At 41.6% G+C, this 72089-nt stretch overlaps 1 protein-coding gene and 2 long non-coding RNA genes across 5 annotated transcripts; all 3 read left to right on the forward strand.

The window, feature by feature from the left end:
- Positions 1-2499: 2499 nt before the first annotated feature.
- On the forward strand, positions 2500-28311 carry znf318 (zinc finger protein 318). Of its 3 annotated transcripts, XM_084077066.1 has the most exons (19): positions 2500-3001; positions 4813-4928; positions 5781-6213; positions 7068-7295; positions 8870-9099; positions 10182-10416; positions 11252-11335; positions 12375-12526; positions 12985-13131; positions 13367-13809; positions 14721-14815; positions 15224-15323; positions 15836-15912; positions 16351-16608; positions 20917-21114; positions 21795-21891; positions 22389-22507; positions 24589-26793; positions 26866-28311. In XM_084077066.1, the coding sequence occupies exons 1-19, from the start codon at positions 2663-2665 to the stop codon at positions 27628-27630; spliced, it is 6321 nt and encodes a 2106-aa protein (XP_083933192.1). In that variant the 5' UTR covers positions 2500-2662; the 3' UTR covers positions 27631-28311. The 3 variants fall into 3 exon arrangements, with proteins under 3 accessions (XP_083933192.1, XP_083933190.1, XP_083933191.1); XM_084077064.1 differs by having other exon boundaries at positions 24589-28311; XM_084077065.1 differs by having other exon boundaries at positions 20920-21114; positions 24589-28311.
- On the forward strand, positions 16621-20889 carry LOC311059301. The gene is made up of 2 exons (XR_014602151.1): positions 16621-20794; positions 20844-20889. It is a non-coding gene; the product is annotated as an uncharacterized lncRNA (long non-coding RNA).
- A 25858-nt stretch (positions 28312-54169) lies between the features above and the next one.
- On the forward strand, positions 54170-54788 carry LOC311059302. Its single transcript, XR_014602152.1, has 3 exons — positions 54170-54252; positions 54336-54386; positions 54661-54788. It is a non-coding gene; the product is annotated as an uncharacterized lncRNA (long non-coding RNA).
- Positions 54789-72089: the final 17301 nt, after the last annotated feature.

Consider the following 72089-nt stretch of genomic DNA (forward strand, 5'->3'; position numbering starts at 1 on the left):
GAACATTGCACTAGAACCCCTTAGAGTGAGTTAACATTTGGGGCAAGAGGGTAAGCACCTTTTCTTTTGCATTTGTACATGTTTGGAGACCCTACGGGCTTAGGAGCTGGAAATCCAGTGGGAAATGGAGCGATGGTTGCTACGACTCTCGTAGATTGAAAATGTCAGAATCGATCAAATACATCTATGAGAGTCATAATCTACGGCTAGGCTTTGTGGCTACATCGGCAGAGTCAGGTTAAGTCAGTAGGCCTACTGCTGTGCAGGGCGGAGACATGGACCCTCACATTACAGCAGGTAAAGGCCCTGGGCATGGCCCTGGGTGCCGACTACACAAAAATTCTACGAATGGCACTAGGTGTCACGTGGACGGTCACGGACCACATCAGAAACGTCACGTGGACCTCTACGGGGGCCTCCCACAGGTCACAGACAAGGTCCGAGAGAGAAGAATGAGGCTGGCCGGGTACTGTCAGGCACCTGGAAGTGGTGGCGAGCAAACACTGTGGGAGTCAACCTATACCTCTATATAGGCATCGCAGTTGCGGCCACTTCCGGGTTCCACTGCAAAATACTCAATGCATTTTTCCCATTGACATTTCCAAAAATATTTATATCAATTCATTTAAGCCTAGAATCAAGCCATCCAGGGTCCTGGTGAATCATGACCATTAAACATTTTTTTCTGTGATTTATTTTATTTTATATTTAATTATATGATATACTATATTTAATAAATACCCTTTGTTTTGCCGTTTTCAAATTTTTTTTTTCACAGAATCAAACGTTTTATGGTCATGATTCACCAGGACCCTGGATAGCTTGATTCTAGGCTTAAATTAATTGATATAAATATTTTTGGAAATGTCAATGGGAAAAATGCATTGAGTATTTTGCAGTGGAACCAGGAAGTGGGCGGGAACTGCGATGCCTTATATGGAGCCAACCCAAGGATCAGCTAGGACGGGAAAGAGACACGCCAGCTACGTAGACACAGCGGGTTGTTTTCATGTTGATGTTGTGTACAATGTTGATTGCGAAAAAATTCCCTAAATAAAGATTCTATTTGATTAAACTAAACTGAGTCATAAAATAAAATGTACTATAAGCTAAGTTTACTAAAACGTTAAATTATTGTTCATTTGACAAAAAGATTCGTTGTAGTTTTTTCTTTCTTCTAAAGTAATGAGTAGTGATTGATTCCTTTCCTCCTCTTTGTGAAGAAATGCTGTCAATTCAATTCAAAGGCGCTTTATTGGCATGAGAGAACATACGTTTACATTGCCAAAGCAAACTGTCAAAATATAATAAAACACTACTCAAGGAAATGGGGAAAGTATATGTTGGAGCCTCCTACTGTATATAGCCTATATACACTACACGAGGGGCAATGTGTGACACGCTGTAGTGACTACAGCATTGTGTCACACATTGCATGCGTTGTAAGCATGTTATATGGGACTGTCACTAAGCTGTCATGTCTATGCTTTAACAGTGGAGGGCAGCAACATACCGGAAGCGCGTGTGCAGCCAAAACAGAAGATCACAACACACTAAAATCAGACCATGAATCAGACACAAACATCCCAAGTATTCCTTCAGTACAAGAGCCTAGTCGTGTCTCTCTCGCTCTCTTATATTATGTTATATTCAGTGGTGTAAAGTAACTAGTACTACCGCCCCCCCATTTCTTCTTCTTCTTCTCTTGTACATTTTTTTCACTCTTCATACCAGTAACCTGTAAGCTGATTGTATGCCATTCTGTATAGTAGTGTGTTAGTGTGTATATCTGTCTGTCTCTTATATGGCATCATGATTTGTGTGCATGGGGATCTCATCTTAAACAAGCTCAGTGCTTAATGAGTCTTCCAGTTCAGTAGACCTTGTATTGTGAATTTGTACTTCCATGTACTGATGTTCTCATGTCTTACTACATAAAGTACATCAATCAATCAATCAATCAATCAATCAATTTACTCGAGTACTCTATTTAAGTAAGCAATTTTGAGTTTTTTTTTTTTTACTTTACTTTGTACTTTTACTCCACTACAATTATTTGAAAACTTTTGTTATAGTTACTTTGTAGATTTTGATTTTATTATTACAAAACATACATAACCACTTCAGCCCTATATGCATTTCTGCCATTTGAAAATAGATTGGCTATTTTTCAAACGTTTTTTTTATACATTATTAACTTGTGAAATGGGACATTCTGCATAATGAGTACTTTCTACTTTTGGTACTTTAAGTACGTTTTGATACCAATACCTTTGTACTTTTACTCAAGTACAATTTTTGATTCCAGACTTTTACTTGTGACAGAGTATTTCTACATTGAAATATTGATACTTTTAAGTAAAACATACGAGTACTTTTCCCACCACTGGTCATATCAGCATTTTCATTACGTAACATGGTTGGGGTTTTATTTTGAAACACACTAGCGGAAGTGCCTATCATTATGACTCAGTAGTGTTGACTTAACGCTGAAGCGCTGAGCGCCGCCATGATGAAGAACCACAGCCAGGCTGCAGCTCTCATTTAGACGCTATTATTGTTTATTTCCACGCAGTTACGTTAACAAACAGACAGGCTGTGAACGACTTAAATAGACTTTTAACACGTTCAAACACAGGATTAAGGCTTTAGTGTTGGCGTGATGTACCGTGGAGGAGGACGGCCTCCGCCGAGAGGAGGCTATAATGCTGCTCCTCCGTACGAAGGAGGAGGAGGCCGCGGTCCTCCTCCCGGGCCCGGCGGCTACCCGCCTCCCTCCTACCGGGAGGAGCGCGGCCGCTCCCGGCCTCCTCCTCACTACCACCACCACGGAGACGGAGGAGGAGGAGGTGGTGGAGGAGGAGGTGGAGGGCCCCCCGAGCCCTACCGCCGCTCCCCTCCCCGGAGGAGGTATCCTTCCCCCGGGGCGGGAAGGGACCGTGGCCCGCCGGACCGCGGACCGCCGGACTACTGGCCTGGAGGAGGACCCAAAGTTAGAGAGGTAAACTACTGCTAATGTTAAGTTAGAGAGGTAAACTACTGCTAATGTTAAGTTAGAGAGGTAAACTACTGCTAATGTTAAGTTAGAGAGGTAAACTACTGCTAATGTTTAAGTTAGAGAGGTAAACTACTGCTAATGTTAAGTTAGAGAGGTAAACTACTGCTAATGTTTAAGTTAGAGAGGTAAACTACTGCTAATGTTTAAGTTAGAGAGGTAAACTATACTGCTAATGTTAAGTTGGAGAGGTAAACTACTACTAATGTTAAGTTATAGAGGTAAACTACTACTAATGTTAAGTTAGAGAGGTAAACTACCGCTAATGTTAAGTTAGAGAGGTAAACTACTACTAATATTAAGTTACAGAGGTAAACTACTACTAATGTTAAGTTATAGAGGTAAACTACTACTAATGTTAAGTTACAGAGGTAAACTACTACTAATGTTAAGTTAGAGAGATAAACTACTACTAATGTTGAGTTAAAGAGGTAAACTACTACTAATGTTGAGTTAGAGGTAGCTCTGATTCATAGCCTTGAATGAGTTCTCCTTAAAGGGCAAGACCACTTTGGTAGAGGTTTGGGTTGTGTATTTACCTTGCCATGATGTAACTCCAAAGGTGGACAAGAAATAAAAAATAATTGCTCCATTTTTTAGAAATTGATAATTCAAAATATGCTCCTCATTGACTTACATTGTACGGTAAAACAGCTCTCAAAGTCACTCTTTTAGCGCATAAACGAATGCAAACAAAGTTGATTCAGACAATATAGAACATCACCAAACCCAGTACTGTTTTTTTAAAATAAAAATGTTAACTTCCTGTTGATTTTGCCATTTTTAATAAGTAGAAAACCTGGAATGGATCCGCGGATCCGGATCCAGATCTTCAAATAGTAAAATCAACAGGAAGTTGACTTTTTATTTTAAAAAAAAAACAGTACTGGTACTACGGTTTAATGGAGTTGAAAGCCAACTCTACTAAGTGGGAACACTCTGAGCCCCCCACCTCACGTCTAAAATACCCTTTTTTGGACAAAATGTTAAATATTTCACCGGAAAGAAAACATTATTTAGTTACTCCGCTGCGCCCTCTACAGATCTGTTCAATGGATTTTTTCTATTGAACGGAGCTGTAGAGGGCGCAGGCGCAGCGGTGTAACTAAAAAAAATGTTCGGGGGAGGGAAGCCGGGCGGGGAGGAGAGTGATAATGGTCATTGCATGTATTCCTACGGGCTGGGGCGGCACCTGGGAGTGTTGGGCCGCAGGAGTAGGACGAAGGCTCTACGTCCTCCTGGTGGGGGCTCCTCACTGGCAGATGAGTCAGTAGGATATGACAGCAGTGACAACACAGAAATGTGTGGGAGGAATCAATTGGCATCGACTAAATTGGGGACCAATGGGCTCGACTCACAAGCTTGCGCACGAGCTTGCGCATGGGGCTGCGGACCGATGCAAAATGTGTCACAGAAGCCCCAAATAGGCCTCGCCCATCACATTTCCCAACCCGGAAGAAGGGGGGATTTCCATTTTAACTCTATGCAAACTGTTTTGCCAATAAAATATCAATTAATCAATCGGTTCTACCAACAGTGAACATGCGATGTTCTTCAGTGTAATGTAACGTTAACTAGGTAAAGTAACAAAGCTTTGTAACTAAGTTACCTACTGTAATTGACAACATGAAACCCTGAACTCGATAAATCAATAAACAACAATGTTGTGAGATTTTATTTTTCTTTAATCCGTGTGTGTGTGTGTGTGTGTGTGTGTGTGTGTGTGTGTGTGTGTGTGTGTGTTTGTTTGTTTTCAGAGATCTCCTTCTCCACGGGGAGGAGCGATGCCACTTGATCATAACCTTGTTATCACCGTTGGCAATGAGTTGACAGGGCCGCCTGGCTCTGCGCCCCCTCGGCACCTACAGAACAGGTAACTGTACGAGACAGAATTCACAGAGAGACATCAAAGTGGCTGCACGCACTTAATAGCTCAAGTGCCAAACTTTATGAAAACCTTCGGAACATATTTGTTCAATAGTATAGAGTTAGAGTTTCGCTTCACTGTGGAGAAAATATTACTCCAAAGGACACAAGGAAACATAACAGTCTCCAGTACAGTTCATATTAGCATTATAACAGTCTCCAGTACATATTCCAGTTCATATTAACAACACCAGCTTACTTAGACCGATTAAAAGTTGGCAACGCAACGACACAAGGTGGGAATGCATGCCATTATCTGGCTATGCAATACCTGTTGTACTTGTCAGATAACTTGTTGTACCTGTTGTTGATACCAATTAGTTTATGATGCCATCAAAGTGATATCCATATAGGTGTAAACAATCATATAACTACAGTTGGTACAGCGACAAATGTATTGCAAGGCTTGGCTGGTCCCCGAAGTCGATTGGTTGGGTTTGCCAATCAGGGCAGAAAGAGACAGACATGCAGTGATTTTTTTTTTGTTTCGGACAAACGCCGGTCCGACCGACTTCCCAATCAGCTCAACACATTCTCAGGTCATCGGCAACACGCACCAAGTTTGAAGTAGTTCGGTTGGACAGTGCATGAGTTATGCCCTGGATAGTTGCACACAAAGACAGACACAGATTTCAGAATTTCTGTCCAGTCTCCAGTACATATTCCAGTTCATATTTACATCATAGCATTCTCCAGTACATATTCCACTTCGTATTGGCATCATAAGTCTCGTCTACTTTGATATTTCAGGTCATATTAACAACATCATGTTCATATTTAAAATGTGTTTATTTTACAGAGATGCTCCACCAAGGTCCAGCCATGACCGTGGCACCAGGAGGCGGAGTCCGAGCAGGGACAGGGAAAGGGGGCGGAGCAGGGGAAGGAGTCGCAGCAAGGAGCGAAGCAGGGCCAAGAGCCGCGGCCGGAGCAAGAGCCGCCCCCGGAGCCGAACCCGCAGCCCCAGCCCCGACCGCGCCCGGGCTCGTAGCCGCGCTCGCAGCCGGGTTCGAACCCCCAGCCCGGACCGCACCAGAGCCAAGAGCCGGGGCCGGAGCAAGAGCCGGCCCCGGAGCAAGAGCCGGCCCCGGAGCAAGAGCCGGCCCCGGAGCAAGAGCCGGGGCCGGAGCAAGAGCCGGCCGCGCAGCAGATCCAGATCCAAGTCCAGATCCAGGTCCAGGTCTAGGAGTCGCAGCAGAGGCCGTAGCAGAGGCAGGAGCGTAGCACGCAAGGTACTTACTTTACTTACTGCTGTTGCTGTTCTTGATTCATCTATTAGGACCTGAGGCTGATTCTACAAATCCTTCTAAATCAGTAGATCTCAAACTTTTTTTGTGCCAAGGACCTGCAAATCTTTTTCACAATTTTTCTAAAATGTTCAAAAATAGCAGATGTACAAGCTCGCAGTGTGGCACAAAGTGACTCACTGTGAGCTTGTATATCTGCTATTTTTGAATAGCCAACGCTAAAATCTAAAATGACATGCTCTCCCGGTTTTATTGAGTTAATTATTTGTTATTGTTGTTATTGCTGCTACAATGTTGAGGACACAAATCCAAAGAATGTTGCTCGTATATCGTCGCTGTCGGTTGGAAGGAAACCTTATGTCCAAAACATAACTTTTCAGGAAATGGAAAAAATGTGTTCCAATGGATTTAATGTAGTTATTATTTAGTTGTTGAATGTTAATACACAGATCCTATTGTTACTTTCCTGGCCAACACTGATAGATTTTTTTTTATTGATTTTTTAATTTCCGACACTGTTAAAAGACGAAGAAACATAAAACAAACATAAGAAACGTAAAATAAGAAAATAAAACATATGACAAATACATTTAGTACTCTAGAGTGCTTGGAAAAGTGGAATAGGATGAAGTCTAAAACGTATCTAGTCCTACCCCTTATTGCTCATCGCTATTTTCTATCAAATAACATTTAGAAATACAATTTAAAGATTCAAAATCTATGTAAGAAAAATACTCTGGAGACAAGAACAAACAAACAACTTATTGTGTTCATCTTCAGAGCTTATTACAATACCCTTTCAACATTGGATGTAACGATGAAATTCTTTGATCTTTCAGCCTAGTCGTGAGCGCAGCCGCAGCCGTAGCGTGAGCACCAGCAGCACCAGCAGCAGTCAGAGCAGCGGGGAGGACGACCAGGGCAAGAAGAAGACGAAGAAGAAGAATAGAGAGTTCCAGGAGCTGGACATGGCCAGGAGGAGGAAGGCGTTGGAGGAGACCCTCGGCCAGCCCACCAAGTCCATCCTGAAGAAGAGACTGGACTCTGAAGACTCCACGCCTATCAGGGTACTTACTGGGAGAACTTGTTTTCACTTTATTTCTGTGGTGTGTTGTTAGTTAGTGGTCGATGGCTGAAAGAATCCCTCGAGATGTAAATTAACCACTTGAACCCCGGCATCCATATTCTGAAGGGAACATTCGCCAAAAATAGCCGATCTACAAGCTTGTGAGCTTGTACATTGGCTATTTTTGGAAAAATACTTTTGGTGTAGAGTAGATGGAATGAAAAGCGGTGAAAGTACAGTTGTACCACAACTCTGGTTCTCTTTAGACAAGAGGGTCTTGTGGTCAATTGAAATAATCGGTTGAATCGATTATACAAAAGAGAAAGGATTCTAATAAGGTGAGGGGTTTTAATGCTAAAGACTTTACTATAGTATTTGGTAGGTTATTTATGACCAGTGGTGGGCATCTGCATGGCGGATCCACATGGCGAAAAAGTCATCATGTTGGTTGGTTTATCAGTGGTTCTCAACCTGTGGGTTGGACTTTTGGGGTGTTCCCAGATGACAGTGAAGTGAAACTTTTAGGAGTTTAAGACCTTTTTAATACCTAAAAATCATCAAAAGTAATCGACAAACTACTAGACTATAAAAACTGGTGAAACATTGGCCAAATTGTCAAATAATATAAGAAAGATAAAGAAAGATAAAGAAAGGTAGACGATGAGATAAGTGGTGACTCATCTCTGTCTTGAGATCTGCTATTTTCACAATATTTACCTTTGGAACCGAGTCAAACCAAATGTAGTGCCTCAACTCCTACAATTCCAAGTGCTTGTCAGGGTGGGGGATCACCAGTTCAAATAATGATTATTATTTTGGGGGGGTCACGGATGAAAAGGTTGAGAACCACTGGCCTAGATGCCCGTCACTGATCATACTGTAGCCTACTAAATAATACAGTAAAGCCTCTATCGGAGAAACCACTGACTCTTCAGAGTCAGGGAAGCGTGGGACTTGTTCCTTTATAAATGCAACTTTTGTGGGACATAATGTGCTATAGTTTTCAATTGTTAACCATAATATGGGGGATTTCTTTTGCGTACCCCTGGCTATTAGTAATTATTTCTAGGCTTGAGTGCTTGTCATATCTACAGATAATGTTCAATTTAATGTATGTATACACTCAGTACAGAGAACATAAAATAATATGTTAAATGTCTTTAAATACAGTAGCATAAATGGACCTTTGAAGGCTGCAAATGGTAAGCCTTGATAATACTGTATATCGTCTGTCATGTGGAAATCTCATTATGTCCAATACTGTTGGTTGTCAGGATTCAAATAAAAACACAGCAAAAGTAGCAGATCTACAAGCTCAAAACCTGTCACTTACGAGCTTGCAGATCTACTGTTGATGCTTTTGTGTGACGCTGTAGTATGGTCAAGTAGGGCATTAATTTATGAAAAAACGCAAGAAGTTAGAATAATGAGATAAGAGGTTTCTGCCTGACGGCAACAATATAAAATATAGTGTGTAAAAGAAATGCTGTACAGGTCGGGGTCATGACCCTATGTTTGAGAAACGGCGCTCCAGAACATGTTCAACAACGTTCTCCTTCCTGTTCCCTGTCCCAGAGCGTGGACTCGCCCCGAGGACTAGACACGTCCAGCATGTCCCGCGTGGCGGAGCGCCTCCTGGGGGCCGTGAAGGGCATGGAGCCCGACTCCCTGGCCTCCATGCTGGCCCAGCTCAGAGAGCACCCCCACATGGCCCAGCGGGCCGGCCTGGACCAATCGGAGATGGCCGGCCTGCTGGAGCTGCTGGGGGGAGCAGGAGGAGGAGGAGGAGGCAAGCAGGACGACAGGTACGGAGGGAGGCGTGTCAAAACCAGCAGGACGTTTTAGTGCAGTGCTTCTCACATGTTCTAATTTCAAGAATGCCCAGTTTGATATGTATTAAGGCACGGACCCCTATAACTCTTGACAGTGTACAAATGTTAGCGTCCATTTGGTTCCATTTGTACACACAGCCATATTTTGCTTGTCTTAAAGGAGTAGTTCCCCCAAAAAATGACTTATTTTCTATCAATTACACACCCCATTAAGCCTTGAATTCAAGGAGATTTTTTGTTTGTCGCATTGCTGAGCCAATAATTTGATGACAAGCAAAGACTCAATTGAGTGTCCTACTTGACCAGCCACCCAGTCATCAAATTATTGGCTCAGGAATGCGACAAAAAAAAAAGGAACCCCACGAATCCAAGGCTTCGTGGGGTGTGTAATTGATAGAAAATAAGTCATTTTTGGGGTAAACTACTCCTTTAAGTACCAGGTGTTATGCCTTAACTTAACAACAGAGTTTTTCAGAACAGTCAGCGTTTTTGAGCATTTTTACTAACCTTTCAAGAGCCACAGAATATTTCGCTCCAGGACGATCGACACACCGAGTGTCGCAAAAGACGGAGGAGTGTCTCTGCTTCCATCCGGGGGTGGGGGGGGCAAAAACGTGTCACGCGACCCTCCGTTCTTTAGTTATTGGCTGTTGAATATAGCTTGTTCTCGCCAAAAACACGGAAAAAAACAAGAAAGCAGAGATTTTTTTTCTTCTAAATCCTTTAACTTTAAATCGGACGGGGCTGGGTTTGTTGTGATCACATTATTTCCGGGTCTACTCTTCTCCGGAAGTCATAGGATCACTCATAGGTTGGCGAAGAGCGCCATCTAGCATAAACACTGATAACACTGTTTTGACGTGTTACACATCATTGGCACTGTGGGCTTTTGAAAAAGAATGTTTACACTGAATGAGTTATATATTACAGACAGACCAAAAATATCACTTGCCCTACCTTTTAATATTATGCTTTATTATTATATTAGACATGATTCAAACGATTAATGCAACAAAAAAAAAACAATTGTGATTAACCCACATGATTGCGATCAGGCGATTCTATACTAACCGTGACAGGCCCAAAGACGACATCGACGATGAGGAGAAGTTCTTGTACGGAGACAGCAGCGAGGAGCCCAGACCTGCTGCTGGGACGACCTCCTCCTCCTCCCACCACCCTGGGTACTCTGACCTGTACGCTGACGTGACGGAGGACTCCCTGTACGGAGACTTGTACCCTCCACAACAACAACAACAACAACAACAACACACATACAACCTGACACAGGTTAGTCACCGCTCAATCTCGGAACCCGTTCGGTAAAAAGAAAAGGGGGCAAGAAAATGTCTTGTTTTTTCCTCTGGGGGCACCGCTTCCTTATTTGTGTAGAAACACAAACTCGTTTATCTCTCCTCCCCTTTCTTAGTCCACTTCCTCCCGGGTCCTTCTGTGTTTATTCCTACTAACAACAACACTACATGTTTAAGGCAGTGGTGCTGAGTCACCACTTAGTCTCGCGTAGCCAGACAACTATTCCATAATCTCCGAATGCTATATATAGCAGTGGTTCTCAAACTTTTTCATGTCAAGGACCCCCACTTCTGATATTTAATTTGCGGACCCTCATCTGAAAATGTGCTAGGGACCCCCAGTAGGGAAGATTTTGTTCAAAATCTTCCAAACATTTGAGATTTTTCAAAACATTGCAGATGTACAAGCTCTGAGCGCTGTGAGCTTGTAGATCTGCCATTTTTGAATAACCGTCATCTGTTCACTGCAGCGCAACGCATTGTGAGCTTGTAGACATGGATATTTTCGTTGTGCAACACCGCACTCAACTAAGTATAATAAAGCTTTTAATGGAGATGCGGTGTACGGCATAGATTTCTACACAGAGTGGGCAATTATTTCAAAATAAAATACTCCAGTCTCAAGTTCAGAAGAGTTTTGGTTCTCTTGAATGCTGCCTTCGAGAACGGCAGGGAAAGATAGACTTGCATTTCTTTCACCATAGAAAATGCTGAATTAATGGTCTGGAGAGGGCACTTTTTTACAGACGGGTAAAATGGCAGGGGCTCAAGCCCTGTTTTTCATGTCTATGTGTGCACGTGCCCGTCCTCAGGTGCAGTCCAGTGGGACAGAGGGACCGTACCAGACCAGCAGCAGACCCAGCCTGACTCCAGACGACCACAACATCACTGTTCAGGTACAATGTCCTTTTACTGCAGTCTTTCCCAGACAGTGGGCCGGTGTCCATTTTTGGACCAATTCTTTTGGGTCTTGATGAGTACATATCCCTTTTTCGTTATCTACGTTTTTATTATTATTATTTCAAAATATTAAAAAGCAAAAAAACGTCAAAGAAATGCCATACAATATTAAAAACTTAAAAAGTAGTGGAACTAGATTGCCTATGTCCAATAGTTTGGGTCACATCCGAATTTCTCTTTTGGGTCTTGAGCTAAAACCACTGCTTCACAGCTCCTGTACCACTCCCTTTTATCCTGTTAACCAATCAATAAACCTTATTTCACAAATAGCGAAAATAGCTGAAGCTGATATAAGCTCAAAATGTTTCAATGTGTTATGCGTTTTGAGCTTGTAGGTTGCTGTTTTTAGAAAATCTTTGAAAATATTGGACATGTCATCCTAATTCTCTCCAAGTTAAAAAGTAATTTCTAGACAGCATGTTATTTAGACAGATGCCAGGTTCTTTGTTTACCTGGTATACTAGTAGTTTCAATGTACAAATTACTATTTTGATTGAGTACATTGTTTATTTGACTGATGCTATGTTCTTGTTACCTGTGATTGTAGTTTACCGAGGCACTACACTGCTCTCTCTGCATTTGAAGTATTTGCTTATTGTAAGTCGCTCTGCATGAAGAGCGTCTGCTAAATGCCTGAATTGTAAATTGTAATGATTTTCCTTCAGCCCTGGTGTTAACGATGGTCTGTTTGTTAATGAGATGCGATGAGATAGACTGTATTAATCCCTGCAGGGAAGTGAAGGTGTGTTTTATTCTGTTGTTGTGGGTGTGGTTGTTAAGGTGTCCAACCCCTCCTCCTACCCTCACGGCACGAAGCCCCTGTTTACTAGCCTGGGTGCCAGCCTGCTTCGCTACGTTCGGCGGATTTTTTTTTCTCTCTGCGCTTAGAGAGAAAAAAAAATCCGCCGAACGTAGCGAAGCAGGCTGGCACCCAGGCTACCTGTTTACACTGTTGTTGTGCGTGTGGTTGTTAAGGTGTCCAACCCCCCCTCCTCCTACCCTCCCGGCACGGAGCCCCTGGAGGAGAGCGAGCGGCAGGCGGTGGAGGAGTACGAGAAGCTCCAGGACCTGCTGAAGACTATCGGCCTGGACCTGGGCGTGGCTGACATCAGCAAGATGGCCGCCAGGTAGGGGGACATTAGCAAGTAGTCTTGGAACAGTCCAAGGTCCTTCTGTTGAATCAGCGGGGGGGATTCTCTGAAACGTAATTATGATTTAATAATTGTTTTCCTACATACAGTATATTTATTTAATGTTCTATTCATCATACAAATATGCCATTGCCTGCATCCCGATTGGTACAACAGATGTTTGCATAAATGTTTTGTGTAAATGTTTATCGCTGTTGGGCAGAAACCTTGTATCTCCAAATTTCAACTTTCATCATTTAATGCCTTACTTTGTCAGGCAAGTGTCAAGCAAAAGTAGTGACAATAGCCGATCTACACGCTCAATTGTGAGCTTGCATGTTGTAGATGAGGGGAAAGTGGGATGTTCTCAGAAAGATCACAGCTTATGAAATAAACGATCAATCAATATAGTGAACTATGGATTTAATGTAAAATGTGTACCCCTACCTACCCAGGACCAAGGAGCGTCTCCAGGGTAGCAAGCCCCCGCCCAAGACCCCCACCCGCCGCCCCGACAGGAGGAGCGAGCGGCGGGATTCGTCAGGGAGGAGCTCTGAGGGGAGCGAGCGTGGAGGGAGGCACCGGAAGAGACGGAGGAGGAGGTTTGTTTTGTTGTATGGTACAGCAGTTAATCAAACTAATTGATTACATTTTATTATTTTTTTATTTTTAGGGATGCACCGACGTGACATTTCTGGCCCATAACCGATGTCAACGTTGTTGTTATGGTCGATAACTGATTTTATTTTCAGTCGTGACATTTCATTCTGCTTTAATCCATGTGTGATGTCTCTTCCTGTGTGACAGCCAGTGTTGTGTTGTTCCTGTGTTTTGCAGTGACAGTCGCAGTTCAGACAGCAGCAGGAGCAGCAGCAGAGGGAAGAGCTGGAGCAGCGACGACGATCGCAGTCGGACCCGCCACAACAGGTCTCCTCCCTCCTCCACCTCCTCGCTGCCCCGCAGCGTGAAGGAGGTGAAGACTGAGAAGCAGCAGCAGCAGCCTCCTCCTGCCGCCCCCGACCCCAGAGCCCAGCACCCCCAGGCCATCCCCCACCACCCTGCTGCGATGTCCCCTTACGGCCAGACCCCTCCCCCCGGCATGGTGCCTCCCAACTACCCCCCGCCGGGCTACTACATGCCCTACATGCCCCAGCAGTGGCCGCCCATGTACCCTCCCCCTGGCATGGTCCAGCCCCCCCAGCAGAGTCCCCACGACGACTACGGCAGCCCCCCGGACCCCTACAAGCAGCCCTACATGAAACCAGTCCAGGCTGACCCGGGTAAGACCAGTAAACCAGTCCAGAATGACCCGGGTAAGACCAGTTAACCAGTCCAGAATGACCCGGGTAAGACCAGGACTGCAGTAATAATGATTCATAAATCATCAATTACACCTATTTGATCCTGTGGGGGGGGGGGGGGGGGGTATTCCGTTTTCAGGGAGCGCTGGGAGGGAAGCAGATAGCAGGGTCCCCACGGTCATGAAATTCCTGGAAATATTTTGAAATTAAAAAAATAATAATCCAGTACTGGAAAAGGTTTGGAATTGATCAAACTTCATCAAAGGTCCTGGAATTTATCAAGGGTCCTGGAAAGATATTTGTCTATGCATTGTTTTTGGCTATTGATTTTTTTTAATACAAAACCTTTTCATAAACATGTATAACATTACACGAAATATGTAACATATGTAGTTTTTCGCCGAAAAGGCTGTGTAACACCCCATCCGCACTGCCAGCGATGCGACGTGACGCGACGTGATGCGACGCGAGCGGGCGATGAAATCTCATTAAAATACATGTTTTTGAATGAGACCGTCCTGACCTACCGCAAGCGACAACGAACCGTGCAACGGCGTCGTCCACCCCTCCTATTTTCGCTCGCAGGCTCTATTTTAGCGAGGTTTCGCGGCTGTGCCCCACCCCCAAACACTTTTTATTGTTTTTTATTTATTTATTTTGCTACACTGCTTATCTTTGGGCATTGTACATAGGAGTAAGAGACACATTATTGCGCTGAATGATTGTTATATAGGCCTGGAAATTGGGCTAAATATTCTGGAAAGGTTTTGGAAAAGGAAATTCATTGCTAAAAATGTGTGGGGACCCTGAGATAGGGGTGAAGTGTCTTGCTCTGAAATCGAACCTATTATCCTATCGGTATAAAACGTAAAGTCTAATGTTTCCATCAGGATTACAGAGTTCCGTTCAGGACAAGAGGGAGAGCAGAACGAGTCGAGATTCCAGCGTCTCTGAGGAGCAGAACAACCAGAGTCAAAAACAAAAGGTTTGGACAAAACCAAACTTACCATAATACCCAACAACACAATACGTCTCGTCATCTTTGCAAATGAATCCCCCACCAATTAACACATATTATTAGCATTATTGATTTGATATGCTATGAAATAATATCGTCTCTGTCGGGTGGAAACCTCCAAAACCTCCAAAACTGTTACTTTTCAGTATTCAAATTATTGATTTGATATGCTATGAAATAATATCGTCTCTATCGGGTGGAAACCTCCAAAACTGTTACTTTTCAGGATTCAAATTCAAAAATCAGATCTACAAGCTTGGGCATTAATTTACGAAAATAATATAAAAAAAGTTGGAATATGGAGATAGAGGTTTCTGCCCGACAGCAGCGATATGATCATTGTTATGGTTATTTTCTTATTGTTTGTGTGTGTAGGTTCTAGAAGAGAGGGAGAAGCTGAGGACGGAGAGAGACATTCGTATGAAAAAGAAAGAATATCTGATGAAGGAGCTGGAGAGACTCAGGAAACAACAAGGTGACCAGCAACCAGTGCTTTGCCCAAGGGCAGCTTCAGCTCTCTCCGTCTTCTCCACAGCTGTACAATGTTATATAATGATATTATCTCTGGATGTCATTACGTTTGACAGAAATAGTGCTGCATTATTCCGGGTCAAACGCCCTGAACCGTAGAAATAAATATACTGAACTAAATATACATTTGAGTTAGTCTGCTAACATTTCACTGGTTTAGCTAACGTGTAAGCATCCACTCATTCAGCTTGTCAATCAATCTTTTAATTTACAAACTAAGATAAGCAACTCTGGGCCGTTCACTTCTCTTAGCAGTACAGGTCAGTACTAGTCCATCCCTAACAATTTTCGTCTAGCTTTTATTTGTTGATGAATTTGTCAGTATATTTAGTCATAGTTTTTGTCATCACAGCTTAGTTTTTATTTTTGCCAGTGAAAACAGGTTGTCGACAGACATTTTTCGTCTTAGTTTTTAGTCTAAATTAACACCGGTTGTATTTGGTGTGTGTTTTGTAGGCGAGCTGCTCAGAAAGAAGCGCAGAGAGAAGGACGGTCATAAGGACCCTCTGCTGTCGGAGATCAGCCGTCTGCAGGTACTAGGCATGGGACTATTCACCCACCATTAACCCTGACAACATCACAACAGGCTCTCTGCACAGCAGCCATTTTGGAAAGAAGCTGGGCCTCTTCCTCACTTCCTTCACAGGTGTTATCAATGATACTAATGAAGGCTCCTTTTAATGAAGACCTCCATAACTCTTAAGAGTGTAAAAATGGAACCAAATGGACCCGTAAGCACGTGAGAGGGCCATTTAGAACGCCCTTAAGGAACCATGAGAGTACCTGGACCACACTTTGTACTTTTCCTGACTCTGTTTGACCAGAATGGAACAGAGCCTTCATTGGTATCATTGGTAACACCTCTTTCTTTCCAATATGGCTGCCGTGCATAGAGCCTATTAATCCCAATCAGAAATATCTTTAAAAAATCCAATTGAAATAATCCATAATGGTCCCACCCCCGTCTGCAGGAGGAGGTGATGAGTCAGATCTCCGACCTGAGGAAGGAGCACGAGGCGGCCGAGAAGAAGCGCTCTGAGATCGACAAGGTGGCCCTGATCCTGGGCCTGACGCCGGGCGACCGGCCCCGCCGCCCCGCCCGGTCCGCCCCCGCCGCCGCCAAGCAGGAAGACGACTCGCCACCGCCGCAGAAGAAGAATAAACGTGACCGAGGTGGCAGTCCCGAGCAGCGCACCCAGACCTCCTCCTCGTCCGACGCCCCGGCCAAGGTAGTAAACGCATCCACCACCATAGCGCCACTCACAGACACACGGCAGGAACTACACCACACTGTGGTCTAAAAGCATTGGTTCTCAACGTCTGGTCCGGGGCCCACCTAGGGCTGTTACGATTACAAAATGTAAGCTGATGATTAATTGTAATAAAATGCGATTAACGATTTAATTGTGTTAAAAAACACAATTTCTGTTTGCCAAAAATTGCACAGGGCAGATATGACAACATAACTCAAATATATAAATTTTATAATTTCAAAGTAAAAATTATAATAGTAATGGTGGAATTAGCTGACCACTTTGTGACGCATTGTGAGCTTGTAGATCTGCTATTTCTGCTTTTTTTTTAATATTTGAAAATATTCCAACATGGAAACGATTATGACAATTATGCAAAAATAATTGCGATTAGACGATTATGTAATAATTCTAGGCCCACCAGGGGTCCGAATGGAACTATTTTTTTTAATCTACCAATCTACACTGTAAAATTAAGACCCGTAACAGGTCCATTTGGTTCCATTTGCACACTCTTGAGTTACAGACCCGTAAAGGTCCATTTGGACCCCCCTGGTGGTCCCCGGACCCGATGTTTAGAAGTTGAGAACCAGTGGTTTAAAGTGTCAAAGGTCATTAGTAGGGTTTAAAAGAATATTGTATTAACTTTGTGAAACGGAGAAAAACTTTACGATATGAATCCCCCCATAAAGACGTTTATAGTATTTTGTTAAGTAACATTTAACCTAATTGATGTTTATATACAAAATTCAACCCTAGCTATGACCTGTGGCCTTTAAACACATTATAACAACATTATAGAGAGCAGTCTACATTATAGAGTACATTATAGAGAACAGTCTAACTACATTACAGAGAACAACGTAGCTACATTAAAAAGAACAGTAACATATTGTAGAGAACACTACATTATGGAGAACAGTCACATTATATCGACAAGTCTACATTATAGAGAACAGTCTAACTACATTATAGAGAACACTGTAACATGCACTAACATTAGGACAACATTCTTTATTGATAGAGAGATGTCTATAGAGAACAGTTTTATCCTAATAGATTACAGTATAAGAGCAGCTCAAGGTAGCTACAGACATTGGCCAGTTACTGGACCGTATTTACTATAGGTGAGTATGTAGCTAGATGGATGGATATATAGATTAAATAAAAAAAACAAAAAACAATCTGCAATCCATAACTTTCATATTCTACCTGGGATTGAACCCGGGTCCACAGCGCCAGCACACACATTTCTACTGTCGAGCTACAAGGGACTTCTCGTTTGAGCGGAGGCTAAATTGTGTTGCTCAGTTGTATTAGTTATATTGCATTAACATAACTCTACCATACAGATACCATGCTCATAGTAATGTTTTATTCACGCATAACAAATTATGGATTGCGGCTTTAAGAACCAATCCACAGGGGGGGAAATGTTTCACAACGTGACTAGAGACTTAGTTAGTCTGAAGAAAGCTCCATGGAACCCCAGCACAGCCAGATGAAACCATACTGCCATGATATCTGCTGTGTGCTAGGAGGGAATTCATAATAATTGATGATTCTCTATTTAAAGACTGAGCTATAGAATCTTAAGTTAATGACTAAGACCTTTGTTTTAGTCCTTTGTTGTTACAGCATGTATTATACTTCAGCTTTAACTCCCAATAATATAAATGAATATGTCACATTTTGGTAATGATGTTGAGAAGGAGGAGGCCGCACAACTCTTAGCCACGAGGCAAACATTTATTTAAAAGGTACAGGAAACCAATGTTTCGACAATAGTCTTCCACAGGGTTTTACATTTTGGTAATGAAACTGTTAAATTATAGTGGTGTTCAACAGATTCAGTGTTGAACAGGTTAAGGCCATAATGTGATAAATGGTGATGATAACCTTTCCTGCTGTAATCATGACCTACAGTACAAAGGGCTATTCACACCAAGCATCATAACTATAACTAATAATGATAACTATGATTATAATTATGTGAGCGATACTGTATTATTTGAGTTTTGAAAGGCAGCAACTGTTGAAAAAAATCAAAAAATATAATGCAACCTCTAATTTACAAATGCTCATGTGATGTTATACGTACATCCATACGTTTTGTGGCATACATTTACGTGTAATAATCGTGAAACCGTGATTATTTCTCTCTCTATAATTGTGCCATCAGAATCTATAATTGTCCCACTCCTAGTCAGAGCCCACACACAGAGGCAGAGAGAGAGATCTGCCTCAGTGGTGCTGAAAAACATCTGCAATAGGCTATATGGATAATCTGACTGATTATTAATTATAAGAGGCAAGATAATTGTAGGCTGCCCAAGGTAATAACAGCTAGCCCTTCATTCATAATCGTCTCCTTACGTTAATAGTGACAAAACTACTGTACCACTGATTCCGAGGTTGTCTGAGACGTGACTGCGTTCCAAATGTCCTGCTGATGAATTTTGATTGGCTGTCAGTGTTTCCATTGTTCATGAATTCTCTCTTAATCCAAACGATATCGTTCACCACTATCGTCGTAGTTGTTGTTGTGGTGTGGATGCTGCCATCCACTTTAGTCAGAACACTCTTTATAAGTTATCGTGTTTGGTGTGAACAGCCCTGGAGGATCATGTTTATTAGCCTGGTAAACCATCCTGGTCGCGTTAATTCACATTATGGGGCTTGGGGCATAAAGGCCAGACCAGTGTGCAGAAGACGCATGATAATGTGAATTCACGTGACCGGGATGGTTTACCAGGCTACATGTTTGTGTGTGATCACTGTGACGTGTATGACCGAAACAACATTTAGCTAATGCATTTATTAACATCACAACAACTATTATTATTATTATTGTTATTATTATTAACTAGATGTTATTTGGAAAATTCTCTTGACATTTGGATTGAAAGGGTTGAAAATACGAGTGCCAGCTGAGGGCTTTGATCCATTCATGGACAGTAACAGAGGAGCGGTCTCATTAAGTTATTGTTCACATATAGTACCTATCATCGCTGTTGGGGAAACAGAAACCTTGTTGTTCCATATTTCATGCGTTTATGTTTTCGATGTATGCCTAATTTTATACTTTGTCGCATGACAGTGTTGTGCAAAACAATTGCTGATCTAAAAGCTGACAACACGTCAATATGCAATGCATTGTAAGCTTACCACTTTTGATTTATCTATTTTGAAGGTGTTCACCTATATGATCAAAATAGGGAGGCCAGGGTGAACTTTTTTTTTTGAAAAGTAACAGTTTTTTGGACATGCAAGGTTTCCACCTGACAGCGACAATATACCCCTGTAGCTGTACACATTACAGACAAGATGGTTTGTTCTTATCTCCATTAAGAGTTTTTGTCCGTCCATGTTTTGTTGTTAAAGTTGTCAGGGCCCTATCTTGCACCCTATCTTGCGCCTTACCCCTTATGGCTAAACCTTTTTGGCATTTGTTAATATTTTGAAAAACATTTTAAAATCGTGAAAAACACAAAATAGCTGATCTACATCTACACGTTGTGAGCTCGTAGATCGGCTGTTTGAACATTTGAAAACGTTTTTCAAAATGGTGAAAATGCTTAAAAAGCAAGATACGGTTCCAGTCTCTTCTCATAGGACCAGAATGCAGATATGTGGCAGCCTGTTTCCGCCTCTAACTAAACATAAAAAGGGGCAGAAATTCTTTCTCTTTTTTTTTCTCTCGCAATTGCAGAATTCTGAGTTTTCTTTGTCACAAATTTGGGCAAGGGCAATTGCAAGGGAAAAAAATAAAATAAATGGATCAATTGGATATTATGAACTTTGATGGATTTGCAAGGACTTATTGAAATGATTAAATGATAATTATTTTAATGTTATTGTGATGAAGAGGCTGTTAACGGAGCTCATCAAAATCGGATTGTCTTATATTGGTCCTCAGCACAGTCAATTTAAATCTGACGTTATGACACAGATTTGAGCGCCTAAATAAAAGACAGTTGGATTTTTCGTAAATATCGGTTGAGTAACTTCATCCTGTCTGGGACCCAGATCAACTCAGTCGAAGGTAAGATATTTTATATCCATTTTTAGGATTCAGGGGCTGAGAGTTTAAACAAATCATTCTTCAGATGTTTCTGGGATGTTTCTGCACTCGTTTGTGTGTGTGTGTGTGTGTGTGTGTGTGTGTGTGTGTGTGTGTGTGTGTGTGTGTGTGTGTGTGTGTGTGTGAGAGTTTGTGTGTGTGTGTGTGTGTGTGTGTGTGTGTTCCTGTAAAAATTAACTTCATTAACTTGTGTTTCTTAGCAGAGCGCCGCTACGTTGAAAAAAACGTCTCCAGAAAAACCAGAGCTGCCCGTCACTGCCCCGGCCCCGCCCCCGACTCCGCCCTCTGAGCTGTTTGAATATTATGACGCGGGAAACCACTGGTGCCAAAACTGTAACCTCACCTCGGGGTCCATGTTTGATTTTTTCACTCACTTACACTGCAAGTCGCACCGGAAGGTTTGTGTCAGTACTTCTATAATAACCACGGTTCTATGAACACCTGAAATATTGTCACTTGTGTTACATTACTAAGGGCTGTGTATAATTCACTTGTGTTACATTACTAAGGGCTGTGAACACGTTCTGAAATGCAGCATATATCTCTTGTTTTACATTACTAAGGGCTATGAATGCGTCTTGTAATATTATGTCAATGGTTTTATGTTTTCAAGGGTCAGGAGCATGGCGTGCCATAGGACCATATTTCATACAGTAGTCTCTTTCTTTGTTAGTAATACTACTAATAAAGCTCTTGTCCTTTATTGGGAGATATTACTGATATAACTCTATATTGGTAATATTACTATTATATTTTATTAGCAATATTACTAACATTGACTTTTTTTTATTGAAATAGGATTTGGGTATCGATCACTTTGCAATTATTAATGATAAACATTGTAGAGCATACATGGAATGTAACTCACTGTGTTTTCTAAGATAAGCTTCACAAGATCGAGAATATATGATATGAATTTACAGCATTGAGAACAATACAATATAAACAATACAGTAATAAGAATATATGGTGTAAACTTTGACTGGTAATAAACGGCACCTTTGCAGCCATTTTCATGATCAACACTTTTAAGTGTTTGTATACTTACTTAACTCTAATTCTGGGCCCTTTTTCTCAGACGCTGGACCCTTACAAAAGACCTTGGGCTTCCAACCCGACCAAAACAAGCAGCAAGACTTACTCTGCTGAAGAGAAGATGACCAAACCGGCTAAAGGTACTTCACCGTCACCAGGATTTCACCAATCCTGAGCTTTGTTTAAATGTTTTTTTATTTAATGATTGAGCTGTTAAATGTTTTAGTAATCCCCTCCCTTCAGGTCCGGCTGTCTGCTGCATCTCCTGTTGTTGTGTGTCTTTAAGAAAACCTTGACTCTGAAGTTCTGAAACACTTCGTCCGCTGTGCAGAACGGACTCGCGTTCGGAGCTCCGCTGTCCCTTCATCCCAAAAAAAAAAAAACCTTTTCACTGTTCTCATCAAGTCCACGTGGATTATATTATGCATTGTGCTTGTATTATGCAGCATATTCCGTTTAAAGAAAAAATACACATTGTCCTGAGATTAAATTCTGAATGAGTTTGACTAACCGTTGTCGTCTCATGACAGGTTGTGAGAGCAGGCCGGCCGGCATCCAGGTAAACATGAATGACTGCAGCCGTTGTTGCTGTCTTTCAGGTTAACTCTGCTTTGCTTTCTCTCTGTTTTTGTTCCAGGGTCCGAGTTCTTGCTCCCCGTCAGAGGTTTCTTCTGCGTGCTGTGTAAAGAGTTTTATGGCGATGCCATTTGTGCCGAGGAGCACGTGACGACGCACGCCCACAATGAGAAATACAAGGTACACATCGGACGTGGGCCTCCCTGGAGAGTTGACCATTGATTGATTTTGATTGAATACTTTATTAGACAGAAATGTAAACGGCACGAGGTACAGTCAGACACTTAGGCTAAAAGGATGACACAAAAAAGTTGTGGGGACTTGTTTTCATTGTGGTCCTATGTATTCAATTCAACATAGCATAAAAATAACACAATAATACATATCATCAACAAACATAAATCACTAGTATGTACAAAGGAGAAAAGGGAAACATGTCGGCAGTGATTGTCACCTCCTTTCCTCTAGTTTAACCTGTTTGTTAGAGTCTGGCTGTTTGATGCATATCTCATACTCTTTTTCTAGAGGTTTCAAAACCTTGCCATGATGTAACTACAAATATTGGAGAGAAGTAGTTGCTCTGTGGGCACTTGGGTGGCACAGGGCTAAAGGATTTGAATCCACTGCTGGTGCATCTGGTCTGGCCGGGCGTCTGTCCAACACAACAGGCTCTATGCACATCAGCCATATTGGAAAGAAATTGGGCCCCTTCCTTCACAGATGTTACCAATGATTTTAATGAAGGCTCTGTTCTATGTAGTGCAGCACAGTGGTTCTCAAATGTTTTAATTTCAAGGACCCCCATTAACTCTGAGAGTGTACGACAGGAACCAAATGGCTCCTTACGGGTCCATTTGGTTCCATTCGTACACTCTCAGAGTTATACACCCGTTAAGGGCCATTTGGAACCCCCTCAAGGAACCATGAGGGTCCCTGGACCACACTTTGGGACCCACTGGTGTAGCTGAGCGTTTCCATTGAGCCAACATGCACAATATCGGTAGCCTGACTCTGTTTGACCGGAATGGAGCACATCCTTAATTAGTGTCATTGTTAACACCTGTGAATGAAGTAAAGAAGCGGCCCAATTCTTTTTCCAATATGGCTGCCGTGCTTAGAGCCTATTGGCCCGTGTTTGGGCAAGGGAAGTCGGCTGGGGAGGGTGATCGTTGTTGCTGCACGTACTCCTCCAGGCTGGAGTGGCGCCTGTCTGTGGAGAGTTTTGAACGGGGGAGGAGCAGGACTGAGGGCCCTCGCAGTGGGGGCTCCTCACTGGGAGGTGAGCCAGTAGGCCACCTCCTCCCAGTGGGGGGCGCCTCGGCAGTAGGCTATGACTGCGATGGGAGCACAGAAATGTGTGGGGAGGAATTCAGTTTGTGTAATGACAAAATTGGGAGAAAAATAGGAGGTTATTATAATTGGTTACTCTAAATTTGAAAAGAATAATGATACTAAAAATAATATTATTGTTGCCTTCTACATTACAAACTGATAATCCAAAAATGTCTCCCCATTGACTTACATTGCACAGTGAACCTTTTTTTCACCTTTTAGTGAACCATTGCTGCTGTTGTTTCTTAATAAAAATGTTATTACAGTATTTGAATTTGAAGAAGATCCAGACTGGATCCGGATCTTCGAATAGTAAAATCAGCAGGCAGGGTTTTACATTTTTATGATAAGAATGCATTTGTTTGCATTCATTTGTGTGCTAAGTGACTTTGATACCTGTTTCACTGTGCAATGTAAATCAACGGGGAGATTATTTTGGATCATCAGTTTTCAATCAATGGAGCAACTATGATATTGCACCAATTTTTGAAGTTACATCATGGCAAAGTAACAACACAATTGATGAAACATCTGTAACGATATAGGTTTAGTTTGTATCTGAAGAATCAGTGATGTTAGAATGATCCACAGGTCTAAAACACCACTACAAAACTTCACATCCTGTTTATGTTCGCTGACAGTCGTGTTCCTCTTAGGTTGATATCACATTTCTTTAAATAAATATAACTGTCAATCTCAACATAAGAACATTGATAGATCTTTGTTAAAGCATTTCTACTAGGCAGAGAGGACAGAAGAAGCACTTCATGATTCATTTAAATGTTTATCTGCTTTTTCTTTTAAGATAAATGTTATGACAAATGAAGCACTTCAGATTATTGTCTTGGTTGATGAGCACAAATGTGAGGCAAGAAGAATCCAAACAAGTGTTTGTGTGTGTGTGTGTGTTTGTTTGTTGTGTCCAACAGAAACAGATGTACGAGAACCCCCTCTATGAACAGAGGAGGAACTTAGACCGTCAGGCCGGCCTCACGCTGGAGGCTTCCAACAAGAAACGCAAACATGAGGAGGAGCTGGGTAATGGCAAGGAGAAGGAGGAGTCAAAGTCAAAACACAAAAAGGAAAAGAAGGACAAAGACAAAAAGAAGGACAAAGAAGAGGAGGTGAAGAAAGCTGAGAAAGAGGAGGATGGAGATAAACCCAAAGCTCAAGCAAAAATCAAGAAAGAGGAAATTAAACCTGCCAGGAAAGAGGAGGAAGAGAAGACCACCACACAGGACAAGAAGGAGGAAGATGAGAAGTTCAAACCCATCAGCAAGAGGGAAGATAAGGGCAGGCACATCAGAGAGAGAGAGGAAGAGGAGGAGGACAGGTCCAGGTATAGTAAGAGAGATGAAGAGGACAGGTACAGATACAGCAAGGAGGACGACAGGTACGACAAGTACCCCACACGCTCCCACAAAGACGACGACCGTTCCTGGTATGGCCGCGGAGACGACCGCTCCAGATACGGCCGATATGGGGAACCCAGGTCCAAATACGACAGGGAGAAGGAAGACGTCAGAACCAAGAATGAAAAGGAATCTAAACCGTTCAGAAAGCCAGAGCCTTCTAAAGAGGAGCAGAGACCAGAACCCAAAAAGGAACCTTTTGGGCCTCAGCCAAAGCCGTATGAACCACCCAAAGTCCTGTGTGGTCCCAGTCCGGCCATGAGAGCCAAGCTGCGCAAGCAGAGCGCCGAAACGGCCAAAACAACGGCCCCGCCCACACCCACCACTACCACCACCACGACCACCACACCTGCTCCATTTGGAAAGTTTGTCTGGAAGAAGAAGGAGAACGTTTTAGCCAAGGAGGCTGAGCAAATCGCGGCCCAGTTCCTGAAAGAAGATGAAGCCGCCGTCCAGGAGCGAGAAACCATTCTAGCCGAAGACTCGTTTGCAAAGTCTGTGGCCGTCGCACAAGAGATAGCTCAGAAGCTCGCTGGCGGGCGCGGGGCCGCTCCTCCTCCCTGGACCAACCAGGGTGCCGGCCGGGGCAGGATCCGACCCAACCTTCCCGCTCCGAGTCCTGCCATGATGATGAGGAAGTCGGCCATGTTCTCCAAACCAGCTCCTCTCCCTTCCTTCCTCAACTACGTCTCTCCCAGACCTCAGCTCTTCGCCACACCTGGTCCGTTGGGAGATTTCAATCCTGTGGTACATGGTTACCAACACAATACACCTCCACCTGAGGTTCCATCACAGAGTACAGCTGAAATGAAGGATGACACCGTTAAAGAAACCCCTGCATCGTCAACACAATCTATGGTAACAGCCACAGTTCCTGTGGTGAAGGTGACAGAATCTGTGGTGATGGCTACAGAAAGTATGTCGACCAGAGCAACTGTGGCAAAAGCTACAGGATCTGTGGTAACGGCTACAGAAAAAATAATGGCCATAGGACCTATGGAAAAACCTACAGAATCTGTGATAGCGGCTACAGAAGATTTAACAGCCAGAGCAATTAACTACGCTTCGGCATCTATGGTAACAACGGCTAGAGAAACAATGGTAACAGCTGCAGAATCCATGCTAACCACTACAAACACCACCATGGTGGCAATAGAGCCTGACTGTTTCGTGCCAGGTGTCCCACGGAGCGAGCAGACTCGGGCTGTGTTCGTCAAACCGCCACCTTTCATGAATAGTGGTGATGGAGCTCAGAAGTCTGAGAAACTCAAGTCCAACCTGGCCGCAGCCAAAGCTAAAGATCTGTTTGATATCTTCTATAGCAGCATTGGACCCTCGGCTCTGGCTCTTGGCCCAACAGAAAAGAAATCTACTGGCAGTGGCAACAAAAGGATCAACTCTCCTGCCTCACAAGCACAGCCTCAGGCAAATCCAAGTCAAGCAGAACCCCCACAGTCCACTGTAGCCCAATCCAAACCAACTCCCCAACCTGTGCCACAGTCCCAGAAAGTACCTGAAAGCAGTCACACTGAAGTTTCATTATTGGCTTCTAAATCTGAGCCGGTGGAGTCCCAACCTGCCTTCCAAGCTACACCCCAAAAAACACCTGAGACTCAGCCACCTCCCCTTACCCAGACCCAGCCCCTTCCTGAGATCCAACCACCACCCCAAATCCAACCCCTACCCGAGATCCAACCACCACCCCAGACTCAACCCCTTCCTGAGATCCAACCCCTTCCCGAGATCCAGACACCACCCCAGACTCAACCCCTTCCTGAGATCCAACCCCTTCCCGAGATCCAGCCACCACCCCAAACCCAACCACCTCCTGAGATCCAATCACCACCCCGAACCCAGTCACCACCTCAGAAAGAAACACTTACTGAGACCCAAACACCCCCCCAGACACAGCTACTTCTCGAGACCCAATCACCTCCCCGGACCCAGTCACCTCCCCAGACCCAGTCACCCCCCCGGACCCAGTCACCTCCCCGGTCCCAGCCAGATCCCGACACCCAACCATCACCCCAGACACAGCTACTTCCCTTGACCCAATCACCTCCCCAGACCCAGCCTGAACCCCCTTCTGCCCTTGATTCTCATCCATCCCCAGATCCTCTTCTTCAACCCACGCTAGACAGCGAACACCTCCTCCTTCAGCACATCACCCAAGCTGAAGCTGACCTCGACCCCAAGCCCTCTCCTAAAGGTAAAAAAACCTCCCCTCAGGGCAAGAAAACTCCTCCGGCTCGCCGGGGTCGACAGACCCGATCTGGTACCCGATCCCAGACCAGGTACCAGACCCGCAGACAGCAGCAACAGCAGGAGCATTCCGACACAGAATCCGACTCGGTTCTGGAGTGTTCTGAGCAGACCTGCCAGGACGCCACCGGGCAGGAGACCAGTGACCCGGGTTCTCAGGCTGAGAATGTGACGCCCCAAGACGACCCATCTAATGTTGAGAACCCCGACAATCCCACAACCCCCACCCCCGAAACCTTAGGGCTCCCATCAGACATGATGACGTTGGGCTTTGAGTATGACTTCAACTTTGAGTAGAAGCTGAACCAGGGGCTGTTTTAATTTCAGTGTAAAATTTAAGATGGTCAGTAGATGATAAACCTGTTTGTTCAGTCGACCTGCAGGCAGCTTGAGATGTGACTCAACGGCTGGAGTTGAAGGACTTGACTCTGAAACCATCAACCTTTTTGTGTTGATAAAAGCAAATGCTGTCTTTTAAAACCTTTGGAGAGGTATATTTGTCCCTGGTTCTGACAGCAAATCTCTTCTTTCTCTTTCAAAGTAACATACTGTATACTGTGTGTGTTGACGAGCTCAGACTCATCATGTTCATTTCTTCTTCTTGTTTTATTTCCTCATTACGTCAAGACAAGGTGTTATTGATTACAGGAGCCACAGATCTCATGGTCACCAAGAAAGCCACAGATGGTAAAAGTAGCTCAGCATGGACCAAACGATTCCCCTGAAGAATGTTGGTTTGTATGACGACCTCATCATGCGATGTTCCCCTTTGTAGCACAGAGAAATCAAATATTCCACAACAAAACAAAAAAACATTAACTCATTTTTTATGTTATTTCCTAGCCTGCTGATCTGTGTACTTGTGTAGCTGAAAGAATCAAAAAAGACAAAAAAAAGCCTGTCCTGATAATGTTGCATAATTTGTGTTCAAATAAAGAAAATAAACGGTGACAGTTGTACAGCCATGTCTGTAGTTTCATTCACATTAAAGTCCTTTACATTACAGTAAGTCCAGATGACAGTAAACTATAGCCTCACTGCATGATAGAATTTAAGCTCAATTTATACTCCTCTCCCACGATTGTGTCGCTTACCAAAGAGATGCATTGTTAGCTAGACAATCTGTTGTCTGTAAGCAACGCATTCATGATGTGACAGAGGCATTAGATTGAGTTTGGAAGATGAAATGTAGGCTGTCTGCAACGAATACACCACAATTCACTGTTGGTCCTTCAGGAGGCCTCGGAACCATAAAACTACAATCACATCATGGGTCATCAACAGGGGGTTTGGGACCCCTAGGGGGTCTTAAGAGGTACTAGAGGTTTGGTGTAGAGGGGAGGGGTGGGGAGAGCAGACCAAGTACATAGCCAAAGGTAAAGTTGTATCAGAAAATACATGAACATGAATCCAACACTGATGGATGAATCCAGTCTATGAAGCTACCTTTGCAATCTATGATAAAGTTATATACAATTTATGTGGGGGGGGGGGGGGTCCCCTGCTTCATCCCTCTCAGCTAAGAGGTCCTTTGGCTGTCCTGGATGTTGAATAGTGTATTGTAGGTCTGCAGTAGCCTAAAGATCCTTTTGGTTTTTATTTTTTCATTTAAAAATCTATTTTTTAGAAGTAAAAAAAAAAATCTATTTTCATTAATTGAAAAGAAGAAACATTTTCAACAGAATTCAGAACATTTCATCAAACAACTTTAAGAAGTAGTGAAAATAGCTCTACAAGCTCATAACACGTTGCTATGCGACGTGAGCTTGTAGATCTGCAATTTTCACTAGTTTGGGTCCCGGAGAGACATCAGATTTCTCTTTTGGGTCTGGAGCTACAGTTTGGGAACCACTCACTGCTCTAGTTCAGATGTGTGGAGGTGATACTTTGATTATCAGAATGTATCAAAGGCACTCATCTGTGCGCTCACCGGGATCAATTCGCTGCTGGCGCAAAGTAGAGAAGTAATTGGCTTTCTGGGATCAATACAAATCGATTTTAAAATAATGATGGCTTTTTCATTTTGAAATTCCCAAAGCCAGATGTGGTACACATGTAAAAGCAGCAGCAGAGATCAGCTCACACATGGCTATGGTGTAGTTGGTATAATGTCCCTTTTTATGCATGAAGTAACTGCAAACACCTACACATGACTTCTCTGGGGACAGTTACAAAGTTTGACCACTAGATGGCTGTATGGTATCAACTGAAGAAAAGAATAGAAAAAAACATTTATAGATCTCTGCAGCAACAGACACTGTCTTCATTTAGTTCTAGGTTATACCTGTGGCCTGCAATTGGTACTGTATTATAAAATGTGTATCTGCTAAATAATTTGATCAGCAAGGGAGACAGAATAAAGTAACTTTGAACTTCAACCACAAGAAGTCATTGTGTATTATAAACTTGCTTTGCCACCCGATAATCCAAGTCATTGTATTTATGCTCTATTTATTATCTCTGTCACCTCAGTCTATATAAAACACAGGTACATGACAAATAGTGTTAAGTACATTTTGAGGTATACTTTAGTATTTCATTTTGTGGGATACTTATACTTATTCTCCACTACATCAATTATAGTATACTACAGTTACATTTGACAATTTAAGATTATGAATACAAAATGTTATATGTAGTGATAAATGATCATACGTTATAAGGGCAAAGTACCCAGGATGGCTTACCAGGCTAAACCGTAATACTTAAACTCAAGTAACATTTTAACTACGGGATAATATAACATACTTAACATATTTGTACATTGAAGTATTGCTACTTTTGAAAGGCAAACAATGTACAATGTGTGGAGTAACATTTTGACTACGGGATAATATAACATACTTAACATATTTGTACATTGAAGTATTGCTACTTTTGAAAGGCAAACAATGTATAGGAAGTCAACACAGGACTAAACTTTTAATTTCGTGGACCCCCCACGGACTGCTGTGGGTCCCAGGACCCCACATTGAGGACCATTGGAGTAATGGTAATTCAGACGAGGGTTGCTGACCACATGAAGATATAGGTAAGACACGTCATCCCACTGTGGGTGTAAATATGAACCCCAACACAACACTAGTGTTGGGGTTCATATTTACACCTTTAAATGAACACACTGTTTATTACAGTGTGGCTTTGGGGTTCATATTTACACCTTTAAAATAACACTGCTGCTGCACACATGTTGTTGGAGTTCATATTTATGCCTTTAAATGAACACTGTTTGTTACAGTGTGGTGTTGTGGTTCATATTTACACCTTTAAACAAACCTACCTGAACAACAAGGTCATGTGATCGAATCCTGGAAATGGAAAATCAGCATGTGAGCAATCTGTCTCCCTGGGGTCTAGTGCTGTAACAGACATAGACTCCTGTGTTCTTGGCTGTTGCTAACAATAAGCCCACTTGTAAAGTACATGAGCTAAATTCCTTTAATTAATTTGGGGGAATGACCCATCATGTTCATGTAGTGTCAATCAATATTCAGTTCATCTGTGCTTGGGTAGCTCAGTTGGTAGAGCTCTTGACTTCAGACCACAAGGTCATGGGATTGAATCCCAGCATAGGGTACTTGACATCGGTGCAATCTGGCTCCCACGGGATTACTGACTTTTTTCACCTTTAAATGGCCGTTGCCATTGACAATGCATTGAGCGCTTAAAGTTAAATATTTCAAAAACTACAAATTATTGAAACCCCATTCAAACTTTAAAATGTTCATCTTACAGTGGACATGTTTGCCTGAAAATGAATATTTGAAATGTTTTATAGTTTTAGAAATATATATACTATATATATATATACTAAAAGTTCAGAAATTTATAATGGAGGTCGATGACAGGTTTTGGCACCTCAAAAAAACACTTTCACCTAGAAACTCCATTCACACTTCAGACATTTTTTATAATATAAAAAACAATCTGTAATATATTATCAAACATCTAACAACAATATGAACTATAGTGTTAACAGAGTGACAATGACATATCACATGAGTCATTGTGAAACAATTATGATTCATGGTCACACACTATTACAGTAATATAATTCATTTGATTATATATTATTGTATTGATTTCATTTTATTTGAATGCAGGGTCATTCAAATGAGTCCATATACAAACACACGTGTTGAATTAACTGTGGAAAAACTTGAAGAACAAAGGCACTGGATTAAGTAAGCTTGGCTGTTAGCCTACTCCTGACCAGGCTAACTTCACAGCTAAATTGCCATGGTAACTAAGGTAGGCTTGCTTCAATTCTCCTTCGTGGAATCCACGCTAAACTTAGCCAGGGTGAACTGGCTAAACTAATCTTCAAGATAATTCAGCTTTCATTGAACCGATTCATCCCTAATCCTGGTTTAATTAAGCCAGGATAGGTGTTAAAGCCAGGCTTTAGCTCTAATTCACCTTTCGTGGAATAGGGCCCTGGCTCGACACAGCCTGGCTTGACAAGGCCTAGCTCGACAAAGTCGCGGGAGCTTGTTATTAATTCAGTTCCTACATTGACACAATAGTATATGAGAAAAGTCATACTGAACTCGTACTGTGTCATAAAAAAAATGAAGCTATACAATACTTTAGTATAAACAAAATGCCATACAGTCCTGTTGTTAAAAAAATACTTTCTTCTTGTCAGCCTAAATTGTTCACAGCACAGCTATCTATTTTTATATTTAATGTGGTTGTCATGGTTACTAACCATGTGTCATGTGTTTCAGAATGATTGGAGGGCGGAGTGTGTCATCAGTGGAGATCTGGCCCACCTGGATTGTCCTCTATAAAACAGGTGGCTGGACTTCACTCTTGTTGTCTCTCTCACCATGAAGCTCACTGGGAGCACTCCAGCCTTTTGGATTTTGGTTGTTAAAGGACAAGACCACTTTGGTAGAGGTTTGGGTTGTGTAGTTACCTTGCCATGATGTAACTCCAAAGGTGAACAAGAAATCTAAAATAATTGCTCCATTGAATAGAAATTGATCATTCAAAAAATGCTCCTCATTGACATTGTACGGTAAAACGGCTCTCAAAATCACGCTTTTAGCACATAAACGAACACAAACAAAGCCGACTCAGTCAATAGGCCTATAGAACATCACCAAAACCAGTACTGTTTTTTTTTTTTTTAGGGACGGGTCAATTTTTAAAGAAGGGTACCCCTGGAGAAAATGTATGTGCCCTAATCTAAAATGCCATGACCCTCCCTTTTGACAAAAAAAAAAATCAATGACCCTCCCTGCCTATAGGAGTGTCACGATATATTGTCCCACGATATAGCCTATTGTGGTATTATTTTTTTAATATTTTTTTTTATTAAAACAAAAAATCTTATCATAATCCTACTACTATAATTGACAAAAGCTCCGAAGATCACTCCACATGCTTCCACGACCTGTCACAGACTGTTGATCAGAGCTCTGGCTATTATTTAGGCATCTTACCCCACCTCGATCAGTGATCAGACTCTCGGCTTGATCGATTTGCCTATCAGACCCTCAGCCTGATCTGGCAGGTTGCCATAGCAACCAGATACAGGAAGTTTGACCTCTTTTGACCTAAAGAAAGACTTTCTATTTGACAGCAGGTGGGTTGGGAGGTTGGGACTAGAGGTTAGGGCCGCTTTGCGGCCCAAGCCTATAGTCACAGTAATTATTAATCATGTCTTCCATCATATTCAAGGTATTTTGGAGAGAAATGAAACAGACTCCAGTCACTTTCAGTTTAAAGCACTGCAGAGGGGAGGTGTTGTGTGTCAGCTGATGCTCTCGCACTCTCAAATAGGCCTATCTAATCTAAGATTGTTTTACATGGTATTACACTGTATCTGGTATTATAGATTTTTTTGAGCTGTTGGAAATAACTAGGCTGCACTTGGTTGGTCCAGATGACAAAAATATGAGGTTTGTGGGATTTATAGTTATGCAGTGTTATATTATATTATATTTGTTATATTAGTGTCTATGTATCCTCTGAAACAATGGGTTTATAGTTAGTGAGAACTTCACTTGTGTGTACAAAGCACTTTGTAATTGTGTTTTATAGTGCTTTATAATTGTTATTTTAAACTGAAGATGATGACCAATGTTGATGACACATGAGAAAAGAACATTAATAATGTATCATATCAATATCATATGCCCAACATCATGAATGTAACGTGAAATGAGTATCTTGACACCCCTAACCCTCCCCATCAAATACAACGTGATTTAAAACTGATAATATGTCCAATGTTTTGCTTTCCACATTGATTAGAACATTACTGTAGTCAGTCATGCTAAATGCACAGTGCAGTGTAGTAGTCTGTAGTGGTAGCAGAATGGACAGTGTTCTCAACTTACATGAAGAAAGTTGAGTATTTGGTAGTCAGTAGTTTACAACCTTTGTCACACTGCCCTTTTAATTATTAACTACAGTGACTACACTGTTGCCTCATGTTTTTTTAATTGGTGTCCGTGGACCACTGGTGGTTTGTGAAGGTATTGCATGTGGTCCCTGACCATGCATTTATTTAGTAATGTAGGAAAGTGAAGATTTGTATTATATTTTATGTTATCTAGTATCTACCACTAGTTGAGAAACAGTATGATGTATGACGACGCATCAATGTTATCAGTTACTTGGAAGTTGGATGTCAAGATCTTCCACAGAAATGGGAGTTAGAATTTCAAGGGAAACCCGTACCGGTTTACCTGGTTGAGTCATCATTAGTAGGAAATGTGCCCATATCAATTGCATGTGCTTTCTCATACATATGTTGCAATGAATCAGTTAACATGAGTTTAATATGGAAGGTTAAGAGAACAGAATAGGGGCAACCACCAAAGGAATGGATCAGTGGTTCTCAATCTTTTCTGAGCTCTGGACCACTAGCATATCTCAGTTAAATGATGACTGTTAAGGGCTTGATTTAATTCACCTCGAATTAACAAATTAAATTAAGGCCTTAACAGTCAGTTATTTAATTTCAAGCTTTTTCCCCCACACCACGCCCATATCCACCCTCCCAACACAACAGTGGTCCCCAGGTTGTTTCTCAGTCAGGGTGGTGGTCCAGCTGGTTCATAATCAGTTGAAAACCCATGGCTTACACGTAACAAATTAGGCTATCAATTATGACCTGATGATTCTGGTTTTACTTGTGGAGCTAGGCTGGCATCTGCACAACTTTCCATATAGATCCAAATTAATCACATGCACAGAATTACTTCAAATGATTATGAATATCCAGTTATAAATTGGTCATTGTAGCCTACCTGGTGCATGTAATTCTATGAGCAACAAAAACACACTTAAAAGAGGATATCTCTCTGTTGGAAATTGGGATAACGCATCTCTCTAATATGCCTAACACCTGTTGAAGTATGTTGCTTAATTGTTCAACCACCATCGTTAAGACGCTGATAGATTTGACTGGGTCGTTCACACTCGCTGTGCGTTGATGGCTTGTTAACGACCGTCATTGATTCTAAATAGACCAAGGTCTTACTGGATTTGAATCCGTTGTATCCTTTGAAATAGAGAGGGGGCATATTTTTTTCTCTCGCTGTGGGTTGATGACTTGTTAACGGCCCTCATTGATTCTAAATAGACCAAGGTGTTACTGGATTTGAATCCGTTGCTTTCTCTCTCTCTCTCTCTCTCTCTCTCTCTCTCTCTCTCTCTCTCTCTCTCATATATATATGTCTGGCCCTGTATTATCGCTGCTTGCAGCTATATTTTTTTATTCCATCACCAGTTTGTATTGACCGCAGTTTCATTGTAGTTGTTTTACCCTTTCAATTTGTATTTAGTAGTTGTCTCCGCCAGGAGAGTTTGTTTTCACTTTCTGAAACTGGGACTAACATTGGTCAAGCCTCACGTGACACGTGACAATACGGTGAAATAGTGTGATCTGATTGGCTAGTGACGTATAGCGGCCTATAAATACATGTGTCACTTTGAAAGAGTCTGTGCCTCTTTCAAAGTGAGGTAAGACAGGAATAATCACGAAATGGCGGATACTGTAACAATTGGATAGGACACTTACAAAGACAGGACGGATAGGACACTTACATAGATAGGACGGATAGGACACTTATACAGACAGGACGGATAGGACACTTATACAGACAGGACGGATAGGACACTTACTGTATACAGACAGGACGGATAGGACAGGACGGATAGGACAGTTATACAGACGGATAGGACACTTGTGTCATGTTACTATGACTCAGTAACATGTTCTATTTTTTGTAAGAATTAGAACATTCCCAACATTCCCAACACAAGTCTGCTGGCGGAGACTTGTGCTCCGAGGAGCACTTTTTCTAGTTTGAGTTGTTTTCAGTGAGATTTCAACCAGGAACCCCAAGTTTATGAACCACGTATTTATCTTTTAAGCCACGCTGGCATAGAAGATACAACTGGGAACGTCATACTTAACCCACCTTTTAGAATTTAGATGGACAGTGAAAATGTTTTTCAGGAGCTTTGAACCCCAAACCTCCTGCTTTCAAACCCTATATTTATCTATTGAGCCACACAGGTTTGGACAATCTGAATGAGAACGTAATAGTTAAAATGTTCATCTTACTGTGGACATGTTTGCCTGAACATGAATATTTGAAATGTTTTATAGTTTTAGAAATATACTCCTTTAAAAGTTCAGAAATGTATAATGGAGGTCGATGACAGGTTTTGGCACCTCAAAAAAACACTTTCACCTAGAAACTCCATTCACACTTTTTATAATTCATCTTACTGTGGACATGTATGCTTGAGATTTTTACTTTGTGTTTTTGGAAATATTTAACCTTTTAATGAACACACTGTTTATTACAGTGTGGTATTGGGGTTAATATTTACACCTTTAAATAAATGCACTGTTAAATTGCAGTGTGGCCTTGCAGTTCATATTTACACATTTAAAATAACACTGCTTATTACAGTGTGGTGTTGTGGTTAATTTGTATGCCTTTAAATGAACACACTGTTTATTACAGTGTGGTGTTGGGGTTCATATTTACACATTTAAATTAACACTGTGTTTTTTATAGTGTGGTGTTGGGGTTCATATTTACTACACCTTTAAAATAACACTATTTATTACAGCTATTACAGCTTAGCTTCAGAACAACATTAATACTGTAGTTGTTGCTTGGTAGGAAAGTACTAAATAGCCAGGGGGGCTGAGCGTCGGGGGAATCCGCTTGACGCATGCACGCGCGCGCACCTGGACCGTACCCTGGTAGCTCACTGGCTATTCAGTACAGCACTTGTTTAATATTTTTCAGTTGTTGTGGAACCGGCCCAAGCAAAAAGGGTGTCCCTGCAAAGTAGGCTGTGCTATTATGTTTTATTATTATTTTATTTTCATTCGACTAGTGACGTGTAAAAAAAAAAAGAAAAGAGAAGTTAACTGTTCTGTTCTGGATCAAGCTTAATCAGCCCTAGTGACTGCTGTGTGTGTGTGTGTGTGTGTGTGTGTGTGTGTGTGTGTGTGTGTGTGTGTGTGTGTGTGTGTGTGTGTGTGTGTGTGTGTGTGTGTGTGTGTGTGTGTGTGTGTGTGTGTGTGTGTGTGTCCTTCTGTATGACCTTCTGTATTCAGTCTTGAAGTAGACTGCATGGAACAACATTGTGGGAGTTAAGTGTCTGTCCCGCTTCTGTTCTGTCAAAAATAATTCAAAGCTGGCTTGATCTGCTGTTTGTTTGAATACTTAATTAGTCAGAAAGGTAAACATCACGAGGTACGTTAAGGCTAAAAGGATAACACAAGTCCTGGGGACTTGTTTCCATTGTGGTCCTATGAACTAGATTCCCTTTCAGGGGGTCTAGTTCCAGTCCACAAATATTCCACAATCATATGGAATATTTGTGGAATACTGTAATTGTGGAACATTTGCAAGAAAAATAAAGAGCCAGGCATCAGTGAATCAGGCACGGAAGCAGCTATTCACCTAGAAGGGCAGAACAATTGATGGACTCCCCCCAACACGAGCTGCACTGATTCAAAATACAAAGAGGGCTGGCCACTGCTGGGGACAGGCGATGGTTGCAGCCCCTGAACTCCCATCCCCAGGTGAATGGGGGTGGAAGAGGAAGGAGACAGGTGAATGCAAATAATTTAATCCACTTCTTTACACTTGTAAACCTGTGATCTGACAATAAAGCTGATTCTAATTTTGACAGGAGGATGGGAAGTGCACTGGACCACACATAAGCGAGCCTGGCCTGTCGGGAACTCTTCCGCTGTGGTTGCAAAAAGGGATGCAGTGGACAATGCAGATGTGTTAAGGCAGCACAGTGTACTGCCCTTTGCTACTGTGGTGGACTGTGCAACTAACATTGTGTAGATTATCTGGCTTTATTGAATAGACCCCTTAACAGACGACGTCACACTGCTAAGAACCAGTATGTGCGGAACCAGTATGTGCGCAATGAAACCGATGGTTGCAGCCCCTGAACTCCCATCCCCAGGTGAATGGGGGTGGAAGAGGAAGGAGACAGGTGAATGCAAATAATTTAATCCACTTCTTTACACTTGTAAACCTGTGATCTGACAATAAAGCTGATTCTAATTTTGACAGGAGGATGGGAAGTGCACTGGACCACACATAAGCGAGCCTGGCCTGTCGGGAACTCTTCCGCTGTGGTTGCAAAAAGGGATGCAGTGGACAATGCAGATGTGTTAAGGCAGCACAGTGTACTGCCCTTTGCTACTGTGGTGGACTGTGCAACTAACATTGTGTAGATTATCTGGCTTTATTGAATAGACCCCTTAACAGACGACGTCACACTGCTAAGAACCAGTATGTGCGGAACCAGTATGTGCGCTATGAAACCCATTCTATCAGGTCTCGCTAGGACGCACCTCACTAGCCAACACACAAGAGGGGGTTGGGGTGTGCTGAAACCAGCGCACCCCAAAACAACAGGTTGAGAATTGATTGCGTGAAACATTCACCTGTGCGTCCAGTCTCAATGTTGGTAAACAAATAATTGGTCTATATGTCATTAGGCTATGACTCTGTCTTTGTTGTGTCTTATAGTCCATTTAAAATAATTATGCAATACTACTACTAATAAAATAAACAGTGAAGTACTGCATTCTTGACTCTCACGTGTCAGTTTGAAAACATGTAGGCTACTGTACTACATCATTACATATTTTGATGGGTTTACAATTATTGAATTAACTGAGTGGCAGATATATGTAGTTAGGTAGTAGCATGTTGTAAATAGTACCACTGTATTCCTCATCCTTGAAAATGTAGGATTAGTCACCAGAATCAAGATCCTAGGTGGTCTAGCACCTGAGTTATTGGTAAAATGACAGCAGGTGGCGGCCATTTTGGAAAATGGCTGCCATGGTTACCACAGGACAAATCTGCGATGGCCCTATAGCCAAAAATGTTCCTTACGGCATGCCCTAACGGTGTGCCAAATGTCATGCTTTTATCGTAAAGTGTACGATTTTTGCCCGAAACGGCCGGAATAATATTGTGTTGAGTTTATGGTGGACGGTTAGCTTGGTTTGTTATTGGTTCATGAAATACAGATTGAAAAGTATTACATGAAAATGACAAACATCACTGAGTTGTTAATTAGGTGTGTAAGCCTATTAGTGATCTGTTTAATGTTTTGTTTCAAATACACTTTCTTTTCTCTTTTTATCCCACTATTTTGTAACCCATTTTTTTCACCCAGTGCCAATTGGCTAAGCTGTAATCATGGGCACTACTCTCCCTCTGCCAGCCTGGGGGAGAGCCCTGAACTGAGCTCAATGAGCGTGTAGAACTGCTATTAAAAAAAATATATATGTATTGAATATGTATATTCTTTTAAAGCGAACATTTTTAACTCAAATCTTTGCTTCTAGACGGGGGTCCCTGGAACAACATGGTCTCCCCTACGTCCGTGTTCAAATACATATCACTTTGGGGGTCCTTGACATGAAAAAGTTTGAGAACCACTGATATAGCATAATTTTTTTAAACAATTTGTAGACTCCCTCAGAAGCAAAGATTTGAGTTACAAATGTTCGCTTACAAATATATAAATATATATTCAACGATTTGCACATATTTTCACGACAAAAATAGCATATCTACAAGCGCATAGCCAGCCAAGGATATGAAGACTGACAGATGAATTCCCCCAATCACATGACACCCCTCTACTACTTGCCCCGCCCGTTCTCTGTCTCTGCCACATTCTCTGCTGTGAATCCCTATTCCCACAGAACCAACCTGGCAACCTGCACTGCAGGAGAGATGACTGAGAGCGACAGAGTCCCAGAGCCCAAACAAATTAATACTAATCTAAATACATATGGAAGCCACACAAGACAGCACACACACCTTGCCCATCATCTCAGTCTTGCCAGAGGGCTAAGAGTTCCTTTCTGATAACATTGGTGAGTTGCTACAAACTTTTGTTAGCTACTTTAGCAGCTAAGCAGGTGTTTTGTAGTGATACAAGGACAGGACTATTGCTAAAAATGCATTGCTTGATTTGTTTACCTCTTGTTCAGCATAAGGTATATTGAAGGACTTTGAATGAAAGAAATGTATTTCTGCAACAAAGGAATGTGGTACTATGGATAATAAGAACAAAGTAAACCAGAGTTGAGTTTGCTACTCTTTCTGTAAAGTGTGTTGAAAATGAAAGGTTTGAGTTGTACATTGCAAAGGAAGGTATTTGATATGACTGTATTTCATACATTATGGTTAAAAAACATTTCATTATTTCATGTCATTATAAGCACTTGAAAAAGGTTAAAAACAGTGTTTCATGAGTTAAAAACAACTGCTAAAAAAGAAAAAAGACAAGTTCATTGGAATAAGTGATGATGTCGAAGTCATCTGCCTTAATTCATTGTAAAGTAATTACAGTAATCCTGACTGATCGTCAAAGCCATGTTAAAAAGCACTTTCAGTACAGTTTGAATGTTCTATTATTTACATTTGGAGCTTAAGTGAGCTAGTGTTATGATAGCCACCTGTTGTTCTTGCACAAAGTATGGGAAACTAACAGAGTATTTTATTTGTTTTTGTACTGTCTTGCCAGTTCTTACGTTGATCTTTGGATCGTAATCAATTCATGATCATCAGTTCAAGTCTTTCGGTGGGGACCGCTACACACAACTTGATGAAATTGTCTGAAAATTCCAGTGCACTGCATGATTCTTTGATGCCTCTTATTCCACATGATGAACAAGAAAGGCAAAATGATTGGTTCTCAAAGGTCAATAAATATAAAGATGGATTCATTAAAGATGTTGATGCCTGGTTCTCAGTAGCCAGAGGACCCCCAAGCCAACCTCAGCTAGAGGCTCATGACAGGCCTACTGAAAGGCCCCAGCAGCAGAAGTAAAAGTAAAGCAAGTAAAAGTCTGGAATTCAAAATGTACTCGAGAAGCAAAAAAAGTACAGAAGTATTGGCATCAAAATGTACTTAAAGTACCAAAAGTAAAAGTACTCATTTTGCAGAAATGTCCCATTTCAAGTTTTCAAAATGTATAAAAATCTTTTGAAAATAGCAGAAATACAAGCTCACAATGCGTCGCATCGCGATGCATTATGAGCTTGTAGATCGGCTATAACTATTTTCAAAAGATTTTTATGCATTTGAAAACTTGAAAAGGGACATTCTGCATGAGTACTTTTACTTTTGGTACTTTAAGTACATATACTTTGGTACTTTATGCCAATACTTTTTTACTTTTACTCAAGTACATTTAGAATTCTGGTTTTACTTACGTATTTCTATATTGCAGTATTGATTGTTTTACTTAAGTAAAACATTTGAGTACTTTTACCACTACTGGTCTATCAGGGGCGTCAATTGGGTATAGCAAGGTATGGCATTATTCTCAATCATACATGCAAGCATTAAAAGGATATGCTGCTTGCTATTTTCCAAATGGAATAGTTACAAGACATGTGCTTCATAAAATAAAATCATGAATGTGATCTATGTCTACAGCATTGATTATTATGTTATTAAATTACTGTAAAATAACTAAAAATTCAAATTAGAACAAAATTATGGCTTTCACCGGGTATTATATTCTCCACAACACTTGTATTCCCTCTATCTTGACAAATGGTATATTCCCCGGTTCAGTAGGTCAGCACAGGTGCAATGCATTATTGTTAAGATTTTTTTCTAGTCAGTGGCAGACAGTTGTACCACTGTTTGACTAATCATGCCTGTTTCATTAAGTTCATCTTAAGGTAAGACAGCACTTGTCTTTCTTATTTGTTTTGCTTTCTTGTTGTGTGTGTCTGTGTGCCATGTACATGCTCATTTTTAAGGCATTATAGGCTTAGGTTACTGCTGGCTTATTCTCTTGAAACTGTTCTGGTCTGTTCATGTGATACTGTTGTGTTTTGTTGTTGCATAGTAGGCTAATGAATAGATTCAGTCAAATCTTTGGGGAAAAATAAATAAATATATATATATATATATATATATATATAGATATAGATATATATATATATATATATATATATATATATATATATATATATATATATATATATATATATATATATATCAACATATTTTGACATGGGAGTCCGTGGCCACACACATAATTTTTAGAAGTTTTTTTGTTAGGATTTAGAAGACATGTGTAGAATCCCCCAGAAGCAAAGATTTGAGTTAAAAATGTTTCCATTAAAAATGTATATATTCAAAGATTTACACAAATCTTTCACGATTAAAAAAAAAATAGCAGATCTACACGCTCAGAGCACGGCACTCTGTGCCGCACTATGAGCTTGTAGATCTACGTATATTCTCATGCTGTAGAATATACGTTTGAATATTAATCGATGTATTTATGTTTGTAGTAGAGGGATGAGATGCTGCATTTGAAAAGGCTTATGTTGTCTCAAGCCATTTGTGCACATTGACATGTTACAATGTAGCCTTTGTTTGACATACTATTAACCTATGAGTGTTTGGTGGCCTTTGATATTAATGCTGTCACGTGAGCCTGCCATACATACCTTAGCTTTTGCTGAATTAACACCACTGGTCTATATCAAGGGTTCCCAAACTTTTAAGGCCGTAGCCCCCCAAAATAATCCTATTTGAACTGCGGACCTTCACCCTGACAAGCACTTGGAAATTTAGGAATTGAGGCATTAAGTTTATTTTGACTCGGTTCCACAGATAAATATTGTGAAAATAGACTATTATATAAAATAGACTACTAGCTATTTTCAACATTTTTGCCTTGCCAATGTTTGACAGTTTTTTTTATTATAGTGTAGTTGGTTACTTTTTACGCAATAATGGTCTTATTAGTTCATTTTTATTTCTCATTTTAGAGGTATTAAAAAGGTCTTAAACGTCCTTAAATTGTAACTTTAGAAAATGTGCAGATACCCTGCATAGTACACTTATACTGTATGTTGGGTTGTTTACTGTTGAGTGAGAAAATAATGTTGCAACAATCGTCTGGAGGAGCCCCAAAATTTGGGGTTCCTCCCTGGGGGAGACTAGGGTTGGATCTGGAACCGGAGGAACCCGACCCAACATTAAGGAACCAGAGTCGGTTCATCACATTAGGGAGCGTTTCACACTGTCAGAGCTGGTTTGTCTGTTATACAATTACAGTACGTAACCCAGAGAGTATGCAATACTGCATGTATGATTGCATGTTCTGCCCATCAGTCAATTGTAATCCCTTGGTGTGTTATTGGTCACCCCTACACTATTGCTGTGTAATGGTACAGCCCTTTATATTGTTGTAGTGTTTGGCACCCCCTAGTGTCCCTGTGTAATGGTACAGTCCATGACACAACTTCTGCTCTAGACAGGAAGCAGGAAGGGAAACATGTTTTTTTATCCACAAACATTGCTACAGAGAGTTAGATCCCAGTCTATTCAGCCAAAACCAAAGCATTTAAAACCCTTGCTGTCATTTCTGTTGTTGTGCCAGGCAAGCATTGTCTGTAAGTGTGACTCTATTGATTATTAACTCCTTAGACCTGTATTAGTCCATGGGCCCAGGTCAGAATTTTCACTAATCAGGGACACTCAAGGTGGCAAATTCTAGTTTGGTATTTTGAAAAGGTCTATATCCCTAGATAATATTTCAACATGATAACCCTTCCTAAGTAGTAGCTTAGTCCTAGTTATCAGCCTTCAAAGACACCAACCATAGATCCAAAGAATGAAAAAATCGCCTAACCTTTTTTGAATAGAACATGTCATACAGAGGGAAAAAAACATTATTCAATCTCTTTCATTCACTTATTTAACCACATGAACCCTAGCATGCCTATTCTGGGGCAAACATTCAGCAAATGGCATGTCTACAAGCTCACAACACTTCACGTTGTGATACGATGTGAACAGCATTTTCACTAATCGGGGTCACTCAAGTGCAACATTTGCAAATTATAGTTTTGTATTTTGAATAGGTCTATATCCCTAGATGATATTTGATCATGATAGCCTTTCCCAAGTGGTAGCTTAGTCACAGTTATCAGTCTTCAAAGACACCAACCATATATTCAAATAATGAAGAAAGCGTGCCACTTTTTTTGAACAGAACACGTGATACAGAGGGGGAAAAAAAAAATACATTTCTCTCTTTCATTCACTTTAATAATAATACAAAAAATAATAATAATAGTAGCTTGAATTTATATAGCGCCTTTCAAAAACGATGAACAACCAACAGACAAACTAACAAACAAAACAACAAACAACTATACGCCATAAGCCTGAGAGAATAGGTGTCTTTTCAAGACACACAGCCTTAGGAGTCCAGTGTTGCATGAGCATGGAGCAGGAGAGTTCCACAGGAACTGATTGCTGCAGGTTTGTAGCTTGTACATTTCTGTGCACTTTAATTTGTTGACAAGACAGGAACAGTCTGGAAGCTTGCAGGTCCGTACACACTTGTAGGCCATACGTTCCAGGACAGCCATTGGTGCTGAGGCTGACAGGCTGGTAGTAAATGCTAAATGGTGCATTTATATAGCGTTTTTATCCAAAGCGCTTTACATAGATTGTACATTACATTCACCCATTCACACACACACACATTCACACACCGATGGCGGAGGAAACCATGCAAGGCACCAACCTGCTCAGAGCAATTAGGGGTTCAATGTCTTGCTCAAGGACACTTCGACACTAACTCTGGGGGAGCCCGGGATCGAACTAGGAACCTTGCGGTTTCCAGTTCACTCTACCCAGCCACTTTACCTCTGAGCCACTGCCACCCCATGGTGGTGCATGTGGAGTGGGCTGTTCATGTGAAACAGTGCAAGAGTTGTAATTGTCTCCAATGACACACACACATTCACATTACTGCTATACTACACCCCATATACTTCCAAGCACTGAGGATGAAGGAGATCTGGCAGCAGTATGGCACTGGTGAGAAGCGGCGCATCCTCCCACTGCATCAAGCAGTCTCTCATCTTGGAGCACCACTAGCCAAGACAGTGATCAAGGCACATATCCTGACTGGAGATGACTGCATGAGTAAGGTGGGGACCAAACATGCAGCTATGGCTTCTGACCCAGTGCAATATCTGACAATCTTTGGAGAGGCAGACACCTTGACTGAACAAGACACAGCGTTGACAGAGAAGTACTTGGTGCGTGTCTGGGCAGGGGCCAGTTCAAGTACAACAGCAAGACATTTGATGACCTCAGGGTAGAGGTACCAGTGCCAGTGCTGGAATGGATGCTCTCCCTCCCACAAGTAGTGTGATCAGAGGCCACATCCAAGGTGCCTTTCTGGTGCATAAGGCTTGCGACCTGTTGCGACAGCCAAGGAACCTCAGGCAAGACTAGCACCAATGGAACATGGATGGGAGGAGCACTTTGGTACACTCCTGCCATCTAAGTGTCTGAAGGCCTTACCACCAAGTCTGCTCACAGCATGCAAGTATTCAGGCAAGTGTGACACTCGCCGATGTGGGTGCCGTGCTGCTGGAGTTCCATGCATCATATTCTGCCATGGAAAATTTTAAAATCCATCCTGTAAAAGTCCATCACACTAACCAGCATGCACATATATGGTGCACTTTGAGAGGAATTGTTATTTGATTTTGAGTTACGATTTTATTTGTATATCATTTTGTAGGTCTAAATCACTCTTATTTGCTCATTTCAACACCCAATTAAAATCATAAAATATGTATAATTGTTATATATCTCATGTGTATGTCTTTTGTTATAAATAAAACAAATCATTATTGAAAAAAAAATACAATGAAAGAACAACATTATTGAGTAATTGAGTTATTGAAAAATTGCATTGACTTACATATTTCAATGACAAGATGCTCCTTAATGGTCAAAACAATATCAGAAAGGAATTATAAATGCCAGAATTAGTTTAATTAGTCTTATTACACCCGTTTTTAGTCCTAACAATGGCCAAGCTATGGCCAAGGACTTGGATTTTCATCATAGCCGATGGCGGCCATTTGGCCATTACGCCATTTGTGGCACTATGGCGGATGAGCACCTCTGTGATTTTTCATGTCTAGGTACCCATTGACTCAGTTCAAGTGAGAAATTCTCCTAACACCAAATTGCGAACGGTTCTATAGGCCAGGTACAGAACTACTGTGCAGATAATGAATGTGGGGAGATAATGGCAAAAACATGAATGTCCTAAAAAAGTATTAAAGCTACTCATTTGAAAAGGTTATCATGTTTCAAAGTACTTATATGGACCCTACAAACAAAATGGTGCCAAAGAGATTTTGCCACCTTACGTGTCCCTGACTTCTCGTCTGGCCCATGGACTATATTAGTTAACTTTGTTGTGTGAAGGTGATTTGGGATGTCTTCTTATGCTTAGATTTACACAACCATGTGGGTTACATAAGTTGTTGTTTGTGTTATTTTTCTTTTGAGAGATTATTGTTTAATGGGATTTGGTACAGTGCCGTGCTGTCTAATTGTGGTTATGATGGATATGTTGTAACTAACCAACTGCACCACAAATGATCTGTGTTTATTAGTATGGACTATAGTAATCTTCCAACTTTATTCTTCTTCTTCTTTCTTTCTAGATAAACTGTATTTTGCCGCGCTACTCCTCCCACAGTTTGTGCCTGAGAGACTGCACAGTATGCTTATTTAGTCTGCCGATCACATAATCACCTCTGTGTCCTGTACAGACCACCATCGGAGGCCGGTCTCTTGATGTGGGACCTGAGACGTCATTGAGCTGGACGTCTAACGATGACACACGAAAGAAGAGGACGCCTGAGTATCACTTCTGTTTGTAATCTATGTAATATCTGTTTGTTTATGTTTGTAATATATGTTTAATTTTGTTGATTTGCAGTGACCTTTGGAGTTACATCCTGGCGAGGTAACTACACAATCCAAACCGCACACACACACAGGCACACCGGAAAAAGTGGAGTGGATTCCTGGAGCTACCCCCCCCCCCCTCTCCTCTCTCACACAAACACGGTATACCGCTGGTTGCCTCATTCATTCGTTCGCCACCACGGTAAAGGTCGTGGGGCATTTTTATTTTGTCTTTATTTCATTTTGGTTAACCAAGGTTTCAATACATTTGTGAATAACCTGTTTTGAAGGAAGAGTGGGTTGTGAATAGTGACTCTCTTTGAACTGACACTAAACTGCGTGGTATTGGACAAACTGTGGACTGGATTGGGGATTATTTTAAAATACAAAGTCAAACTGAGGTTGTTTGTGTCTGTGTATTTCATTCATTCTGTTGTTTATTGAGTTGAAGGTATTCTTTTGTGGGTAATCAATCCCTGGTTTCAGGTTTTAAGGTTCATTTGGTTCTACTAATTGTGCATTTAAATCCTGTGTAAGGTTGGCTTTTAAAAAAGTGTTTTTTTTGTCCAAACTGGACTAAATTCGTGTTAGGCTTTGGCCTAACTGGCACCCCAAACAGTAAAATCAAAGCTAAACCGTTACATAAAAAGTGTCACCCCAGATGTTTAAAAGGACCTCAATCTCAAGCAAAAACAACTGAGTTCACACAGGTGCAAAACCGGATCATTTTCAACAAACAAAGGAACAAACAAGCAAAACTGTGCAAACAAGCTCAGTGGGAAATAACAATTTTATTTATTCAAATGCAATCAAAAAGGGAACATTTGCAATTTCAAAATGGCAAAGTTTGATGGAAACTTGTGGGACTTTGATGAAATAGAAACTCAGCACCCGTGTTGGTGTCAAACCCACCACCCTCAAACAAATCATCACCACCACCACCACCCTCAAACAATGTCAACTCAAGCTAACCAGCCTCAAATACATGAACCGGATGGAAATTCACCTGCAGTAAGTGAAATAAATCAGATCAATGAACCGGATGGAAATTCACCTGCAATAAGTGAAATCAATCAGATCAATGAACCGGATGGACATTCAACTGCAATGAGTGAGAAACGCCATACTGAAGTTCTGAGGGTTGTAAATACTGCTCTGCCCCTATATTTCTTTACACAATTTGGAACACACTCAATCATCAGTAGCAACATGCTTGAAAAATCTGGAAACCATGAATACAGAAATATTAACAATATTAACACTACTTCAGTGGCTGGAACTGCTGTTCAAACCACACTACAAACCATCTGCACCATCTGGTAAGGCGCATCAACATCTGCAGTCCACGCTACGCACTGGTGGAGGTAGACGTCGGGAGAACGTACAAGGTGACCTGCGAGGAGGATTTATGGGCAAATCTCCCATTAAACTCCAATTAACCACCTTTGGACAGCGTGAGGACACCTCAGATCCATTGCGTTATTTGGAAAAGTGCCGTGACTTTCTCGCCATGCAGCCCCTGTTGGATGAGGAACTCATTGTGACACTCAGGAATGTGTTGCATGGCACTGCCAGAGACTAGTGATGTAGTAGGCCAGGAGACCAACACCTGGGCGTGTTGGTCTCTGAGGACTATGAGGACGAATTGGCTGAGAGTTCGAACCCGAGTACAGGGTGAAGACGAAAGCCTTAGACATTTTGCCTATATGTACAGGTCTCTGTGCCAACGTTGGCAGCCTCAGATCAGTGAGGAGGACGTCATTAAACTCATTTTAGAGAATGTGAATCCTAAACTCACAAGCCAGCTGCGAAGTAGTGGAGTGAACACGGTGGATTGCGTTGGTTCGACTTGGACAATAGCTGGCAAAAGACAGGGAAAATCAGCGTGTTTATGACCAGAGAGTACAGACAACAACACCAAAAACAAGACAGGATAATGCTGTAACAGTCACTGTGAATACAACCACTTCTTCCAAAGCTCCAGCACCGTTCTGTTGGCGTTGCAAGGGCGCACATGCTCCTGCTACACGTCCCCTTGCGGATGATGGAAAGAAAAGTAAGGGATATCAGTCTTTTTCAGGACAAGGTCCCCAGGCTGGTGCCAACACGGTAACATCTGTGCAATTATTTCCCCCAAAGCTTTCCGCATCTCACCCACTTAAACAAACCTCAAAGAAGCCATCACTCCAATTGATGGTGCCCGTAGCGATAGGACATTGGAAAGGGAGAGCGATTGTGGACACTGGCTCCTCCTTCACACTGCTGAATCGGGGCCTATGGACAGCAATGAAGGAAAGGGGAAAAGGTGACATGACTCCTTGGACTAAGGGTCCCATATACTTGGCCGATGGAGAGCAGAAAACACCAGTGGGTCAGAGTGAAGTGAAGTACAACTTACATGGCAACTTACAATGGACTCAAGCCACTGCTGTAGGTGTTAGCTTTCGCTAGCAGAAGCCTAAACAAAGCGGAGAGAAATTACTCAGCCACCGAACTGGAGTGCCTAGCTGTTGTGTGGTCCGGAAATAATAAAATCTTCCGACTTTATTATTATACATTTTTTTCTAGATAAACTTTATTTTGACGCGCTACTCCTCCCACAGTTTGGGCCTGACAGACTGCAGTATGCTTATGTAGACTGACGATCACATAATCATCTCTGTGTCCTGTACAGACAACCATCGGAGGCCGGTCGTGGCTGCACGTCATTGAGCTGGACGACTGATGATGACACACGAAAGAAGATGATGCCTGAGTATCCATTCTGTTTGTAATATATTGTAATATATGTAATATGCGTTTGTATATGTGTGTAATACATGTTTCATTTTGTCTCGCAGTTGATCTGGCTTGTCTCTTTGATGTAGGACCTGAGACGAGGGTGTGGCTGCACGTCATTGAGCTGGACATCTGATGATGACACACGAAAGAAGGAAGACGCCTAAGTATCAATTCTGTTTTTAATATATTGTAATATATGTATTATCTGTTTATGTTTTTAATAAATGTTTCATTTTGTCTCGCTGTTGATTTTCAGTGACGTTTGGAGTTACATCATGGCAAGGTAACGACAAATCCAAACCCCTACCAAAGTGTGTATGTGTGCGCGATTTAGTGTTGACTATAGTAGACTATAGCTCTTCCGACTTTCTAATTCTTTCTTTCAAGCTAAAGTTTATTTTGCCGCGCTACTATGTATTGTAATATTGTAATATCTGTTTGTTTATGTTTGTAATATGTTTCATTTTGTCTCGCTGTTGATTTGCAGAGACCTTCAGATTAATTAAACTGTGTGACGAAGCAAGGGAAAGTCATTCATCATTGGTGGTTTTGCCATTACCTGAGGAGGAAATTGCAAGGCAAAATGCATGGTTTCAACCAAAAATGTATATTCTGGAAGGTTTTGTACAGGATGTACACCTGTGGCTATTAGAGGTGAAACAGCAAATGCACGTCATTGTTCAGAAGGAACCACCAATACATGTCACTGTTGAAAAGGAGCCACAAACACCGGTCACTGCTGAAAGTGAAATGTTGAGTGCTGTACATTCTGATGATATTGGACCCCATGACAGTATATCAAATGTATCAAAATCCACACACAAATCCACTCCATCAAAAGCATCTTCAACTTCATCTGCTCATCATAGCTCAGGCTGAAAAGATTGCTCTCATGGAACAGCTGGCTGCCTTACACAAAAAAAACATGAAATTGACGCACAACAGGAACAACTCAGAATGCAAAAGGAGCAACTTTAAATGGAGACTCAGCTGGCAGCAGCAAATGCAAAGGCCCATGTACTGGAAACCATGGGCCAAGGAACTCATCAAGAGTGTCAAGTGGGACAAACTCAAAGAAAGGAGCTGCTGCTCCAAAGGAAACAACCCCATTCAACCCAAATGCAAATACATGCCTACCTGATCAAACTCCACAAAAAGGAAATGTGACAATGGAAACCACAAAGCCTCCCTCCCAGCCACAGGTTGTGAGACCAAAACAACCACTTCATGAAAAAACTGCCAAAGACTCCTCTAATGCAATACTCTCTCCCCAAGCAAAATGTTCAAACCGAAAATATGATAAATCAAAATGTGCAAACTGAAAATGTGCAGCTTCATGGGAAAAATAATGTTCAAGGTCATGTCACTCACACTACACCCCCTGCAGGTGATATTTGTAATGTGCTACGAAGACAGAATGAAAAAACTGCTTTACTGGTTAAGCAAAATCTGTATTCCACTTTACCACCAAGAGACATTCCAGTTTATGATGGTGACCCATTGCAATATGAAATGTTTATCAGGGCATTTGAGAGAGGAGTGGAGAAAAAGACTGACGATTACAGTGACTGCTTACATTACTTTGAACAATATACAAAAGGCCATCCAAAAGACCTGATTCAAAGCTGCCAACAATATGCCTCCATCTCAGGGCTATCAAAGAGGAAAAGAGCTGCTCAAAGAGCATTTTGGGAATGAGCACAAGATAGCAACGGCATATATGGAAAAGGATTCTGCCTGGGCAGCTATCAAAATGGGAGGATGTGAAAGGATTGCAGGCATTTTCTCTTTTCCTCAGAGGCTGCTGCAATGTGATGGAAAATATGGCTTATATGGAGGAGATGAACGTTGTTTCAAATATGGGGACCATTCTCATGAAGCTGCCATACAAGCTCAGATAAATCTGGAGGAACAAGGCATGCGAGCTACAGGAGAGGCATGGACATGGTGCTAAGCTTTCTGACCTTGTACAATTCATAGAGAGACAGGTAAAAATACTGTCTGACCCGCTGTTTGGAAACATCCAAGATGCTAAGCAAACTACAACTGTCAAAACCTCAACCATCATCAAACCAAGAGACACAAGAGACATTCCAAGAAGAAGCAGTTTTGCCAAAACAGTAACACCCATAGAAACAGCAGTGCAGTCAAATGGAGTGGAAAGAAGTGTATTCATCAGCTATCATAATTATTGTCTTTTCTGCGATAAAAGTGGTCACACATTGGAGCGGTGTCCACAGATGAAAGAGAGAAGACACAGAGAGAAGATGGACTACTTAAAGGAAAAGGGAGTCTATTTTGGCTGTTTGTAAAGAGGACACTTAAGCAGAGACTGCTAGCCTGGTTCCAGACGAATCTGCCTTTGCAAAATTGCATCGCACTTTAGCCCTCGGCAGATTAGGTCTGGCCCCCCTCAATAGAGATTTCATTTCTCTCCCTCCGAAGTCGTGAGGGACCAATCAGGGCCCAGTATCCAAATGTGGGCGGGCTTATCACCTTATTGGGATCTTTTTGTAACCGCCCCTTGGAAAAAAATCTATCATTGATAGGGACCAGACTAATATCCACGCAGTGTGTCGTGTGATATTGTCTGGCCACGCGAGGCTAAGAGACTGCACAAGTCGTTTAACCTGTGATACATGCGAACAAAACCATCCTGATATACTCCACATTGAAGAAACAGATAAGAAATCAATGGGAAACAATGCTGCTGTCGTCTCACCTCACATGTGGTCATATTGGGGCCGGTGATGAAACCTCCATCTTCTCCATAGTACCCGTTCAAGTGAAGAGCCACAGGGAGACAGTGTTGCAAACATATGCATTTTTGGACCATGGAAGCACATCCACATTCTGCACTGAAAACTTAATGAGAAGGCTAAACATTACCGGACAAAAAACAAATATTCTTCTCCGCACAATGAACCAAGTGAAGCCTGAGACCAGTCACCATATCTCAGGTTTGGAAATAGCCAAGTTGGACAAACATTATTTCATACAACTCCCTAAGATGTTCACTCATAAAACCATGCCTGTTTCACAACACACTATTCCAAAAACAACAGGGCTTGTCACCATGGCCTTATTTGAAACACATCAAACTGCAAGAAATAGACTCTGGTGTTGACCTACTGATCGGCAGAAATGCTTCAAAGTTATTGGAACCTTTGGAGGTGGTTAACAGCCAAGCAGATGGACCATATGCTGTGAGGACCCTATTGGGGTGGGTCATCTATGGTCCCTTGATAGGAGACAACAATGTCAGGGATGAGACTGGCTGCACTGCTGCGGCTGTCAATCATATCATATATCCAGAAAAACAATCAAGACTTCAGTGAAAGAACAAGCAAGGAAATGGAAGCCAAGTCAGGGTAGGATGAAAGATGGATTACTGCGTGAAACAGATCTGTTCCGCAAGGTGGCTTGCCTCCCACAAGAAACGTTGGTGGTTATGTCCTCATACCCTTTCGCCGTGGTCTGGAACAGCAATATTAAAGGTTACATTTTCTTTTTCTTTCAGCTAGTTCCCATCACGGCTGCACCTTCCTCGATCATCACCTGCTTGTCTCTCTCAGCACACCCTAAATCTGCTATTTGTCTTGCGTTTCAGCATCCTTCTCCCAATGTCACCTCTCTCCGCCGCAGATAAACCATCTCTACCTCACCTCTCGCTTTATCCACCTCTCTTGCTTTATCGTCTAACCTTCTAACCTGGGCTTATACTCAAATGTAGTCATTTCTGTTCTCATCCCTCCATGTTGCTTCTAATGAGAATCGTAGCATTTTCAATCCAGCCGCCTCCATCTAGTTCTTTGCCCTCTACTAACATGACCACTTGCCCGGTGATTAATTGACAATGGTTCACGTCATTTATTTTCTGATATTGCACTAACATGTTTGTGCTGTCTTTTTCAGGTCATGTATGTCAGGGATGTGTGGTTGGAGGATGGAAAGGAGACGGAGGGTACAATACCTAATAATTGGATCGACAGGGGTATGGGAACCATTAGATGGCCAAATGCCAAACAAACAACTTACAAGATGAGAAAGGACCCCCAGGAGGACTGGCTGACGTTCCAGTTAGTCAAGATAAAGATGACTTCAGGCAGGTTTTGTTTTTGGATCATTTACTCAATAATTCAAGTACAAATAGTTGAATCAATGTTTACAGTTGAATTGTATAACTTCTAGTTAAAGCTTGTGAATGTGACAACCTGACCAGCCAAGCAGAGGAGGATGTGGATGTGGTGATAAGAGGGAAGAGGAAACCTGTTAAAAGACAAGATGATGACTGATGTAGAGTTCATATGTTTCTCAAGTAACTTCTAAATATGAAATGTGTTAACAGAAACTGGGCCTCACATTGTAGACCATTCATGTTCTATATGACGTTTTGTACTTTAACAGAATCTGATGATGATCCGGGGGAGGCGAGCATGATGGGTAACTTTCTTCTATAATCAATTTATAAGTCCAATATCAAAAATGACAATCAAATGCTTTAATAAGGCTGTCTATTTTAGATATGGATATGTTTATTTTTACTTATATATTGCCGCCGTATAGGTGCCCTCCTTTCCTATCGCACCAAGGAAGTTGCAGTCCAGCCAGGACAACAATGTGTTACTCAATGCTTGTTGAGTATTGATGTCAATTTATGAAATATGATAATGATGTATTGGGTACACACAACATGAAATCAGTTACAAGCTGATTGTTATGTTTCAGACTCTGAAAATCAAGCCCTGGATGACCTGGTGGATGTCGTGGTGGACACCATGTCTGTCGAGTTGGAGCATGCTGAGGGGTCTTGGCACAGGGAAATGTCTACACACAGTGAGTATGCATCACATTTAAGCAGTCACCTTTTGTTTACAAATCAATATTTGGTATCTAAGAAAATTCTTTGTCTTTTCCAGGCTCCCGACATGCAAGTGTAGCACCTCGGAGCAGAGAAATGTCCACACCCCGTGAGTATTCACTTTCTCCATTGCACCAACAAATTTAAAGTACAGTCAGTACAAGGTGTTACATGTTGTGCATACTAAAGAAATCATTACCATACCTAATTCATAAGCAATGAGTAAGTAGTTACAGGCTCAATGTGTTGAACTATGTGTATCAGAGGAGATGTGTGATTGTCAACATCTAAGACCAACCAGTAGGGGTAGTCTTTTTCAGTGTGACATGGTATTGTAGTAGTAGTATTATGTCCAAGTATTAAGTCTTTAGTAATGGCTCCAGCCATCAGGCACAGTGATGGCTCCAGACACAGTGTCAGATACCGGCACAGCATCAGGTCCAGGACCAGCCACGACTCCAGGTACAGCAACAGCTCGGAGGCACTCTGTCAGGTCCAGACATGATGACAGGTCACACCGCAGTGATGGGTCGAGGGGCGCGGTCAGGTCCAGACATGACAGATCCAGGGACACCGTCAGGCATGGTGAGTTGTCCAAAGGCCCCAAGTAATCAAAACCTTTACAATTCAGCAAGTAGTAGCATGCACCCCTAATTGTTACAATATGACACATTTATTATTTCTCATCTAATGTATAGTCATCTGTCTTGGAAAGTTTTAATGCAAAAATATCACTTTGTAATTTCTAAAATGTACTTTTGTTCTTCTTACAGATGCTACGCAGTGACTGAGAGGCCAACATGGGCGTTCCCATTGCCAACACAAGGTAAGTTCTGAGCTATTTCAATGAAGACAGGACACTGGCCAAGAAAACTGGGGGACACTTAATTTGCAACCCTTCTCTCTTCTGCCCTTTCTCTCTTTTCTTCCTTTACTGTTCTCTCTCTCTCCTCTCCTATCGGGACACAAACACTGCTCTTCAATAATAGCAGTGTTTTGTATCATTGTAGGGTGGTGTCTATAATGTCAGATAGCATTTTACCTGCCTCTTCAGCGGTCAGTCATGTTAAGAGAATTGAGAACATGGAGGACTTCCAGAGAGAGGAGCAACTCCTCAGTGATGTCCAAGCTTTTAATACCCTGGTAGGCGTTTACAAGAGTCTGGAAGTAATGATCAGCATAACACACTGTAAGATGCACACTTTTTATGTTCCTCTGGGGTATTTTCATGGACGTATTCCAACAGGTGCTGCAACTTTCCCGTATTGGAGGGAAGGACATTAAGGACTGTGTCCAAGTTCTTGACACTGATGTTTCAACATACAATATGAATTAACCCTTTGTGTGATGTTTGGGTGCGCTGTGGTTTTCAATGTCTGAACAATTATTTGGTTAATTCTTCTAGGTGAGGGCATGTTTCCATTCATATGCCTTTTTTAGCTTAACACCTGAACACTCTGTTATGTCATGTCAATGACATAATGGTTGAACATTAAGTGAACATTAGTAGTATAAAGGGTTTATACCATGTTTTACAAAAAATCCTAATCCTACTACATTATTAACATAAATGTCTATTGTTTTTCTTCAGGCTCTTCAGTGCCTGATGGCACAGTTCAGCATGAAGGCGAAGGGGAAAAAGAGAAGACGCCTTTGGAGAAGACTAAGACTTCTAGAGCAATACAAGGTATGTCACGTTGACCAAGGACAGACAAGCGGCACCCGCCAATCTCTACATTGAATTGGGTAAAACATTTCCTTCCCTGTTAACATTAGAAAATACAATGCCATCTGTCTACCGTTGGCTATCATAACATTTTAAATAACTGTGGTGGTTAGGTGTAGAAGGGAGATGGCTTTGTATTAAACTAGTTGTGGATGTACAAGCAACACACTTTTGCCATCCATCTTTCAAGATGTTGGTTTTGGGGGCAATATATGGCGAGCATTCAGGGTTCAGGGGAGCTGTTGGACGACCTGCTGGTGCCTCCCCCTAAGATCTTGAACCTCCTACCAGGTGGCAGGAGTTTCAAAGAGATGGTGGGAAGGGTGGGAGGAGTCATTATGCTCATGGCCTTCCTGACACATCGATCTGTGTATTATGTCAGATAGGGACTGGGACAGCATTTTCAATTGTCTTTTTCTACTCTGCAGATGCAGTCATGAAATTCGACCCAGAAGCCACAGAGGACCTCATAAGGCAGCATGCTCCAGCAAGAAGGGGAGGCGGAGGACACACAGCAGGCCTCAGGACTGATTTAACTTGAACTTTCACTGTCCATTGTGGGGGATCTTGGTGTCACAGTATTGTACAGTATTGTGTATTTTGTTCTGTTCTGTTCTGTTCAACAAAGTAGCTCTGGTTGGACCTTACCCTGGTAGCTCACTGGCTATTCAGTGCAGCACTTGTTTAATATTTTCCCGTTGTTGTGGGACTGACCCAAGCAAAAATGGCACTGTTTAGGAGGTTCTCCCTGCAAAGTAGGCTGTGCTTACTATTTTATTTTCATTCGACCAGTGACGTGTAAGAAAAGAGAGAATTTAACTGTTCTGTTCTGGATCAAGCTTAATCAGCCCTAGTGACTGCTGTGTGTGTGTGTGTGTGTGTGTGTGTGTGTGTGTGTGTGTGTGTGTGTGTGTGTGTGTGTGTGTGTGTGTGTGTGTGTGTGTGTGTGTGTGTGTGTCCTTCTGTATGACCTTCTGTATTCAGTCTTGAGCTAGACAGCATGGAACAACATTGTGGGCATTAAGACCCGCTAATATACGGCTACTCTTCTCCAGTGGTAGACAGTAATGAAGTACATTTACTTGAGTACTGTATTTAAGTAAAATAAATTGAGTATCTGTACTTTAACATTTGTATTTTGACTTTCACTCCCCTACATTTCGAAGACTTTTGACACTAAGTTTCTAGGAACAATAGTACATTATTAAGGCTAAATATAGTAAAAATTGCCGGTGACATCACATGGTGATGCGTTGTGAGCTTGTAGATCTGCTATTTTCAAAAGCCTTTTACACAAACACTTTTTTCTCCTCCTACTGCACACATGATCTCTGGACACTTGTGATGAAACACATCACACACATTTGTTTGGCCCGATGTTTTTTTTTTTTTGAGGGATGGGGTTAGACTATTCCAAACCTGGGTGGGCAGTGCTGTAGAAGGAGAATTTGCCCATGTTTGTTGCTACCAGATCGTTGTTAACGCTCCCTCTAGTTTTGTGACTGTGGGTGTCGCTAACTTTTTGGAGGTTTTTAGTCAGATATGCGGGTATAGGGGGCATTTCGGGCACATTTTCATTTATAATTTTGAAGACCAAACCCATTTTAGTTGTTTAACCCTGTCTTCTACCCTGAGCCAGCATAGCTAGCAAAATGAGTGGGAGAAAGGGGTGTCATGGGCCCCAGTCCGAGAAGCAGTCGAATCAGTTTGTTTTGGGAGGTTTGAAGCTTAGTCTTCAGTGACATAGAGATGTTGGAGTACCAATGTGACACTGCCACATAAATGTGTGAAATAATGTATTTCCTGTACAGGTATGATGAGAATTGAAAGACAGAGATACACAAGAAACATAACATACTCGGTGATAACAGGGGAATATATTGGTTAAGATACGGTTGAATATTTAACACCTAAATGTAGTGTACAGTTTTTTTGTGAGGTGATTATGGCCATTATGATTAATTTTCTGTTGACATGGTTCACTCATAGGGGGAGCTGTGAGGAAAAAGCAGCAAAAGTTCCACAGGAAGTGAGGTATCAGGAACAGCTATAAAAGTACAGGAAGTGAGGCATTTTAGGTATTGAAAAAGAGTGTTTGTTGGTCTTTGAGAAAGATATTTAGACATTTGATAACTTGTGAAACGGGACATTCTGCATAACGAGTACTTTTACTTTTGATACTTTAGGATGTTTTGATGCCAATACCTTTTGTACTTTTACTCAAGTCAATTTTGAATTCCGGACTTTTACTTGTAACAGAGCATTTCTACAGTGCAGTATTGATACTTTTACTTAATGGTAGGGTAAGTGATTCTTTGGTTAAAACAAGTGTTAAATAGCCATATTCTGATAGTACATTGCTGTAGAGCATTTGTTCAGTAACAGGAGTCTCCATGTCTTTCCAGCTCTTTAGTAAACAGAAAATGTTCTTTTAAGTAAATTAAGTGACTAAATTTGTCCATTGAGTTATCAACATAATGTGATGTACATGCATATTATTAGACTACCCAGGTGGTACACGGCAAGTTTTATTTTCAGCTCTACAAAGAACCTCTGTAAATTCTGTAGAATATCACAATATATATTGCATCTCAATATATCGTGATACAATCGTATCGTGACCCAAGTATCCTGATACGTATCATATCGTGAGGTTCTTGCCAATACCCATCCCTACTCTCTGTGCATGAGCTACTAAATTATGTCTGTGTGTGTGTGTGTGTGTGTGTGTGTGTGTGTGTGTGTGTGTGTGTGTGTGTGTGTGTGTGTGTGTGTGTTCCAGTGTTGTAATGTCTATGTGGAAGGACAACGCCCCAGCTCCTAGAGGTCAGCTAAGGTCAGGTGGCATCTGGCAAGCGTTTCCAACTGCTCAGCGATGGTTTGTTGATAAGACTGTTGAATTTCAGGAATGTGTTCTATTGGCCATCTAGTATGAGGTCTTAAGGCCTTGTTTTTAGGCATGTCCTTTTGAATGTTCAAATAGGTCTTTTATGTCCAAATTGAATGTATAAATATACTACAGCAGGGGTGTTGAAACTTTGATGATGGAGAGGGCCACTATGTCCACACTGCATATACTGTCCGGCAGACACCTCTTATCTCCGTATGTTGACCTTTTTCGTAATGAATGCCCTACTGTCATTCTATGTCACACACAAGTAGCAAAAATAGCCGATCTACAAGCTCAAAATGCGCTGCAGTGCGTTGCGTTTTGAGCTTGTAGATCGTCTATTTTTGCTATTTTTTATTGGAATCCTGAAAAGTAACATTTGTATTTAATTACAAATGCATTCAGTACTTATGTTAACTTTATGAACCTAAATACAAATACATTGGACTTAAAAAAGAAAATAGATTTTTTTATACGAGTCATTAAGCTACTAATATAGACTGAAGTAATTAAAGCGGGTCATGTTTTGAATTGTAACAGCTGAAATCAATAATATATCAGTATTCCGATGTTAACCTGCGGGCCGCATTAAGTGAAGGTGGGGGCCGCATGTGGCCCCCGGGCCGCCAGTTGCCCATATTACATCTTAGTTTTGTAACGACCGAAGGATGGACATAACTGTGGTGTTGAACATAGATAGGATCTTGAGCAATCATTTTCTGGCTTATTCCAAGTTAAATGAACTGAATGAATATGTTTGCTACGTTTCTTTTCAACTCTGATTTTTGCAGAGCAGCATGTTATGCTACAGTATGCGCCGTCGTAGAAAGGGTGTTACGTATCGAAAATAGAAGTTCACAATGCGTCCATCCGTGAGGGATTGTGGATCTGTAGATCTGCTATGCCCGGAACAGCTGCTGTGGGTTTATAGACCAATCAGAACGCACAGCTGCCTTTCACTACTTAACCCTTTTTGTTTTCAAATCAAATCAAATCAAATCAAACTTTATTTATAAAGCACATTTACAACAATCGAAACTGAACCAAAGTGCTGTACATGGTGAGACAAAAGAAACATCAAAAAACAAGATAGTATGCAAGTGTAACAACAACAAAGTCACAGATCACATACAACAAGAGATAAAGACATGAACTTAGATATGATGGAAGGCTAAGGAGTAAAAGTGTGTTTTAAGAAGGGATTTAAAAGCCTCAATAGAATTGGCACTTCTAATATAGAAGGGCAGGCTGTTCCAGAGCCTAGGAGCAGCAGCAGCAAAGGCGCGGTCACCCCTACTCCTCAGCCCGGTTATGGGAACCTCTAGGAGCAACTGGTTGGCTGACCTTAGTGCTCTTTCTGGAATGTAGGGGTCGAGAAGTTCAGACAGGTATAAAGGGGCCAGGCCGTGCAGAGATTTGTAGGTGAATAAAAGAAGTTTAAAATCTATTCTAAAATTTACAGGGAGCCAGTGCAGGGCAGCTAAAACTGGGGTTATGTGCTCTCGCTTTTTTGTGCCAGTAAGGAGGCGAGCAGCCGCGTTTTGTACCAGCTGCAGGCGCCTGAGAGAGGACTGATCACTACCGGAGAAAAGGGAGTTGCAATAATCTAATCTAGAAGATATAAAAGCATGGATTGCCATCTCCAGCTGTTTAGGTGGAAGATAGGGTTTGACTTTTGCTAGCAGGCGTAGTTCGAAAAAACTGCTTTTAACAACACAGCGTTTTCATGATAAATGCTCATTTGTATTGGATGGAGAAAAAAAATATTTGACTACATTTAGGCTGATTAATAGTATTACAGTGAAATCAACTAATATATGTAAATGATCTTGATAGGAATGCATGTTGGCACTAGGATTGCAGTTAAATCAACTAAGAAATTTAAGTTACAATGATGTTCATACAACATAATGTAGTTTACTCAGCTAATGAATTTAAGTTGTATCTATTGACTTCAGGCTAAGTTATATCAACTAAAATTATCAAGGAATGTGGAATGGAGTTGAGTCAAATAGCAACATTGATTTCAGTTAATTCGTTGTCTTGACATATCCCAGTGAGCCATAGTCGGTTATTAGACCTCCGTCTAAAACCGGGTTATAAATGGTCTAACAGTGAACGTTTTTTTCAACGTCCATTCTTAGCCTAGACGTTGATTAGCTGTTTTTAAGTGTCTATATATAGACCGTCTATATTATAGACCTCATTTCAACGGCCATAATATAGACGGTCTATACATAGAGGCTTAAAAAACAGCTAATAAACGTCTAGGCTAAGAATAGACGTTGAAAAAATGTTCACTGTTAGACCAGTTATAACCCGGTTTTAGCCTAGCCGTTAGATGTATTTTAGACGTCTACTAGCCTGAAAAATGCTCAGTGGGATCATTCTAAGGCAGCATGGACATTCATATATTTAAGTTGAAATAACAAGTTGGGGTTTACAGTGATACAGATGATGATAATATTCGCTCGCCCGGGTCCTCCCCACTGGAACTAAAGTGACGGCGTGGGGCAGCGAACTCACATTTCAAATCGCATTGATTGACTTGTGACATAAACAATTGACACACGTTTTGATATCCAGACTTGACATCAATCAGTACAGATAGAATTAAGTGCGGGATCCTATGAGATAGCGCATTGGTTCTCAAAGTGGGGTCCGGGGACCCCCAGGGGTACTTGAGGGGGTTCCAGGGGGTCCCCAGCTAAATGATGGATAGGAACCAAATGGACCCTTATGGGTCTGTAACTCTAAAAGCGTACAAATGGAACCAAATGGACCCTAACGGGTCCATTTGTACACTCTCAGAGTTAAATTAACATTGATTTTACAAAATATGTATGCTTATGCAGACTGCCGATCAAATAATCACCTCTGTGTCCTTTACAGACCACCATCGGAGGCCAGTGTCTTTGATGTGGGACCTGAGACGAGGGCGTGGCTGCACGTCATTGAGCTGGACATCTGACGATGACACACAAAAGAAGGAAGACGCCAGATTATCACTTCAGTTTTTAATATATTGTAATATATGTATTATCTTTTTGTTTATGTTTGTAATATATGTTTCATTTTGTCTCAGTTGATCTGCAGTGACCTTTGGATTTACATCATGGCAAGGTAACTACACAATCCAAACCTCTACCAAAGTGTCTGTGTGTGGCCGTGCGCGCACGCACGCACATATAAATTTACACACTATATGTGTGTGTAAATCAAATCATGATGTGTACGTAAATCATCAGTTCTGTTAAATCTGCCCACGGATATTCTGTAACTAAACAACTATACCACAAATGATCTTCTTTCTTTCTAGATTATCTGTTTGTTTATGTTTGTAACATATGGTTCATTTTGTCTTGCTGTTGATCTGCAGTGACCTTTGGAGTTACATCATGGCAAGGTAACTACACAATCCAAACCGCACACTCACACAGGCACACCGGAAAAACACACGGGCCGACCGGAAAAAGCGGAGTGGAATCCTGGAGCTACCCCCCCCCCTCTCTCTCACACAAACACGGTATATAACCGATTGCCTCATTCATATTTTCGCCACCACTGTAAAGGTCGTGGGGCATTTTTATTGTCTTTTTATTTTATTTTGGTTAACCAAGGTTTCAATACTTTTGTTAATAACCTTTTTTGAAGGAACAGTGGGTTGTGAATAGTGACTCTCTGTGAACTGACGCTAAACTGTGTGGCATTGGACAAACTGTGGACTGGATTGGGGATTATTTTACAATACAAAGTCAAACTGAGGTTTTTTTGTGTCTGTGTATTTCATTCATTCTGTTGTTTATTGAGTTGAAGGTATTCTTTTGTGGGTAATCAATCCCTGGTTTCAGGTTTTAAGGTTCATTTGGTTCTACTAATTGTGCATTTAAATCCTGTGTAAGGTTGGCTTTTTAAAAAAATGTTTTTGTCCAAACTGGACTTAATTCGTGTTAGGCTTTGGCCTCACCCCAGATGTTTAAAAGGACCTCAATCTCAAGCAAAAACAACTTTGTTCACACAGGTGCAAAACCGGATCATTTTCAACAAACAAAGGAACAAACAAGCTAACCTGTGCAAATAAGCTCAGTGGGAAATAACAATTTTATGTATTCAAACGCAATCAAAAAGGGAACATTTGCAATTTCAATATGGCAAATTTTGATGGAAACATGCGGGACTTTGATGAAATGGAAACTCAACACCCGTGTTGGTGTCAAACCCACCACCCTCAAACAAATCACATCCACCACCACCACCACCCTCAAACAAATCAGCCTCAAACAATGTCAACTCAAGCTAACCAGCCTCAAATACATGAACCGGATGGCAATGCACCTGCAATAAGTGAAATTAATGAGATCAATGAACCGGATGGACATTCAAGTGCAATGAGTGAAATAATTCAAATTAATGAACAGGATGGACATTCAACTGCAATGAGTGAAATAATTCAAATCAATGAACCGGATCAAATCCACGAGCCAGATGGACAATCAATCAATTACAGTATAATTGATATGGACATTTGCGGCAATGTCACACCCGACCTTGCGGCCGACCTCTTTTATAGCACCGGGACCCACATTGGTGGAACTGCCCACATTGGTGGAACTGGCTGATGCTATGGAAGGAATGCGTATTGCCCATCACCACCTGGAAACAATGGTCAAAATTTCCAACAAATAAAGAGATAGCAAGAACGTAATACAGAGTCACTGAGAGATGTCAAGGACAGCCTCACTCACACATTACAATCACTGAGTGCTCAAAATCTCACCAAAATGCAGGATGAAATGAGAGCATTTAAGGACACCATGGTACACACAATAACCACAACGAGGTCCACCAGACTGCATAAAGAAATGACTACTGTAGAGTTCATCTGTTTCTCAAGTCATTTCTATGTGTTAACAGAAACTGTGAAATGTGTTAACAGAAACTGGGCCTCACATTGTAGACCATGTGTTGTACTTTAACAGAATCTGATGTTGATCTGTACCTTTTTTCAATAATCAATTTATAAATCCAATGTCAATCAAATGCTTTAAGGCTGTCTATTTTTGATATGGTTATTTTTACTTTATAGTGCATCCGTATAGGTGATCTCCTTTCCTATTGCACCATGGAAGTTGCAGTCCAGCCAGGACAACAATGTGTTACTCAACGCTTGTTGAGTATCGATGTCAATTTATGAAATATGATACTGATTTATTGGGTCCACACAACAATGAAATCAGTTACAAGCTGATTGTTTTGTTTCAGACTCTAAAAATCAAGCCCTGGTGGATGTCGTGGTGGACACCATGTCTGTCGAGTCTACACACAGTGAGTATGCATCACATTTAAATAGGCTCCAGGCTCCAGACATGCAAGTTTAGCACCTCGGAGCAGAGAAATGTCTACGACCCTTTCTCCATTGCACCAACACATTTAAAGTAATTCAGTACAAGGTGTTACATGTTGTGTATACTAAAAAAAGCATTGCCATACCTAATTCACAAGCAGCTGTGAGTAAGTAGTTACAGGCTCAATCACGTGTTTCAGACTTGCCTCGCCCGGTGGAGCGTGCTGAGGGATCGCGGTGCAGGGAAATGTCTACACACAGTGAGTATGCATCACATTTAAACGTTTACCTTTTTGTTTACAAATCAATATTTGGAATCTAAGCATATTTTTTGTCTTTTCCAGCCTCTGGACATGCAAGCCTAGCACCTCGGACCAGAGAAACGTCCTCCACACCCAGTAAGTATTCGTCACATTTTAAAAGGTCACCTTTTTACTTACTAACGGAGCCATGTTAAATCTAAGAACATGTGTGTTCTTCAAGAGCTCAACAAGCAAACCAAAAAGCAGCTAGAGGTCCTCCAAGGCATGGCTATCGCTCCAGGTAAGTTTAGGGCACAGCATCAGTAGCGACTGACTTCTACTGGTTTGTCTCCAGCCCTTATCGCTGACCTATTGATTCCCTACAGCTTGGTCTAGGCCACCTGTCAGCAGAGGACATGTGTGATTGTCAACATCTAAGACCAACCAGTAGGGGTGAGTCTCTTTCAGTGTAACATGGTATTGTAGTGGTATGTCCAAAAATGAAATGGCCACAAATGTTCTAGGTCCAGTGATAGATCCAGCATCAGGTCCAGGCACGGTGATGGCTTCAGACACAGTGTCAGATACCGGCACAGCATCAGGTCCAGGACCAGCCACGACTCCAGGTACAGCAACAGCTGTGGCTCGAGGCACTCTGTCAGGTCCAGACAGGATGACCGGTCACACCGCAGTGATGGGTCGAGGGAAACGTCAGGTCCAGACATGACAGATCCAGGGACACCGTCAGGCATGGTGAGTTGTCCAAAGGCCCCAAGTAATGAAGACCTTTATAATTCAACAAGTAGTATTGTGCACCCCTAATTGTTACAATATGACAGATTTATTATTTCTCCTGGGTACGATTTATAGTCATCTGTCTTGGAAAGTTGTAATGCTAAAAATATCGCTTTGTAATTTCTAAGACATACTTTTTGTTCTTATTACAGGTGCTATGCAGAGACTGAGAGGCCAACATGGGCATTGCCAACACAAGGTAAGTTCTGAGCTATTTCAATGAAGACAGGACACTGGCCAAGAAAACTGGGGGACACTTTTAATTTGCAACCCTTCTCTCTTCTGCCCTTTCTCTCCTTTCTTCCTTTACTGTTCTCTCTGTCCTTGTCTCCTCTCCTATCGGGACACAAAAACTGCTCTTCAATTGTAGCAGTGTTTTGTATTATTTTAGGTGGTGTCTATAATGTCAGATAACATTTATTTGTGTTAATATACACTTACTTATGTTTCAGTATACCAGAAGAAAGTCCTAACCATATTAATAAACATTAAAGAACCTGCCTCTTCAGCGGCCAGCCTCCAGAGAGAGGAGCAACTCCTCAGTGATGTCCAAGCTTTTAATACCCTGGTAGGCTTTACAAAAGTCTGGAAGTAATGAACAGCATAAGATGCACTTGCACACTTTTTATGTTCTTCTGGGGTATGTCAGTGAAAGTTTTCATGGACTTCCAACAGGTGCTGCAACTTTCCCGTAATGGAGGGAAGGACATTAAGGACTGTGTCCACAAAGTTATTGACCGGTATGTTTCAACATGCACTATGAATTAACCCCTGTGTGATGTTTGGGTGCGCTATGGTTTTCAATGTCTGAACACTTATTTGGTTAATTCTTCTAGATGAGGGCCTGACTGCATGTTTCTATTAATTTGCCTTTTGTTTAGCTTAACACCTGAACCCTCTGTTATGTCATGTCAATGACATAATGGTTGAACATTAAGTTAAAATTAGTAGTATAAACGGTTTATACCATGTTTTACAATAAATCCTAGTCCTACTACATTATTAACATAAATGTCATTTGTTTTTCTTTTTCATCAGGCTCTTCAGTAACAGCCTGATGGCACAGTTGAACATGAAGGGGAAGGGGAAAAAAGAGAAGACTGCTTTGGAGAAGACTAAGAGGACCTTTTAGAGCAATACAAGGTAAGCCCATATTTCATGTTGACCAAGGACAGACAAGTGGCACCCGCCAATCTCTAAATTTAATTGGGTAAAACATGTCCTTCCATGTTGACATAAAAAAATACAATGCCAACTGTCTACCGTTACCGTTGCTATCATAACATTTTAAATAACTGTGGTGGTTAGGTGTAGAAGGGAGATGGCTTTGTATTAAACTAGTTGTGGATGTACAAGCATTTTTGCATGTCAATATGGAGACTCACAATCAGTTTTATTGTCACTTCCACAATACACACTAGGCATACAGGGGAGCAAAATACCATTCTCCACAACTCATGGTGCACATTAAAAAGAGGCAAACATTAAAAAGTAAAGCGCAGACAACATTGGTAAAAAGTGCTGATGCATTCCATCTTTCAAGATGTTGGTTTTGGGGGCAATATATGGCGAGCATGGGTTCAGGGTTCTGATGGTTTGGGGCAGCTGTTGGATGACCTGCTGGTGCTTCCCCCTGAGCTCTTGAACCTCCTACCAGATGGCAGGAGTTCAATCGAGCTGTGTATTATGTCAGATAGGGACTAGGACAGCATGTTGCCGTTGCACATTTTTTATTGTCTTTTTCTACTATGCAGATGCAGTCATGAAATTCGACCCAGAAGCCACAGAGGACCTCATAAGGCAGCATGCCGCAGACCACCTCAAGCATGCTCCAGCGAGAAGGGGAGGCGGAGGACACACAGCAGGCACTCAGGACTGATTTAACTTGAACTTTCACTGTCCATTGTGGGGGATCTTAGTGTCACAGTATTGTACAGTATTGTGTAATTTGAACTTGTGTTCTGTTCAACGAAGTAGCTCTGGTTGGACCGAACCCTGGTAGCTCACTGGCTATTCAGTACAGCACTTGTTTAATATTTTTCAGTTGTTGTGGAACCGGCCCAAGCAAAAAGGGTGTCCCTGCAAAGTAGGCTGTGCTATTATGTTTTATTATTATTTTATTTTCATTCGACTAGTGACGTGTAAAAAAAAAGGAAAAGAGAAGTTAACTGTTCTGTTCTGGATCAAGCTTAATCAGCCCTGTGTGTGTGTGTGTGTGTGTGTGTGTGTGTGTGTGTGTGTGTGTCCTTCTGTATGACCTTCTGTATTCAGTCTTGAAGCAGACTGCATGGAACAACATTGTGGGAGTTAAGTGTCTGTCCCGCTTCTGTTCTGTCAAAAATAATTCAAAGCTGGCTTGATCTGCTGTTTGTTTGAATACTTAATTAATCAGAAAGGTAAACGTCATGAGGTACGTTAAGGCTAAAAGGATAACACAAGTCCTGGGGACTTGTTTCCATTGTGGTCCTATGAACTAGATTCCCTTTCAGGGGGTCTAGTTCCAGTCCACAAATATTCCACAATCATATGGAATATTTGTGGAATACTGTAATTGTGGAACATTTGCAAGAAAAATAAAGAGATAATAAGGAAATAAGTGAGTATTGAATTGTGATTTATTTGTAAACCTCTGTGTACTGTATTCCCAGTTTTCAGAAGGTGGCATAACCATTTGATCCTGTTCATTTTCCTGTAGCTTTGTTTGATTAGCTTAGCAGCATGTTAACTACTAACTATGTTAAAGCTACAGGAAAATGAACAGGAAATGGGGATTACAGTTATGCACCGAGCCTAGAAAAAGTGTACAAAAGATGTCTATAATTAGTCTAAATTTGACGTAGAAAAGATGACCACATTTGGACTAGAATAAGCCCTTATATAGAGGTTTGGACGTTCAGAAGACGTCAGACAAAGACGCAATAAAAACTTTCCTTCTGCACCCTCCAGGGAACAAAATGGGACGTTCAAAAATGACCTCTCATTGCACATTGGGAATAAAATAATATACTGTATATGTGAAAACATCTGTTCCATTCCTGTTGTCCCCTGAAGATGAAAAGGTCGAGCTCGTTTCCCTGACCCCCAATTGTTATAATCGATCGTTCCTTCCGACCGACGGAGAGGCATACCGGACCGAGGTGGAAGGGCAACACTGCCCTCTAGTGGATAAATCCAGTTTGTTCATGCACATGTTAACCCAGAGTACAGAAGTCCTGATTTCACTCGTCCATCCCCTGGGTCGTAAAGTAATTTCCCTATGGAGAATAACATTGGGTCATCATAGAATCGTCTCATATAAGAATTGTGGTCCAAAAATAAACAAACTGCCTCGGCGATATTGTCAGGGAGGAGCCTCTGCATCGTTTATGATAGTCAGTCACCAGTCCGTTTCTGGCGAAAATTTAACTAATTCGGCAGAAGTAACATTAGCGTTTTCTCACCGTCAGTTGATGCTTCATATCCATAGGAGTAAAACCGCCGGGGTCATTTGTTTATTTTTGGAACACAGTTCTTATTTGACGCGATATTAAACACGTCTATGGGAATTCAGAACGGGGGGAAAAGGTTTTAAATCTTCTAAAGGTCTAAGGTATTCTCTAAAATTCAAATGGTAGCCGATATGTCCTAAGTAGGCCGAACGTTGTAGAGTTGGAACGGAGTTTGTAGCTAAGTATATATATATTCTGAATGTCTGACCTAATCATTGCTATGGTTGTGTAGGGGAGTGATAGACTGGTGTACTGCATTGGTCGGGTCTTGAACCTGCAACCTTCGGCTCACCAGGCAGTGACTCTATCCATTCACCTACGGCGGTCTTCTTTAGCCTAGTAAAGCAGTGGACTAAGTCAGGGTCACAAGTACTAGCGTGGCTAGGACTAGTTGCCGCGGTCCCACACAATAGGGCTAATGGCTAAAGGACCTGTGTCGGTCAGATAGGTTACTCACTCAAGAGAGGGTGCAGGGAGTGGGCGCGGGGGCTTCTTACCCCGTGGTTTCCAGACAATAAAGCGGAGGGGTTATAGAACAAATATAAACGGGCAGCTGAAATATTACAGAAAGATTGAGGGAGGGGCGGAGCTAGAGAGGAAGGGGCGGAGCTAGAGAGGAAGGGGTGGAGCCAGAGAGGAAGGGGTGGAGCTAGAGAGAGGAAGGGGCGGAGCTAGAGGGGAAAGGGCAGAGCCAGAAAGGAAGGGGCGGAGCTAGAGAGAGGAAGGGGTGGAGCTAGAGGGGAAGGGGCGGTGCTAGAGAGACAATATAATATAGACACTGACACTATATATAATATAGACACTATATTGTAGTGACACTAACACTATAATATAGACACACTAACACTATAATATAGACACACTAACACTATAATCTATATAATCTATAGACACTATTAGTAAGTATATTAGTTATATATTAGTATTAGTAAGTATATAGAAAAACAAGTTTTTAAATTGCCTGAAACGTACTCCTAACAGTTTTTTGGGGGGACGATTTTGGCCTCCACACTTAGTGATTTTTTCGGATTTAACTTTCGTTTCTGTAAAATAAATTTTACCGAAACGAAAATTACCAATCGACTCTAAATTGCCTGAAACATACTCCTAACAGGTTTTTGGGGGGAGTATTTTGGCCTCCACACTTAGTGATTTTTTCGGATTTAACTTTCGTTTCGGTGGTGACCAACTGTCGTTTCGGTAGTTTGATTACAAAGTGTAAGTTGTGTAAAAAAAAGTCTGACTATACTAAGTTGTTATTTGTTTGTTTAAGTCAGGCTATACTCTACTCAGAGTCATAAGTTTACAAAATGTACTAAAGTACAGTGAACGTCTGTGCGGTTTGTCTTCATCACTGAAAATAACGTACATGTAAACAGATATAAAACTGCTGTCATGTGCAGTTGGGGTGAAGAAACACAACCATCTCACTCCTAATAGTACCTATTTGATTTGACATCCTGAACTTGCTGCTGTGGCTGAGGCTTGAACCTGTTACCTGCGGCTCACTAGTCAGTGACTCTATCCATTCACCTACAGCTGTTTCCTTGGAATCTGTGGTTCTAAAACGTTTTGTTGTCAACCCCCCAAATTGACATGTATTTGGGCAGTGGACCCCAATGTGAAAAGATGTAGTGTCAGGGCCCCCCATGAAAAAGATTTATATTTATGCTGTAACACATTTTTTTAAAGTTATTTGTCTTGTTTGTTGTTCAAGTCAAAGGACCAGGAAGGCTGTACTTGTCAGCCATCTGTTAGCTCAATGGGTTGAGACGCAGTATTCATGATCCAGAGGCCATGAGTTCAAATCCCATTGATGTCTTTCCTATGAGTCTTTCTGTTGCAGACTGGCTTCCAGAAGATCAACTGAAAACCACCAGGAAGGCTGTGTTTGTCATCCAACTGTTAGCTCAATGGGTTGAGACGCAGTATACATGATCCAGAGGCCATGAGTTCAAATCCTACTGGTGTCTTTACTGTGATGCTTTCCTTTGCAGACTAACTTCTAGAAAAACAAGTTAAAACCACCAGGAAACCTGTAACTCTCAGCCAACAGCATAGCTCAACTGGTAGAGCGTCTGTCCAATAACATGACTTGACATGACTTGACTGGGTTCGATTCCCACTCGAGTCAAGTGTCCCCGGTAACTTGGGGCAACGGATAAATTGACTGATATCCTTAGTGATGCTTCCCTTTGCAGACTAACTTCTAGAAAAAACAACTTAATTCTAAAAAAAACAAAAAAACAAGTTATAACCACCAGGAAACCTGTAACTCTCAGCCAACAGCATAGCTCAACTGGTAGAGCGTATGTCCAATAACATGACTTGACTTGACTTGACTGGGTTCGATTCCCACTTGAGTCAAGTGTCCCCGGTAACTTGGGGCAACGGATAAATTGACTGATATCCTTAGTGATGCTTCCATTTGCAGACTAACTTCTAGAAAAACAACTTAATTCTAAAAAAAAAAAAAAAAAAGTTATAACCACAAGGAAACCTGTAACTCTCAGCCGACAGCATAGCTCAACTAGTAGAGCGTCTGTCCAATAACATGACTTGACTTGACTTGACTGGGTTCGATACCCACTCGAGTCAAGTGTCCCCGGTAACTTGGGGCAACGGATAAATTGACAGATATCCGTAGAATAACTTGCAGGAGTGTGCTGGTTCAAATCCAGTTCAACCCAGGACCGAGCGGTCCTGGGTTCGATTCCCACTAACGGTGGGAATCGAACCCAGTCAAGTCAAGTCAAGCCATGTTATTGGACAGACGCTCTACTAGTTGAGCTATGCTGTCGGCTGAGAGTTACAGGTTTCCTGGTGGTTATAACTTGTTTTTGTTTTTTTTAGAATTAAGTTGTTTTTCTAGAAGTTAGTCTGCAAAGGGAAGCATCACTAAGGATATCAGTCAATTTATCCGTTGCCCCAAGTTACCGGGGACACTTAACTCGAGTGGGAATCGAACCCAGTCAAGTCAAGTCAAGCCATGTTATTGGACAGACGCTCTACTAGTTGAGCTATGCTGTTAGCTGAGAGTTACAGGTTTCCTGGTGGTTACAACTTGTTTTGTTTTTTTTTAGAATTAAGTTGTTTTTCTAGAAGTTAGTCTGCAAAGGGAAGCATCACTAAGGATATCAGTCAATTTATCCGTTGCCCCAAGTTACCGGGGACACTTGACTCGAGTGGGAATCGAACCCAGTCAAGTCAAGTCATGTTATTGGACAGACGCTCTACCAGTTGAGCTATGCTGTTGGCTGAGAGTCACAGGTTTCCTGGTGGTTATAACTTGTTTTTTTTTTTTTTTTAGAATTAAGTTGTTTTTCT

The sequence above is a fragment of the Gymnoscopelus microlampas genome, assembly GCF_963454915.1.
Source record: "Gymnoscopelus microlampas genome assembly, chromosome: 13".
NCBI lineage: Eukaryota > Metazoa > Chordata > Actinopteri > Myctophiformes > Myctophidae > Gymnoscopelus > Gymnoscopelus microlampas.

Excerpts from the sequence above, each read along its gene's own strand:
- znf318 (XM_084077064.1), top strand. The coding sequence starts at position 2,663 with ATGTACCGTGGAGGAGGACGGCCTCCGCCGAGAGGAGGCTATAATGCT. Across the intron at positions 6,214-7,067 it reads GCAGGAGCGTAGCACGCAAG|CCTAGTCGTGAGCGCAGCCG; the intron begins GTACTTACTTTA and ends TTGATCTTTCAG. Across the intron at positions 13,810-14,720 it reads ACCAGTCCAGGCTGACCCGG|GATTACAGAGTTCCGTTCAG; the intron begins GTAAGACCAGTA and ends TGTTTCCATCAG.